The following is a 72089-nucleotide window of genomic DNA, read 5'->3' as shown; positions in this document are numbered from 1 at the left end:
GTGTCGACAAGATATGGAAGCATAACAAAATTGACGGATATAGGGTGAATTTATTTTGCTAAAATTTTATTTTGTAATGTTTTATTGTTATTTTGACAGAAAAATTGACTAGATAACCCAATTATGGTTCACTTTCATATCATCATGATAGTCTTTCTGGAGATATTCAAAATATTATTAAACGTTCAGTAGAAAACATCCACATTTCTTTTAAAGTACCCAATAATTTTTGCCAGTGTATATCTAATTTTAAAGACCTCATCAATTATATGAACCGTAGTAGAGTTTATAGACTAAAATGTTTAGATTGTGATGCCACCTCTATAGGAAGAACTTGCAGATCACTGTCTTCACGCTCTTTGGGGAACACAAAAATAGACAACACTTCCACTTTCTCTTAATATCTAAAAGATTATAGCCACACCCTCAATATCCCATACGACGTATCTCTTATTCGCAATTGTCCTCAAAAAGACTTTATAAAACTTGACCTATATGAAGATCTTAAAATTATCAAAGAAAAGCATAGAAGTCCAAATTGTGTTAATCGCCATGTCTCATTAAATCGAGACTTTATATCTCGCCACCGCCAACTATTGTCATGACTTATATCCTCTACATCTTCTTTTACACCAAACTCCCACTAATATTCCTCTTTTTGCCACTTATTCATCTTCCTCAGTCTTCTCCAAGCCAGTCTTTCTAAATGCATTTAAATTTTTCCATCACTTCCCAACTTTTTCCAGTATTTTTAAATTTTACCTCTGACCCTTATACCCAGTGTTCTTCATTAACCAATGCTTCATAAAAAGACCCAAATCAAATAATTCTATTCCCCCTTTATAAACTTTTAACAATTACATAGTAAGAATAATCCCTCACTCATATACATCCCCTTACACTCACATACATAGATAATCGTATGGTTCATCTAAAGCCAAGCCGTACATCAGTATCTCGTATTTACCATTTACAATATTTTAGTAACATCCACACTTTTAACATAAATGCTCTGACTAAAATCACCAACATTCCCCTCCTAATTTTCCTTTACAGTATACTTCTGTTGCCTTAACAACACATGCCTTCCCTAGGTTACGGCTTCAGACATCCAGATATCTTAGTCTCTTATCTGGTTAATTTTCCTATCAAAACAACAATAAAACATTACAAATTAAAACTTTAGCAAAATAGATTCACCCTATACACATCAGTTTTGTTAGACTTCCATATCTTGTCAACACACATTAATTCCAATCAACTCTCGCCTTTTACATACACCCATAAACTTATAACTTAGATATCTCATATTTTTCAGGTACCAAATGTACCGTTTTAACATGTAGGGCCTTTTTACTTAAAGTTATAAGTCAAGTAATATACTAACAGTATTTTACATTAATTATTTTGATCACCCTCTATATTAATATCAATAATATCAATAATTAATATATAATGTCCACACCATTTTTAACAAAACTACGATAACTAAGATCATTTTCTTTAACAGCATACTTTGTTTCTCTTACCCACATATTCTCTCCTTAGGTTATGGTTTCGGACCTCTGGAGATCTCAGTCTCTTATCCAGTTTACTCTCTTCTCAGATTAACAATCAAACATCACATACTACAACTTTAGCTAAACAGAGCCACCCTTCATCCATCAATTTTGTTGGTTCCGTATATTAGTTAACACACAATAATTTTTAATTAACTCCTTCCATCCACTTTATGTTCATGAACCTGTAACTTACACACTTCAAACTTTTTCAGGTAACATGTTATGTTGTTTTTTAACATGTAGAGCCTTATCTACTTAAGTTATGCATCAAGTAATATACCAGCAATACATTTTAACATTTACTTTGTTCACCTTCCATATCAATATCATACTAAAAAAGCAATTAACATTTTACTCTGTAATAACAAAATTTAAAAAACCCAACTTCCTACACATATATATTTGCTTTTCATATTCCAGGTACCAAAAGTTGAAAAACCATATAGGGAAAAAACATATAGGTATAAAAATCTTCAGATCTCCGCCAATGAATTCAAATGTCTGTGTAGTTGGTTGCCTATATTCACAACGTTTATCAACCACTTTGTCTACTTACAATAATACCCATTTTACAAATTTCCAACAAAGTTTCAGATAAATCATACTTTAAATTACAACATATTAATGGTTGCTACCTGGTTACATTGACAGCTTTGTTCAGATTCCCGTCATAATATGTCATTTTAATTAGTTTCTGTCAACAAGTCCCCACATACACTTCGTCTAAGGACTAGCAACCTCAGTGGAGTCTTACGTTGCTATGTAATTAATTTCTATTGTAATTTAAACATCCTAAATTGTAATTTTTAAAAATGTTACTCAAAGTTAATCATATGATATTTAAAAGTACTTTACCCATGTATTTAATGGCTCTAAACATGTACATCCAGTAAGTATTAATCACACTTTTTGTAATTACCTTGGTCAAAATGTTAACTTTCACATTTGATTTATTTAAAGTGGTTATACTTTTTAGAATACCAATGATGATGGAATAGTTATTCCGAAAACATTCTGTGATAAAGCCCAACAGGGTTTTTTTACTATTATACCTTTTATCAAGGAATTTTTAAATAAATTTTTTGTGATAAATATATGACTTGTTTATAGCAAGATATGTTTGACATTTAGTGTCAAAACAGCAGTTAAATTCATTTACGTAAAATCAAGTGACAAATTTGTTAAAAAATATTTTTAAAATTTAGTAGAAATGCCAGCAACATTAAGTACAGATGATAAAATTGAAATTGTTTTGATTGTGGCAGAATATCTCAATAAAAATATAAATTATTCCGCTGTTACGAAAATAGTAAATAAATTTAAGAGTATTGGAAGTATAAAAAATCATTTTAATGAAAAACGCAAAAAAGCTGGTTGCCGATGAGAATACGCAGTTTGAAACAATGTTGTCTGTGACAGAAAAATCAAAACTCTCATTGCGCAAGATTTAATCGTTAATGCAAAAAACTGTAAGTAAAAATATAATAGCAAAAATTAGAAAACTAAATAAATTCAAGCCATTTAGACCAAAAATCATTTACACATTAAAATAAAGGGATTTTGATAGGCGCTTTAATTTTTGCTGTCTCGTTCAAGGGGAGTTAGCAGAGGATAATTTTTTTACCAGCCATATATAGGTCTTATCAATATTCTCGCTGGTGGTGTGACGAAAATCCAAATTTTAGTATTAAGTCTGGTGATCAATATTAATTTAAGATTAATGTGCGATGGGGAATTTATAATAACAGTTTCGTAGGATCTCTTTTTTTTTCACCAAGCTATGAACGCCAAACGTTATTTGCAGTTTTAACAAACTATTATCAATGATTTCATAGATGTAGTACCCTTACAAGAATATTATTTATCAATGTCAATGTATTTATTTCCAACATGATGGGAATTTTTTAAACGTATATTTCATGGAAAAGTTATTTACCGATATTCTGATATAGTTTGGCCTGCTAGATCACCTGATCGAACCCCTTGATTATTTCTTACGGGGTTACTTAAAACAAAATGTTAACAAGAAAGCGCAGTTTCAAAGTGATAACAATTTGGAGAGAATAATTTTAGAAACATGCCAAGATATTTCTCCACAAATGATAATAAATGTATTACGTGAATTTGCTAATAGAATGATTCTTCTTCTTAAAGTGCCTATCCGTTCCGGATGTTGGCGATCATCACGGCTATCTTTACTTTGTTTATTGCAGCGCGGAACAGTTCAGTGGTAGTCGTGTCATACCACTTTCGTAAATTTTGAAGACAGGAAATTCGTCTTCTTCCCGGTCCTCTCTTACCATTTACCTTCCCTCGGAGAATTAGCTGGAGAAGGCCGTAAAGTTCTTGTTCTTCTCATTACATGTCCTAGATATTCCAACTTTTTAATTTTGACGGTCATGAGAATTTCACATTCTTTCCCCATTCTACGCAGGACCTCCACATTAGTGGAGGAGTAAATCTGTCAACCCAGGATATACGTAAGATGCGCCTATAAGACCACATTTCGAAAGCCTCGAGCCGATTCATAGATGCAATAGTCAGTGTCCATGCTTCCATTCCGTAGAGCAGAACTGTGAATATGTAGCAGTTCAATACACGGCATTTTGTTTTTAATGATATGTCTCGACTGTTGAAAATAATTCTCATTCTAACGAATGCTGCTTTTGCTTTTATTATTCGCTGTTTAATTTCTGTTGAGTGGTCCCATTGGCTATTTAAATTGGTTCCTAGATATGTATATTGCTCGACTCTTTCGATATTCTGTTGGTTGATTGTAAGTTGAGCGTTTAGTATTGGTTTTTTACTAATTGTCATAAATTTGGTTTTCTTTATGTTAAGAGCTAGTCCGTATATGTTGCTGACTTCTGTTATGCGATTTGTTAATATCTATAAGTCATTCAGATTATCGGCAAAACCTATAGTGTCATCTTCATATCTAATGTTATTCAACCATTCATCGTTTATTAGTATTCCTTTCGCACAACCATCTAAAGCTTCCTTAAATACCCATTTAGAATAAATATTGAACCACAATGGACACAAAATACAGCCCTGTCGTACTCCACGTTCTATTGCAATTTTATCAGTTAACTGATCTTCTATTTTGATTTTGGCCGTTTGATTGTAGTAAATGTTTCTGATAATTCTAAGATCTTTGTTGTCAATTCCAATTTCTTGCATTAGAGTCATTAATTTGTCATGTTTTTCTCTGTCAAATGCCTTCTGGTAATCTATAAAGCATACGTATATGTCACAATTCACATTATATGTGAATAGAATGATTAAATGTATTAAACTAGAAGGTACATACGTCGGGGCATTAGTGGAACAAGGAAAAAATAAATATCTGTTTATTTCCAGTAATAATGTTATGATATTTAGACTAGTTATATATATTCCCATTTGCAAAGTAAATACACATGCATTAATTACGTGCTTAATTGCAGAATTGTTAAAAAACATTTTGAAACATGAAAAAAGTTATCATGTGCTTGTTAATAACAAGAGATAAAAATATTTATTCAAAATAAAAAGATCAGTAAACAATAACAAAACTTATTTTTTTACTGTAAATGTATGGAATTGTATATTTGTAATAATAAAAACGTTTTCCATATGGTTCCAACTTAGTGGGAACTATTGTATACGAGACTAGAAGAAAATAAAATGTAAAATTTTAGGCGTTAGAATATTTGGGCCACATAATTTTATACACGTTCTTCCAAAATTTGATATTATTCGTGATTTTTTTGGAAACAAGTGGTTTTAATTTCTGCTCCAATTAATGTCCAATAATAATAAACATAAAGCTCGTCTAATTTCTTCTTTAGATTATTTATTTTTAAGTGAAATACTGAGAGTTCAAGCAAACGTTAAGCGAAATGCCATTTTATTTTTTAAAACTTTTCCATAACAACTCAAGAATGACTAAGCCTATTTGCCCATTTTTGATTTTTAAATATTTATGAAAGTCCAAGAAAGGTTTGAAAGGTGAGAAAATATGATAAAATTTTAAGGAAAATACTATAACAAAACAATTTTATTTTCACATGCAAACAGTCACATATTACACTCCTTTGGATTGACGTCACTAAAACCGTGGCTATTTTCATTCTATTTAGTGTCTACTAAATCGAGTAACTTTTTATCTGCTAATATTTTTATTCTTATAAATAATCAAACAATCGATTAAATTAAAATAAATTAAGTAACCAATATAATCTTCCACATCTAATTCATATTAAACGTAGTAGTATTTTTTTTGTCTTTAGCTTTTGAAATATGTATGTATAACGTCAGTAAATAAATTCCGAGCCTAAATAAAAAAAAAATTGGCAAAAACTATTATTTATTCATCAAAATAATGTCCTTTAGCAGCGATAAACTCATTCTTGTAAAAGATTTATCGTTGCCTTCAAAGTAGTCTTCAATTTCAGCGATTATTTCCTCATCCGAGTGATATATCCCACTACGGAGCATTTTTTAGGTCATAAAGAAGGTGATAATTGCTGGGGGCCAAATCTAGACTACACGGTGGGTGCGAAATCAATTCAAAGCCCAGTTCGTACATTTTTGCCTTTGTTTTTATCAACTTGTGGCACGATGTATTGTCTTGGTTAAACAACAATTTTCTTTTAAACAAATGAGGCCTTTTCTATGCGATATTCGCTAATGGTTATTTCTCCATGTTTTAAATATACCAAACAAAATAATTCCTTGAGGGTCCCAAAAACAGAGGCCATAAACTTTCCGGCGGTTTGTTGCGTCTGTGGTCGCTTTAAATGGTTTTCTCAGGATGCTGTCCACTCAGATGACTGCCGATTTGATTTTGGAGTGAATTGATGGATTCATGTTTTATCAATTGCGACATACCGATGCAAAAACTCTGACTTATTCCGATTAAACATGTCTAAATAGCGTCAATTCTTTGTTGTTTTAGTTCCGGTATGAGAAACCGCGGCACTTATTTGGAAAACAGCTTACTCATACCTAAATGTTCATTTTTCATGTATAATAGTCAAAATGTTCGTTTTTGATAACTTTAAGTATCAGTTGTCCCTTGTACTTTGCGGGTTTCAATAATAATTTTCAGTATTTTTTTCGATGTTTTTGAGAATAACTGCCTTATTTGCACTTTCGGAGCGCTCAGCATCATTGGTGTCGCTACGACCGTATTTGAGTTCAAATCATCGTTTTTAAGCCAAAATATTATTTTTTTCGTTTATTTAATAAAATAATATTTACTTTGTGACTATGAAAGTACTGCCATTTACCACTTTTTTTATTGTAATTAGTGAAATGGTTAAGTAGTTAGTGTAAATTTACTTCCTTGAGGCTCAGTATGGGACGGTAAAAACATTCCCAATTTTTTTGTCCAATAATATAGAAGTAAAATTGTGTTTAAGAAAAAGTTGTTAGATATTGGAAAGTCACTATTGATACCTTGACCAGATTCATCACCTAACCCACATGTTTCTGTTATGTATACAATGAATGTCTAGATAAATTGTATATTGATAGCTCTTTATTTAAAACAATTGTATTCTTTTTTAAATGACTAAAACACTTTTGTTTCTTAAATTTATTTATTTTAAAACATAATTACAATCATGGATTGAGTAACAGATTAAAACTTATAAAATTAATATGCACAAGTAGAAATATTTTTATCAATTTAAACACATTATGTAATATAAACATGTTTGACCAATTGGCCCTCTATGCAACCGTTAAGAGCGATTTACATGAAAAAAGTAGTTAAGACAGCAAAAATAAAAATAGGGACTTATCAATCAATGGAACAAGTAGGATTCTGTAAAGATTACAACCAGACAAAGCGTAGAAACAAGGATGGCATATTATGTATATAGTATGTTCCAAGAGAAACGCATAAAATTCATAATTTTCTTTGTTATAGAGTTTGGAAAAAATATAAAAACAGGTTGATTTTTATTTTCAAATTGTATTTTTCTTTGTCCAAGAATCCAAATTTTTATCGACGAGAATTAGAACCGTCGCTACTATATACAATAGATTGATACAAATCTTTGCATACGATGATGACATTGACATTGGCGAGTAGAGCGTAGCAAGCGAGTTGTTGAGCAATATTTTGTAGCCTTGGAAACGGCCGCTAGAGAAGTCTGTTTAGTTATCCACAAATACTTGATAGTTACTAAGGATTCTATAGCAAACGAGTAACGGAAAACAGTCATTGAAAGTAATATGTTTCAAGGTGTTGTCATCTTCACATACCTTTGCTCGCTGGTGACTACTAGCAACAAAACAAGCGAACAAATTAGAAGACAAATAAACCTTAAAAATAGGGCATACTATGAACTCCAAAAAAAATTCCTCTCAAGAAACATAAAAAAGAACTAAACTCATCGAATAAAAATCACTGTAGAGGCCGGTCCTCGCATATGGGACAGAAACATGGATTATAACGTAGGATGAAAGACTTTTGGGAATATCAGAGTGTAAAATACTCTTATACCAACTCTTTAATAAACAGATGTCGCGTCGTAACGTTCATTAAAAAACAACGATTCACATGGTCTGGTCACATATTACAATACCAGACAATACCATCGCTAAAATACTAACCATAGGATCCCCTATAGGAAGAAGGGGATACATTTTTATTGAATGTTAAATATATACCATTTTACACTAGAAGTTTTTTACCTTACTATAAGTTTATAACTATAAAAGGGTAGTCAACTTAAGGTTGGCTAGTTGGCAATCAGTTAATTGGTATCTTCGATAAGATTCACATGTAGTCCTCGTTAAAGCCTGATCATTTTCATTAGGAATCGTGATTGCTTAGGCTGGGCTAAAGTTCTGGGATAAAAAACGTAAAAGTGAATATCTGCATTCAAATTTCCATCTAAAAAATAATGGCCCACTATCCGATTTCTAACAATCCCAAACTTTTTATGATTTTCCAAACTCCAAAATCATGTTTTTGGAAGCATAGCTTTCTTATCGCAGACTACGGATGGAGCAGTGGATCGCGCTGAGGTGTAAAAAAAATAAAATTGACACTAAAAACTGTAACGACTGTAACGACACATCGCGCGTCCACACTCTTCGCGCGACCACACACTATATGGAATAGTCAACGCAGACCCATGCGTATTTATTTGAAACACTTAAAATTTCCTGATTACTCAACTTACATTTGATTAATGATCTGGTGTGGATATTTGTTGATAAGTAATTCGTACGCTTTTTTTGTCTCTACAAGCAACTGTAACAAAAATTTCTATTCTTTGTCTCTTATTTACAATTTCTGAGAAATTACTTTACTGCGAATAGCTTATATCAGATAAATATCAGCTATTTTACCATTTCGACTATCTTTTGTCCAATACTTTTTTTAATTCAAAAAATAAATGGGCGAAAAAAAAAACTGATATACTTAAATATTGATTGTATCCAGGATGATTTGCTTGCTCTAAGGTTGTAATATTCGGAAAATTATGTAAGGCTAAATATTACTTAAGTATTTGTGGCTTTATTTTGATAAAACCAAATTTATTAGAAGGGAAATTATCGGAATAAGATTTTTAGTCTACAAAGAAAACAACAATACAAATAGATGAACAAAGAAGAAAATAAAAACAAAGGAAAAAGACACAAACCGGAACACAACAGCTCGATTGATGAGGATAAAGAAGAGCAACATAAAAGTAAGAAAGCTCCAGACAAGTGCATAAAAAATGTAAGTACAAGATTAACGGACATAGAAGAGACTAAGAAATTGCTGAGTCATATGAGGCAAGAAATTAAAAAAGATATTGTTACGATAAAATCATGATTCATATTTAACTGTAAACATCTTTTTCTAACAGGTATTTTTTAGCAGGTAATATTCAAACGCGTTCCCTCTTATACCTGCGATTGGAACTCTCCAGAAGAAGGGTCGAATAAATTCGTTGGCGATCGAAGATCAAAGATAATTCGAGACAATTCAAAGGTCAACAAGGGGAAATTAACGGCATTGACAAATTTAAATATTTAGAATTCATACTCTCAAAAAATGGAACCACCGAGCAAGAGATAACCAGCAGATTAGCATAGACAAGAACATGTATTAAACAAATGAACGGGGTACTGTGGGATAGACAGATTACCAGAAATATAAAGAAGAGAATTTATAACACCTTGGTACGCAGTATGACCTATGGAGCAGAAAATTGGGTAATAAATAAACGAAACAGGTCCAAAACCACAGAAACTGAAATGGAGTTCATGAGAAGAAGCTGCAGAGTGACAAAAATGGATCGCATCAGAAATAAGGAGATAAAACGAAGAATGGCAGTAGAACAAGACATACTCAGCTACATCGAAGAAAAACGTTGAATTTGGTATGGACATGTGAGAAGAACAGATCATACAAGGTGGATAGCAAAGATTTCGGATTGGAGCCCAATAGAAAGGAGGAAAAGAGGTAGACCCCGAAGATCATGGAGGGATGAAGTGGACGAGGCCATGGAAAGACGAGACCTTAGAGATGGAGAATGGCGGAACAGAAAGGACTGGAGACGTTGGCTGAAAGAAGGAAGGCGGCGACAGCTGTAAAAATCCTTATATAGATAGATAGAGACATCCGTGGGCTTCGAGAGATTCCAACAGCTGTTTGATATATATATATATATATATATATATATATATATATATATATATATATATATATATATATATATATAATATAGAAATTTTAATTGTTGAAAGCAGCCTGAAAATAAGTTTCTAATTATTCCGTAACGCGGAAATAAATATTGTAAATAAATAATATAAATTAAAGTGATAAGTGTAAGAATATTTTATATATAAATTAAATAAAGACTTTAAATAAACTAAGTGTTAGAACATTTTTATAATAAATAAAGTTAGTAAATTAGACAAATAAAGTACAATATCGTGAAAAGCAAATCAGAAATTATTGGTGAAAGGTGAAAATATGAAATAAATATGAAAAATGAATTAGAAAATATAAAGCAGAAACTTAAGTAAAACAAAATAGAAACAGAAAATTTTAAAAGAGAAGTAGAAAAAAAAAGAAAAAAAATGGGAGAAAGAAAACGAAGAACTCAAAAAAACATTAATACTTATGGATAATAGCTTAGAGAAGATCGATAAAGAAAAAATACGCAGTAAATTAATCATATCAGTAATAGTGGTAGACCTAGAAGATAAAGAGAGACTAAGAGAAAATACATACAGAAAATGATGGAAAAACAGCTTAAACAGAAAATAAAAATTTTTATGTGCATTTAAAATAAGATAAAAGAAATGTATAATAAAAACAAAGGGCTGGGAAAACAAACACAAAATACTGCAAGAAAAAATTAAACTCAGATATACAAGAGACGGTAGAGAAATATAATATATAAATGCAGCGCTAACGTACATGGAAGCAAAGTTACCAAAATCAATCAGAGACATAGCAAACCAAGAAAGAAGAAAGGGGACAAAAGTAAAAATTAGATACCAGAAATTAGAAATAGATGACAAGGTGCTGAAATGGAATGCAAAAGAAAACAAACTCACAGATATTGAAAATGCTCCAAAAAACTAGAAACTAAGAAGATTGGATGAATGAAAAGGAAACAGACAATTCGAACGAAGAGGAAATTAACTCAAGGTATATTTATAATAATAATAAAAATACAAACAAGAGAAAACAAATTAAGAAAATGACAAAAAACTTTGGAACATGGAACGTGAGGACACTGATGACTACAGGAAAAATGGAAGAACTAGCGACACAGTTAAAACAATACAAGATAAATATTGCAGCAAAGTTCGGGGGGAGGACATGGAAAAATCAAAAAGGAAAATTTATACAGTACGATATGCAGGTAAAGAAAAAATATGGAATTTAAACCCATAAGTGAAAGAATATCATACATAAAAGTAAACAGCAAACCGAACAAGTTGTCCATAATAAATGTCTATGCAGCCACAGAAAACAGTGATGACAAAATAGCAGTTCTATAAAACACTATAAGGAAAACGCTGAGAAAATCCTGGAAGAAGATATATTAATCCATATAGGAGATTTAAACGCCCACATAGGCAAAAAAATTGCATCAGAGAGGTTGCAGGTGCAAACTTAATACATGATACAACAAACGAGAATGAAGAAAGACTATGTAATTAAGCAACGACATTAAACATGGACATAAGTAGCACGAGATATAAACACAAAGATTTACACAAAATAACATGGATGAGACCAGGAAGTCTGGAGGGATATCAACTAGACCATGTACTGATTAAAAATGCACACACAAATCTGTAAATGACGCTAGATCTCACAGAGAGGCCTACATCGATTTGGACCATATGATAGTGATTACAAAATGTAAGATAAAAATAACAAATAATGAAAGGCGGAAAGCACAGAGAAAATGGGACGTACTCGTAGATAAATTGAAAGATAAAGAAGTAAGAAGAAGATTTGCATAAGAAGTAAATACAGAGATGCAGTTCGATGAACAACTAATGGAGGAACAGTGGAAAAAATTTAAAGAAGAAATAAACAATGCAGCAGAGAAAGTGGTTGACAAACTGCAAAATAAAAGAGAAAATAACTGGTTTGACGATGAGTGCAAATTAACAGTCGAAGAAAATAATAAAACAAGATTGAAATAGTTAAGTACAAGCAAACAAGAGAAACGAGAAAAATCCAAAGATCAAAGGCAAAAGACAAAAAAAATATTTAAATAAAAAAAATTAAAAAGTAGAAGAAATTATGAACGACATAGAAACGCAAAATAAAAGATACAATTTAAAATCATTGTACCAATATTTAAAACTAGGCAACTGAAAACGGACAGCTAATATAGCTATAAAAACACAAAATGGAAGTATTTCGTATTTTTATATTTTGAAGAAATATATCAAGAAACAGTTAGATAAGAAGAAAGAAAAACAATAACGAATACAAAACAAGATAAAGAAGAAGAAAAATTGACCTAGACAGAAGTAAAAGAGAAAATTTGCCAACTTTAAAACGGGAAAACAGCGGGAGAAGACAGAATATGTACAGAACTTATAAAATACGGTAGGGAGGCACTATACACACAGATTTATAAACTAATACAGAATACACTACAAAGTAATAACTGTTATAATTGGAGACAGTTTAACAATATATCCGAACATTTTATTCGTCTCTACGAGGAGGAATTTTTCATTCTTACTAAATCTTTTTCTAATCTTCTAACACGGAAATACCGTCTTCTCTGTGATCTTTCTTTTCTTAAATCAAGTCGTGACCATCACGTCATTCCGAAATCTCTTCAAATTAAACATCACACTAATTCTTCATCAATTTCCAAAATTCTTCGAGCAACTGGGTTTTCGCTTCTTAGAAATTCAATTCATTCTATACGATGCAACTTAGATTCAACAAATTTCCTAACTTTTCAAAAACTTTTCAAAAACAATGACATCCACTCTTCCAATATCTATCCATTATTATGGGACACTTTCGATTGTCTTTCTCACCGAAAAGCCCAACACATTTCTGACAACAAAACCCAAACACAGAAACGCAAACTGGACCAACTTATCTCTCAGCAAAATCCACAGCCCATTTCGATTCAACAACCCTCTACTGTTGTTTGCAATCTCTCAGATATTCTCATATCCGATTCAGCTACCAAAGCTCTGTCAAAAGGCTTCAATTTTTCTGTCACTCCTCTTTTCATCCCAAGAGGGAATATATATATATATATATATATATATATATATATATATATATATATATATATATATATATATATATATATAATATATAATATATTTCAATTTTTCAAATTAATTTCGACCGTACTGTGCTAAATATTGATTTATAGTATCAACAACCAGTTTGTTTACATAATGTTTAGTATAAATCAATATATATATATATATATATATATATATATATATATATATATATATATATATATATAATTTAGTATTTCTTGGGTTTAGGTTCAATAAAATACATATTACATGTGGAACTAGATTTTAATTTCCATTGCAATCAACGTTTCGGCAGGAAACCCTTGTCTTTGTCAAGATTCTAAAATTGTACATGTATAGGACAAACAGTTATTGTAAAACATGTATATATATGACTTACCAAAACGTAAAACGGGAGACAATAATGAACTGACACAATAAATAAAAGTTGATAACTGACATCTCATTACTGTCGTTAGTATATAATTATTTTTATATGAGCGTATCATCGATGGTTTCGAAAAAGGTAAAAGAGTAAAAATGTACACTAACATCCCATTGCAAGAATTCCAATCTTTTGTAGAGTTAACGTTAAACTCAACACACTTTAAGGACGAAATATACCAACAAATGGATGGATGTGCAATGGGTGCAAGTATTTCTAGTGTCATTGCCCAACTGGTTCTGGAAGACTTAGAAAAATCTGTCATGAGTCATTTAGATTTAAATATACCATTCTCTAACCGCTATATCGATGACTGTATCTGTGCTATTCCAACAAATAAAATAACCGAAATTTTAGATATTTTCAACAGTTACCATCTAAAACTAAATTTTACTATAGAAATTTAACAAAATAATAAAATAAATTTTCTGGATATCACCTTACATCGCATAAACAATATAGTAAAAACCATGTGGTTTACAAAAAAAACATGGTCTTCACGATATCTTAACTACAATTCTCATCATCCATTTTCCCATAAGAAGTCTGTAATTATAAGTCTTGCAGATAAATCTATACAACTAACAGATCCAAAATATAGACCAACTGCAATAAAAAAAGCAAAAGATGCCCTTCTAAAGAACGCATATCCCGAACATCTAATCTAAACTATTTTCAAATCAAGACTTAATAAATTTTATAACAACACAAATAACAACAAACCCAACAGCATCAAAACTAATTACACAACTCTTCCATGTATAAAAGGTTTATCCGAACAATTAACAAATCTTTTAGCCAAACATAATATAACAGTGGTCCACAAAAGCAACAACATTTTAAATAAATATTTCACAAAACTAAAAATACAAACTCCAAAACTTAAAAAATCACATGTTGTTTACGAAATACCATGTACTAACTGTGAAGGTGTCTATATCGGTCAAACTAGTCAACTGCTTCAATCCAGAATTCGCTCTCACAAATATGACAAGAACAACGTCACTGCGCTCACAAAACATGAAAGTGAGAAGAAGCATAAATTTGATTTTGAAAACATCAAAATTTTAAAAACAGAACAAAACAAAAAGAAGAGGGAGATATACGAATAAATAGAAATAAAAAGAAATACCAACGCAATAAATGACAAAAAAGATACACAAAACCTAAATAAAATATATTTTAATCTGATTTAAATAATAATAAATATAACACCATAAAAATCTCTTTAAGTCAGAACATATCTCCACTTTACCTTTTTCGAAACCATCGATGATACGCTCATATAAAAATAATTATATACTAATGACAGTAAACCATAAGATATTAGATATCAACTTTTATTTATTGTGTCAGTTCATTAATGTCTGTGTCCCGTTTTACGTTTTGGTAAGTCATATATATATATATACATTTTTTACAATAGCTGATTGTCTTATACATGTACAATTTTAGAATCTTGACAAAGGCAAGGGTTTCCTGCCGAAATGTTGATTGCAATGGAAATTAAAATCTAGTTAATACCAAATTTATATTAAATATAGTACGGTTCAAGAAACTCAAATCTAATATATATATATATATATATATATATATATATATATATATATATATATATTTTGTTTATCGCCCACGAATCTTAAGTAACCAGTAATTATATCTTGAAAATAGGTAGATAAGTGAGATATCAATATTGGCCGCGCCATCAATTACACATTGATTGTTTATTTCTATTATATGCAAGATGTACACAGTACATCCGGCTTTATATATTTGTAGGTATTTATCATCATATAAAGTTAGTACATTTTCTATTGTCGTGGCATGAAACGTAGTTAAGAGTTTGTGTTTTACATTTGTTTTGTTAATTTATATAAGTATATTATGATTGATTATAAATTACCAACAAACCAAAAAAATCAGGATATCAGTTTTTCCTGTATGTCTGAGCAAAAACTTACTCTCACCCCACTTGTATGTAGAGCTTACAATCTTTAGTTCGGAGTTAAAGTATATTCTCATATATTTGTAAGACTTGTGTAACAATATTAACTGCTGGGTTAAAAGCTACAAAACGTTGAATACTCTTTGCAGTACCAATGATATGGAGAAAACCTACAGGTCTCATGTTATACAGCCCATTTTATAGATTGTTACTTTTGTCTCACGAAGATTTAAAGCTTAGCAATGAAGTCCAAGAATGCTATGCAGTATCCCTATTTACCATCAGCTATCTCGCCCCGTTAAACAAAGCAAACATGTTTTTATACTAATACCATTAAATGCTGAAGAAGAACTTGAAAGTTTCCAGCTTCCATCTAGTGATATACAATTAGAAGAGGAAATATACAGTGATCCGCTATTTCAAGAACCAGAATGTTCCTTAAAACTCCATCAGGCCGAATTTAGTTTATTAATACAGAGCTTTTAAAATACTTGTGCCCAATTTTCTTCGCAATGTCAAAGTTGATAATTACAAAGATCTTATCGCTGAATAACATACTGCCTACAGAGAAACGAAATGGAACATGTGTATAAAACTTTACCTTCTGGATGCTCATCTGAATTTCTTTCCAGAAAATTTACGTGCTTAACTGATGAACATAGAGAATGGTTCCACCAAGACGTTGTAGACATGGAAAACCGTTACCAAGGTAAACAAAGTCCAAGTCTGCTGGCAGATTACCGCTCTAACCTTCCTCGTAGCAAATAAAGTATGGGTGATTGAAAAAATTTAAGTTTACTTTAGGCTTTCTAATGATATTCTACATAATCAACACCATTTTTAATCCATGTCACACAAAAAATTAATTTTAGTTGACCAATGATTATTATTATTATCATTCATTTTGTTAATTAATAAATGATATATTACTTTTTAAGTGTGTAGCTACTTTTACGAGCTATTTTAAATTATAATGTATATTGAAGTAGAGGTGTATTTTTAAATAAATAAATAAATTTGCATCTACTATTTACAGATTTTCAGAAAACGTTAACTTTTATAAATAAGTAGATAACAGTTATTCAGGAAAATCAAAAATATTAATAAAAAAAATCAGACTAAGGGAAATTGCAATGAAAACTACATAGATCATACTATACTATATTTGTAGCCTCTTACACATTTTTTGATATATTACTTTTTAAATTGACAATAAGAAAAATTGTGATACGTGGTATACAGCCAGCTACAGGAATTTAGTTTCCTTGTGGATATTACTTTTTTTCTTCTTTTTAGCCTTTTATCGTTCATTTTCGGACATAAGCCTTACCCAACTCCTTCCGTCGATCTATATCCTGAGCAACACTGTACTTCCAATTTGTTCCGGCTGTTCTTTTATGTTGTCCAGCAATCTCATCTGTGGTCTTTCTTTTGGTCATCTACTTTTTTAATGTCACCAACGTTGTATTATGGAATTTCAATCTTGATATTTTTGATTAGAACTATGACCTTCGAAGATCCATTTGAATTTGGAATTTTTGTCGTGATGTCTTTAACTTTTGTTTTTTATGTTAAAAAATCGTTCCTCTTTAAATGTGATAGTCGTTTACCTAACATTGAGTTTTCCACTGCCCTTCTGGCTTGTTTATTATTTATTCTTGCCTTGGTTGGGGTCCACTTTTAACATCCATTGTGTAATGATAGAAAGTATGCACAGGTTAAACACTTTGCTCCTCATTGTGTCTATTCCAGTTTTTTTTATAGTGATTACGGCACTTTGGTTCTCTTTGTCAAGTTTCAGAATTTGACCTAGGTTGATATATTCTTGGACTTGTTCTATCTCACTGCCATTTATACGTCTGGGGTCGTTTGTGTTTTTGTCATTGTTTTTGTTTTTATCATATTCATTTTAAGGCCGATATATTGGGAGCTGTCTGTCAGTTTTTTCATTACAATTTGTAATTCCTCGAATGTGCTCCACATAATCACGATGTCGTCAGCGAATCTGAGGTGGTTTAACTCATTTCCATTACCATTGATGCCATATATTAGCCAATTTGTAGTTTTTAAGACGTCTTCTAGGGCTAGATTATAAAGCTTTAGTGATATTACGTCGCCTTGTCTAACGGCTTTCCTAATGGGGACCAGATTTGTATTTTCGTCTAGTTGTACCATCATAGTTGCGTTTTCATATATTATATAATATATTAGTTGCCTGTATCTCAAATCTAATAATTTCGAACCTTATAATCGACGGGGATTTTAAAAACCTTTCCAAACATTTTTAATTTTTGTGTACCTATTTGTACCATAAGAAGTTAAAAATATTGTTTTTTCTTTTTTGTTTGAAGAGTAAATAAGGACTTTTGGCTATGAAAGTTCGTTCTGTGCATTTGGTATTATTTATTGTTCGTTAATTCGTGAGGTAAGAATATCAAAGTGTTAGGATATTTACTATGAATGTTCATATTTTAGGGTTATGTAATTGTTTGATTAAAATATTAATTATTTTTTACTGGATTTCAAGGTATTTTGTTGTTAATTTTATCAGGGTTATTTCAAAATAAATCAATAAATCATTGAATTTATTAGCGACGTTGAAAAATATTTAAATTAATGTTTTATTCTTTTTTGTTGCCAGTGATTTTATCCTGTAAAAGACTAAAGCTCTAAGTTTTCCTATAGTTTACGTTATAATATAACAGTCTGTGGAAAACTTTCTATTAAATTACCATAACGAGTGTTTAAAAAAATATTTTTTGAATGTTGCAATAGTTTTTGAGTTTATGTTGAAGATATCTCCTGTATTACTGAATCTTTCAGTAATGACAAAAAACTACTATAAACTATTTAAACTACAAAAAACGAATATATTTAGTCTTTTAGGGGATAAAATTACTAGGATTTAAAAACGAATAAAACATTAACTTAAATATTTTTTAACTTCGAAAATAAATTAAATGATTTATTGATTCATTTTGAAATAATCTGAATACCTAAAAACAACAACAAAATACCTTGAAATACAGTAAAAAATAATTAGAGTTTTAATCAAACAATAACGTAACCTTAAAATATGAACATTCATAGTAAATACCTTAATGCTTTGATATTCTTACCTCACAAATTCGCAAACAACAAATAATACCTTCTTCTTCTTAACATGCCATACACCAAAGTGCGTAGAATCTCATCTCATTACTAGAATTCTGTTCTTGGCGGCGTGACACAGCTCGCCTGTATTGTGTATTCCTGTCCATTCTTTAATATTTCTTAACCAGGATAATTGTTTGCGGCCGGCTCCTCTCCTACCTTCGATCTTCCCTTGTAGGATTAACTGTGGTATTTCATATTTTGCTCCTCTCAATATGTGCCCAAGGTAACCAATCTTGCGTTTTTTAATTAATTTAAAGAGTTCTCTTTCCACTCCGGCTCTTTTAAGGACGTCATCGTTTCGAACTCTATCCACCCAAGGTATGCGCATCATTCTTCTTAATGACCACATTTCAAATGCTTCAAGTTTGTTGATAGATGTTTTTTTCAAAGTCCACGTTTCCATGCCATAAAGCAAGATGGACCAATCGCACAGAATAAATGTTCATAACGAAAAGTCCATATTAGTTCTTCAAAAAATTTAAATAATCAATATTTCCAAATTATTATGGGACAAATACAAAGAAATTAGAAATGTTTGAAAAGGTTTTTAAAACTTCCGCTCATTGTGACGTCAGAGCTTAGATCGTCCATTATAAACAACTGGTAATAAAAATTTAGAACAAGCAATAAAATCTCTTACAGATAATGTATAAATTAATATAGAAAAAACAAAGTATACGTTAAATTGTTCTTGAGACGAAATCTGAAGAAACGAACACAAGTGAGATTTTATAAAAATTGGAAAATACATAATCTAAAGTGTAGACAAATTTAAATACTGGGTAATGAACTAAAAGATAGGAATGTAGTACCAAAAATAACTAATAGATAGGAATGCTACTACTACAACCAAATCAAGATATTAAATTGTTAATCAGACCTACAAGTATCTAAGTAACGTCCTAAGAGTAATGAAGAAAAATGTTGGCGAAATTATGGCGACCATCACAACAATCTGTGATAATAATAAATCAGAGAAAATTCTAATTAATCCTACATGTAAATCAGATAAGTAGAGTGTATACATGTTCAGCTTATGGTCCTTACAGGGGTTTCTATAAAACTAAATGAGACCTAAATATAATAAAAGTTAATAAAACCCTTGGCTCGCTAACACTATCGTTGTTAAATCAAATGAAATAAAAATAAATTATTTTAAAAATGCTTTGCAAAATATAAAATAGAAAATCGTATAACAGTATATACCGCCACACGTATTCAATTTAAATGTTACAAATGATGATGAAATTATGGGATCAAAAAGAGTAAGTTATTGACTTTTTAACTACGTAATATTTATTACCAAATTAATCATTAAAAACATTAGAATAATAGTTTTAGTTACTTAACATATTCTTTATTTCTAGGAAACTCTTCCCCTTTGTCTCTGGTAGGAAAAAATATAAAACAGTACAACCAATTAAATTAACAATACTGAAGAAAAACATACAGTAATGTTCTCCAAAATAGTCAGCAGCAAGAGGATATGCAAATGACGTAGAAATAGCGCAAATGTCTCCAAAAAATTGACAGATGCTACTACCTACAGATCTTATGTCACTAGGAAGTAACTCAGCTACTAAAGTATAAGGTATGCAGCTAAGACCAATAGCAAATACTATAACAAAGCAAATAAGGCAAAGCACTGGTACTATTTTAACAGCATAAGGTATTTCATAACTGTTTTGTTGAAAATAAAAATAAAATCCCAAAACAAACATCGAAATACCACAGACAAAAGTTGCCATTAAAATCAAAACTCTGCGTCCTACTTGCTCAACAATATATGTACCCACAAACGCGGCACTAAATTTGATACTTACAACTAGTACCGACAAAATATTTCCATTTACTTCTGGTACAGCTTCACTTAAAATTGGATTAAGGAAAGCTGCTACTATATTCGGCCCTGCAGAATTTTGAATGATTAAAACTGTAGCTGCAAGATAAAATCCCTTTCTAACACCCATATCTTCCCTTATGCGCTGTAAAAAACTTGTCTTTGGTAAACAATCACTTTTGACCATATTCTGTGTATCCAAACACTCATTCTCGATATCCGTAATGAGTTTGTGTTTTCTTAATTTCCCAAGTGCTAAGATAGCCTCATCTTTTCTTCCCTTCATTAACAAATATTCTGGGGATTCAGGCAAGTACGTACAACACATAAGACACAATAGTGCGGGTATTCCGCAAAGTAAAGAAAAAATACTAACAGAAGTCACAGCGCCAATAATGTTTGCGTATAACTCGCCAAATATTATTCCAAAGGTCATGAAAAATCCCAAACGACCTCGATTATGGTCTTCAGCAATTTCCGATGTATAAGTGGGTATTAAAACTGGTCCACCACCTAAACTTACTGATATAGTGTATTTAAAGATAAGTAAAGTGTAAATGTTTTTCGCAAGGTATAGACCGATAGCGGAGATGAAAACACCAGTTGAAATACAGATTAGAGTCCGTTTTCTTCCAATAAGGTCTGGTACTTTTCCAATTAATACTGTGCCTGTGACTAAGCCCAATGGATAGGTTGCGGTGAGAATTGAAAGTTCCCATACAGTGAGCGGTCTTCCTATTGGATTGACTAGAGTGTCATTGGATTGTAATTTTGGTACTACTGGGGAAGTCCAAACCAGCATACTGCCAAAGCATACTAGCAAAACATTCACTGTAAAAAAATAAATACATATTAATATCACTGAAGATATAAATATTTTGATGTTAGTCTAAGATACTTTTCTTTTCTTCTGACAGTTCTATATCGCATCCTCAATATCGTGAAACGGTTTAAAAAACACGACAAGTAAATTTAAAAATAATCTAACAGAAGACAATGACAGATATGAAAAAAGTGCATATATTGGGTGTATCTAAATTAAGGGTGAATCTTTTTAGTAAATATACATACATTTGAATTGGCAGCATGGCAGCAGTTGATGAAGTCAACAAATAATTAAATAAATTAAATAAAAGTAATTCAATTAGGATAATAATGGAGAAGAAAGTGCCTTTGGACATCAAATTAAGTGATAAAGTGGTAAAGTATGTGGAAAGTGATCAAAGTACCAAGTTCCTTGACGCAATTACTGACATACGTGATACTTTTGTAACTGACCATGCCAAAGCGAAAAGTCATTTAACATTAAAATATGATCTCAAAATCGCAAACATTCAATTAGACGCTTCAAAACGTATTATCAGGGAACTAGAACGAACGATTAGTAATCAGGATTATATTATAAATTTGCTACAAAACCCAGAAAATTTGAAGGTTAAATATATGCCAAATACAAACAAGCAAAGCGGTGTTGCCGGTCATCCTCCAAATTCCGTCGCTAAAAATGATGGAAAGCAAATCAAGGGTATATTAGAGACACGTGAAAATTTAACAATTACAAATCAGCAATACTCAAGTGCTCTGCTAATTTCTTAGAGAAATGATAATAATTGGAGATTTCAACATTGATTTCAAAAAGCTTTTTATGAACTGAACAGTTTCCGTCATCTAATTTCTACTTTTGGCTTAACCATACATATTAATGAATTTACTAGAATTGCAACTAGATCAGCAACTTGTTTAGATAACATCTTAACAAACATAAGCAGAGAGATAGTTGGTTGTGAAATTGTGAACCCATGTATTTCTGATTATCTTTCTCTTCTTAAAAACTAAATTTGAAAAAAGTCATAGTTTTAATACATACAGAAGACATATTATGTAACAAGTAATGTCATCCTGATGTTAAAACAGTCATTAAATAACGATGACTGGGTTTCAGTTATTTCTCTCAAAACAACTACAGAATTAGCTTAATTTATTACCGAAATGTATGCAAAGTTAACTGAAATTTATTTTTTAATAAAAAAATTCACGAACTCATAATAAAGCTCCAATTTCTTAGTTTAATGATGAACTAATAGTAAAACGAGAAAATCTTTTGACTGTCAAGATAATTGTTGATGTTACAAAGAAATATAATGAGTAAAAAAGCTTAAGAAGCACTATAAATCAACAATATCATTAAAGAAAAAACTGGCTTATGAGAATTTGTTTTCCTATTCAGAAAATATATCTCGTAACAGTTGGAAAGTTATAAATTATCACAGAAATAAATTTCAAAATAAAAAAGTCTATCCAAGCTCGATTACATCAAAAGATTTCAATAACTACTTTACCTCAGTAGTTAAACATATTAGAAATTCTTTTAAATCCACAAATAAAAATAGATTTTTTGTTTGAAAGATGTACACTGTCCCTGCGACTCTTTATTTTTATTACCTGTTAGTACTAGACTAGACTAGAGAAACATGCAGATTTTCAGCAGGGTAAGATCTTTCAGGTCGCAGTGTGAAACGGTTTAAGAAGCCATCTCGTTAAAGCAACAATTTAAAATGTATAGATAATGATAATAAGTCTTTATTTTATCGCTTTTAACTAACTTTCAAAAAATTTAAGTAACGGAACGCTATCGGCATTAACGTTATTTTTTCGTCATATTTCTACAAAAGTGGCTGTCACCCAATTCCTGTGATCCTAATAAAATAGTGATGAACTTGATAACAACTTGTACAGCCAAACAAACAATAACAACAAACTCAACCAGAAAGTTAAAATACAAAACAAGGCAGCCGCTGAATATTTGACTTTGACATTTCGGCAGGAAATAACTTTTGAATAAAATGTAATAAAATATTTGGAATAAGTTATATCATCAGTGTAAGGGGCTAGGCCTATCAGAAAATAGATTATAAACGTTTTTTATTAACTAATAAAAAGACACAGAAGTTTTAAAAGAGACTGGAGATGTTGGAGTAAATGTTATGCATACGATCTGCAAAAAGATTTGGGAAACAAGCGGGATTTGTCCCAGGAAAAGGCACAAGAGAACACATCCTTAATGTCAGACAGCTAATCGAAAAAACTCGTGAATTCAATACTCCTATGCTATGATGAAACTAGTAACAATTTGAAAAATTTCTAGCATAACAATGCACACAAAACTAAGGCTGGTAAGGGCACTTATTTATCCCATAGCCACATATGCATCCGAAATATTATTCATGTTAAGAATATCCTGGATCAATCATCGCACTAAGGATAGATTGCTTAAACAAATACAACAGAGATATTTGCAGCATTTTGGACACATTGCTAGAAGAACAGGTTCGATGGAAAAACTGATAGTCGAGGGTAGAGTTGAAGGAAATAGACCTAGGAGAAGATCTTTAAGCTGTTGGGTAGATCAATCAAAAATATTGATTGACATGAAGCCGAACAACAACTAGTCTAGAACAGGGAAGAATGGAGGGAAATCGTGAAAAAAATGTAAAGGCCTGATGGTGTCACCACATCCCAAAAGCGATTAGGACTGAGGAGGAGGAATAAAAAGAACGATACAAAAAATAAATTATCGGACTTAAACCTATATTCAATCTCTGTATCCTTATATTTTGCGGCAACGCGGCAACAAAATGCTCTAGACAAATTGTTTTCTGACAAGAATTACAATTTTTTTTTACCTTTTCTATTTTTGCTGCGAAAGCAAAATGTACAAAACTAAATATGTTAGGATTTAGGTTGCGACGCATTTGGTAACGTTCTTTTGGCAATTATTGCTATAAAATTGCGAAGGCTCAAAGGTAAGTTCGGAAAAAATGTATGGTAATTGGCCATCTTCAACCAATCCGTGAAACAGAATATAGGGTTTTAATTTCATCGACCACATCCACAGCGCCTTTTTTTAGATTATGAAATTTTATCTGGTTTTAGGTTGCTTTCTGTAGTTTTATCGATTGGATTGTCGTCATGTAGAGAAGATAGTAGAAACATATTTTATCCCTTTTTAGGAATATAGGAGACCGATACACTGTTCCGCCAATAAACAAAAATAATACTACGAATTGGTCTTTTCTTTATAGTAATTTATACTGAAGGAATTACATTTCTAAAGGAGTTACAAACTGTATTGAGAACTGGGGCTATTATTTGTTTGACAATACTGAAGACATTATCAACACGTTATGAATCATCGGCCTTCTTTCCGATATATGTTTCTCAATTTGACGTGTAAAATGTTCTAGCTTCAACCAGGGCATAAATTTTGATGCTATATTTTGCATGCTTGTGTGCAAGATATTGCCTAAGTCTGCAACGGCCCTTAAAAGCCATTAAAATCTCATTAACGATTCCGTTTTAGCCACTTTTATTAATTTGCCTTACATCGTTGAACGAAAGTATCAAACTGTTTCCTAATGGGAGCCAGATTCTTCTGCTCCTTGAGAATAATTTATATCTGTAAAATCGTCAAACCTCAACGCTCAAAGTAATGTATAAAATCTTCTGGAAGACTTTGTGCTATAAAAACATACAGGGACAGTACCGTCATCTGATCAAAGCTAGGAGACATTAACGTGTTTACTTTTCTTTACCCCAGCTAAATAAAGAAGGTCCAATAAAATACATATCTTATCATAATTCCTGTCTGGAAAATCTCTTTTCTTGATCATAGTTGCTCCTTATTAGTTACCAAATAGACGTTAATGTAGTCGACAATTTCCTGACTAGAATTATCTGGGAAAAACAGTTTCCAACATTGTAAGGTTGTCTTAGCTTCACGCGCTACAACTTTTACACTTAGAATTTTGACAACTACATTATGGATTCTTGTTCGGCCACTTTACAATACACTTTAGAAAGATTTTTTTAACTACATCGTTTTATGGTCTTTCCACAGAATGTTGAAGACTTGTTGAAAAAAATCTCACCTTCAGCTAAAATTCATCTTAAACTGGCTCGCAATCAGACTGCTCGCTCGCTGTTCGTATCGTGGAAATAATGTTTATTTTTCACGCCACTTTTGATTGATCACGTCTTTCAACCTGGTCATTGAGATCTTTAATTTGTTCATTTTTATCTAAAAATGTAGAAATCTTAAATTATATAATTTATTTTAATATCTATCTTGTAGCATGTATAATTCCTTATAACCATCGAATATTCAATGTATAAATTTATTTGGTACGCCCCTGAGCTATGTATAAAATTTCATGAGTATTTGTTTATATTCGATCATCGCAGAAAAACTCAACTGCAATTTCAACTGCATAATAAAAATATGGTCATAGTCTACGTTTTAGTTCTGTAATTTTCAAAGCTAAGAATGATCCAGATCAGATACTCTGAGTGCATAGTTGAAAAGAATTCCGATTAAATTAACAATAATTAATAATTACATAATTTTATAAACTATTGTTCTGCTTAAGTTAAAATGGTTTGCTACAGCAGATAGTGACCAACCGTCTTCTAGTTTCGTTACAATTTATGTTTTTAGTTCTTTGTTAGCATGTAGGCTCATTTTTTGAGGTTAAACAGAATGAGTTTATACAGGGATGAGTGCCTTAAGAACCGGCAAAATAACGCAAAAGATAGAAAACATAATACGTTGTGAAATAAAAAGAGATTAAAGTAGTAGAGGTGAGAAATTATCGATATTAACCTATAATTTACTTTACATTACATTAGAATTATCGAAAATTTCCCACCTTTAGACGTTAACTTATGAGCTGGTTGACTTCAGTCATAGTAATACGTATCACTTAATGTAAGTAAAACAGTTTAAGTAGGAGTATTTTTTTTATCCAAAATTAAAATATTGATCAATAATAAACTATGATTTGAGACATGTCGCATACACTCTTCTCAATACAGAATTATCATAGCTTGTTATTCTGTATTCGTCAACACAGAATTAATTATCAAATTACTACTAATTAAACTGTTTACTTACATTTGCTTTATTGCCTTCAATCAGTTTTTACTTTATGCGAAATTTAAAAAATGTAAATGTTCGACGTCATACTTGTAATATTATGACTGAAGTCAACTAGCTCATAAGCTAACGTCTAAAGGTGGGAAACTATCGATAGTCCTAATGTAATTTAATGTAAATTAGAGGTTTCTATCGACTAACTAGCGGACCAACTCGACATCGAGTTTTTTAAATGAAATTTTTATTTTGCGAGAAAAATATACAATATATACAATGACCGGAAGTAAAAATATTTTTATCAATAACTTACATTTTTTAACTCTACGTTGAATTCTCTATTGATTTGACTAATAAAAACTAAACCGGAAGTCGACCTCAAAACCGGAATGCAATTTTTAGTTCATCAAATGTCGACATGGATATCTATTTAGCAGTTAATTTTGCATGCTGATCACGAATCCGGTGTCAGATTTGCTATATCTTGACGTTTTATGCGCGTTTCGGGTCACTTCCGGTGTCGGATCGCAACCGGAAGTACATATTTAGATTTGTCTCGACGAGACCTTTCGATCCATATATACATTGTGGGGTATAAAACTTAAAGTAAATTTTAACTTCCGGTCATCTCAAAACCGGAAGTGAATTTTTGTACCAAAAGTATATCTTGATAATCTCATACATAATACTAATAATATTCCGAAAAAATATTTTAATTATCTAATATGGTTTTTAAGTAAAGTTGTGGACAAGAAAAGGGCTTAGCGTTTTAGTATATAAGATTTCCCACCTCTACTACTTTCATCTCTTTTTATTTCACAACGTATTATGTTTTCTATCTTTTGCGTTATTTTGCCGGTTCTTAAGGCACTCATCACTGTATATAAGACAAATTTTAAGATTTGGCAGTGACAGTTACAGTATGTAAATAATAAGTGTTTATCCTTCAAAATACACTGCTCAATTTTCTACAAAATACGCTTTAAGAGTCGTATCGGTTTTTTTAGGAACCAGCTGTACCTATTATTTAGTGTAATTTTTACTTAATAGTATCAGTGTACTTTGCAATTTTATTTATTTCATTGTGTCTGACACAATGCCCTGTTCTCATCTAGTTGTTATTTTGTTTTTAGTTATATTATGGTCGTTTACCATCTTCTCTACTGCTATCTTTAGTACAGTGCATACCTTGAAGATTGCTTTTTATGGTAACCAAAAATTTGTTCCCTCTTCTCTATTTTTTCACCGGAAACTAACTCATAGAAAGCTCTACAGAAGTACAAATAAGTGACTACGTAAGTAACTACCAAAAACATATTTGAAGGGGTAGAAGACGCCTCAACGGGGTAAAAATAACAACAACTAGCAATCCCAAACCAGGTAATGATTAGGCAGAAAAATATACTCAATTAGTGACAAGCCGCTGTCTGATTGAATATTTCGACCGTTTCCAGATCGCCTTTGATAACGTCTGCGGCATCCAGAAATAAAATAAATAAATAAATAAAAATAAATAATTACATAAAGTTTCCTATAAACCCGAACTATAATAATATATTGGAAGTTATCGGCTATTAAAACTTCCGCTTTTTTATCAAATATATTTTTTAAATTTTCTCTGTATCCAACCGAAGATTATGCAACATTATTTTTACAGATCTCCTGAAATATAGGGGGAATCAGAAAGGAACAGAAAGTTTGAGCACTAATTGGATAGTAGAGGCAAATATTTAGGTGGCTAAATTACGTAGACAAAGACGGTTGTAAAAGCGTAATTTAAGTCGTGTGGACTTAAAAAGTGCCATAATGCAATTGAATCGTGGTTTTCTTAAGAAACAAAAATATTGCGGGAGATAATTGATTTAGCTTAAGAATTTCTTGCGATTCATATGGTGATAACCATACGCCTATTGATTCCTAATAAGTCTTCAGTGCGTACAAATGTTGTACACTTTATCGGTACTCATTATATTAATAATTGTATTGGTTACCTAGAATAGTATACGCAAACTCATAATTAGTTTCAATAATATTACCATAGGCACATTTAGTTTCGCTCGAAAAAGTAAACCGAAATCCTGAATAGTAAAGTTGGAATAATAAACAATCGCCCGCTGTTAAACGATTTGAAATTTAAAATTTAAACGCTGATAATGATTATATTTTATGTGTACAGTAACACAGTTAAAAAAAATAAACGAAAATCTAATATCGGGAAAAGGGTAACGAAGAAATTACTTTTAGGGAAGGTATACCAAAAAGTACCAGTATACAAAACAATAAAATTGTTGAAGAGGTTATTATCACCATTTTTACCTTCACTCCCAGTTCACAGCCTTCGGATTATGCGTATTATTCCATTCTGATAAAATTAGTCCTCCTTCTCTTTGCTTTGTCTCCATTTTTTTTTTAATCTTTACAGTTCTTTTCCATTATTTATTTTGATAATTTTTATGTCATTTTCGATGTCATGTTACCTTCTTTTCTTGGTCTCCCTTGGATTTTTCGTTGAATTGGAGTCCATTCACTCCCTTGTAACTTCTTTGATCATCTTGTTTGCCGGTCTTCTGATGATATGTCTTATCTATTCCAAGCATTTTGATTTATTTACAGTATTTTGTATATATTTTCTATTATATTTCTGTTTTTTTTCCGAGGGCTTGGTTTTACATTACAATTCTTTCTTGAATTCTTCTTTTCAGATGCTTCTATGGTTACTTACATGTTGCTTAATGTTTTTACTTTTTCAAATTTGAAGTTTTGAGTCGTTAAGTGCCACTCATTGCTTTTTTGTTTTTTCCTTAGTTGCAATTGTATATATATGATATTTTTATTGGTCATATTTGTTTTTTATTGGCATTTCCTTAAACTATCAGATTAAGTAGTGTTAGGGAGATGGGATTCACCCTTTGTGTGACGTTCGTGGTTTGGCTTAAATTTCTTTGTTAGTTTTTCTTGAAACTTCACTCTTGCATTTGTTTCTTCTAGTACCATTTCTGCCAGTTACATTAGTGTTTTTGTTATCTATAGCTCCTTTAATGCTTTCGTCATTATATTTTTCTTTGTTGTATCGAATGTTCTTTTAAAGCTAATAAGTACTATACTAAACTATTTTAAAGTATATAAAGCCATTTTTATAGTCTCATGGTATTTTTTTTGCACGGGTTTTGATTTTCGTAGTTAATATACTTACCAATATTTTATACATATAATTTAAAAATTTTGATTGGTCTTTACTTTTCATACAATTCTTGATCTCCTGTCTTGTAGACAGGTGTAACGATTCTTATGCTCCATTCTTTAGATATTCTTTTTTGTATCTACATTTGTTTTATTTGATGGTATACTTATTTCAACAAAGTTTGAACCACATTGATATTAATGGCGAAGAAGATCTTTATAACGGTATGGAGCGCGGAGGTGGCAGTCGATTGGTTTTAATGCTTGTATAGTATTTTGGACATGACAAAGGGCAACAGATTTATCACATCTGGTCACAGTTGATGTAAAATCTCTTATACAGGCTTGACAACATATATTTTTATGCGGCAATTATATAATAACTTAACTGGCTGGGATACTGCAATCAGGGAGGCAAACAAAAAATCACCTGATTATATTTTCCAGAGAAGAAAACTAGATGTCAAAAACTATGCGACCCGATTAACAATAGACACCATTCTGAGTCTGGGTTTTAAAAAACTCAACATTTTTACAAAAACATAATCATTGGCCTAATAACCGATATTGTTATAAATATAGTATATACACAGGCAATTTAGTTCAGCATTATATTAGTTCGTTAGTAAATCATAATAGTCCATTTGTTCGAGATGTAACTATAGTTACTCGTAAGCTGTAACGTAATCATATAAATAAGTAATATCATCGATAAGTTATTCGGTGTGTATATAACAGTTTAATACATCATTTAACCTTTGCGTCAAATAGATGTAGTTCCATAATACAGCATAAGTTTTGGATATGTATCCAAAAGAGTATATTCATCAATTATACATTATAGCCACCACGTAATCCAGTTTTATGGAATATATTGACAAATGAATTAAAGAAAATGTTGGACATATCGAACACTTACTTTGACAAAAAGTTATGTTATTTAGTTTAACTATCATTCTTTAATTTGGTTTTTAACAAAATGTTTTGATTATATGACTTTAATTTAACATAATACGTAAAATGTTTGATGTAAAATCCTATTATTCTGTTATTTTGTCAAATCCTATTATTAATTATCCTTCTGATATATTTATTTTATTTAATATTTCGTTAACTATTAACTTAAGTTAAAGGTATTTTATACCAACATTCAGAAGTATTAATGTTTTTGTTTATTTTTCTTTCGTTGCCTAGATTAATTGCCTTAAATCAGAACTAAGCAGCTGATTTGTAAAATGCGATTATCTCGAAAACTGTTGAGTTTTGACATTATTAATAGGTACACCTTTTTTTTGTTAAAATAATGTATCTTTAATATTTTTTATCATAAATACAGGTAACTTAAAGAGCAAAAAAGATAAGAGCAAATTAATGCCACATATATGTGGTATATGTGGCGCTCTCTATCAGCTACATCAAAGTGTGTATCAAATTATAATTTCGCACATTTAAAAGTATCCAGTTGTAAATTTTTGTACATAAATATTTACAAACATAAAAGTTATAGCGACAATTAAAATTTTAAGTTTACACTTTAGCACCCTGTATCTTTCTTAATATCAACATTTTGTTAAAGCAATTTGGCTTTTATATATATATATATATATATATATATATATATATATATATATATATATATATATATATATATATATATATATTGGTGACAGTGACGTATACAGTATACAGTGGCGACCTAGAAGAGATGAACAAAAGGAAGAAAGATACGTTTCATAAATGCCAAGCGATAGAACTCCAGGAATACGAAAAGAATATGGTGCCCTCAGAAAAACAGGTGAAGCAAAGAATAAGACTCAAGCAAAATGAATACCGGAAGAGAAGTGCAGATACAGAGACAACACAATATGGTATAACAAGCATGGAAACGATCGACAGAAGCATATATAATATATAAAATATTATAAGTAATAAACGTTAGTAAGAATATTATACAGACATTATAGAGAATACATAAAATTTAACTAAAATTAATATTTAAAACATTGTCTTATATTCTAGATCATTTTGTCATTAAATATATCCAGTAAGGATACACCCACTGAAACATACCGATGTAAGACTTCATTAGGAATGTAGTATGCTGTATTAACAATCTGCTTATTGTGTATTCTGCAGGATTTCAATATTGGATTCGATGACAATAAAGTTGTCCCTATTTTAATCGAAGTTGTTTATTTATCGAAGATGTGGTTTCTCCAAGTAGGTCATCTATCAAGGTGAATTCCGAGGTATTTTTCACTATCGGATTGTGGTACACATATATCTAGATTATTTAAGTGTGCAGGTGGTCTTGTCTGACGTTTAGTTGTAAGAGTTACGTGGTTGATTTACTTTAATTAACCTTGATTTGCCATTTTCTTAACTACATCTGAATGGTGTTTAAGTGGTCTTGCAACATAAGCATAAGCAATGCTCAAGCCCATCGACCAGTGGATGTTGCTCGATAGGCGTAATCATCTAGTAACACCAGTGGAATATACCAGATTTTATTGTTCACTTCACAATATAAAAACCGAAATTGAGACGTTTTTACATTTTATTTTACTACATCTAACAAATATATAATGCATATTTGGTATGTACCACTGGTGTCACTTGATGATTACGCCTATCTAGCAATATCCATCCCCAGGGCTAGAGACCATCCGACTGGATTATGTTGTTCTCCGGGCGTAACGATTTTAATACCACTCTTGGTACATAAATAACTATTAAACCATTGTTTTTTATTATTAATGAAGCGCGTGTGGCAGAACGGGCGCTCATTTATACAATGAGAAATTATACCACCAAAAATTTGGGCCCCAGAGCTTTTTTCTTTCTCTTATACACGCTGCAGCCCGAACGCCCATTATGTCATAAGCGCTTCATTACTGATTAAAAAACAATATTTCAAAATGAAATAGGCCCAAGCTACTTATCGGGAAATGATAGAACAAGCTTTGAATTTGAATTTAGGCCCTTGGTAAATTCAAAAATAATGTTTTTACTTGCGTTTTTGAACCTTAACCGCCTTAAAAAAATTTGATCAAGGCAAAAAAATTAATTTTTGCAATTTGTTAAAAAAAAATTGTTTGAAAAAAATTGAACAAATTTTTGCCTGGACGATCTCTTGAACCTTATTTTGAAGTATATTATGAAAATCTCATTGGAATATTTTTCCGAAAAAACCCGAGCTTTTTGACATTGTCTATTGATGTACGAGAATCAAATGAATACTGAAAAACTGAAAACCTTATTTTGATCTTTATTTTCTTGTATTACCTCTTCTTGATCTTTTCTATATAGCATCCTAAAATGTAACAGCGATGCAAAAGGCAGAAAAAATTAAATAAATTGCCAGAGAAATTAAAAAATAATACATTTAGATGTCAGCTGTATAAAGGGGAGATTAAAAATAAAGATAGAGGATACACAAAGGAAAGTACGTATTTTTATATAATGGCACCAATAAAGCAGGGGAAAGACAAATAGTAACGTCTACGTCTTTTTAAACATGATAGAAACGATCTACTTATCTACTTATTAGTGTGCCTCATCTTTTAAGTACATTAGCGATCATTACAGCCTACAACAAGAAGTGGATAATATAATATAAACCGAGGTAGATAAAATATATATATATATATATATATATATATATATATATATATATATATATATATATATATATATATATATATATATATATAACTACAAATCCGCAAAAGATGAAGAAAAAATATGAATCATGATAAATAAAATTGTAGCATTATTCATCAATAAACCAATTAGTATAAATGTCTACTTTTTTGTTTACTACAGTGCGTGATATAATTAGTGATATTTATAATTATGTCAACCAAATAATTACGATCCCATACATAATAATAAATACTTAATATATACTTAATAATAATAAGTGCAATAACCTTTACGTTTTTAAAGATATGTATATACACATATTTAAAAACTTTCAAAAATTAAAGGTAAATATCGAGCACAATTTTAATAATCAAATCTTGTCCAAGTACTTTTGCTTTCTACGGAATCATCAGGGGCATATGAAATAAGCCAAGAAACGTTTTTTTTTAATGAAGAAAATTAAATACCTTCGATAAAAAACTCGAAGTTAATGGATGATAAAAGTTTTTTGTGAGTAACGTAAAGCAAGCGCAGAATGTAATAAACATGAAATTAAACATAAATTGTACATAACACTACACTAAAACAAGGACAAACAGTTTAAAATCATTTAAAAAATTATTCTACGCTACATCCTTTCGGCAACAGGAGAGAGAATGGTATTTAACGGAAATGTTAAAGTGACATGTGACATATGACGGCTTTGATGGGCAGTCTCAATCATGGATATGTGATATGCACATATTAAAATTCTGTGTAAGTAAGCTTGCATTGACCAACGGTCCAACTAACAATACTATAGAAAATCAGCTTATAAAATATGACATATAGAATATTTTAATTTAACTAGATTGTATAATCCAGATCTCATACTTAAACCTGTCTGTAATAATAAGGTTGTTAGTTTGAGAGCAAATGAAGTGGACCTAAAGTGTGAATGAAAGAAATAGACTAAACTATTAGACAGTGGGTGGTTGACTACAATAAAATGGTCTACCAGGTACAATCAATACTGTAAAAAAGAGAAGAAATCTGACTATGAAATTTAAATACTAAAAATTAAAATAAAACTGAAAGCAGTGTATAAATGGGGTATAATTCAAGTAGTTCAGTTAAACTTCCAGTCAATGGGAGAACTATAAAACTAATATGTAAAAGCGTTACTAAAGACCAACTGACCAACAGTGGGAGATGTTGAAATATACAACTGTGGAATTAGTATATCTAAATTACGCAGAGGTATGTAATTAACGCCAACAATAGATCAATTGAACCTGACCAAGCTAGTTTTGTAAATTGTTGAAGAATACAATAGTAATATTGATCAAAGTATAAAATTAATAAATTCTTAATGGATATACTCAGTGCAGGAAGTCTAAACAGCTGAGCTGGGTCCACTACGATGTGAAGCTGCAACAAAGTTTTTAAAAATAGGTTTAAACTTAGTACAATTTAAATTAATTTGAGTATTAAGAAAATGAGAGTTTCCATTTGCTTCTTTTGTGATCTCCAAATCTTCCAATAAATCCAACTCCAAAAAGTTTTTCTTTTTACTGATGTCATGTAAAATAGACGAACCAGTATTAATGTTAAAATTGTGTTTACTAGATAATAAATGTTGACCAAAACTTGAAGAGTTTGGTCTTTTCAAATGCTCTGAAATTCTAGTAGATAACTTTCTAACGGTTCTACCTACATAAGAGGCATCATGTGTGACTTGAAGGAAATTTTGATGTTTTCAATTGTGGAAGTAAAAAGTTAAGCTATTTTATTGGAAATGTTGCTAATTTAAGTAAAAGAGAAATATCTGATGTTGTTAGAAGCATTAGGTTGAAGAATACATTGTGATGAATATGGAAGGTTTTCTGCAATTTTAAGTTTAGCTCTAATTAGAAGCTTATGGATAATGTTGGGATCATAACTATTATTGAAAGCAATTTGCTTGAGAGTATTAAGTTCTAAAATAAAGTTATTCGAAAGTGGAAATTTGAGTAACCTGTGAATATAACTATTGAAAGCAGCCATTTTATCTTGGGTAAGATGGTTAGATGGTCTCATGTATAACATGATCTGTTTGGGTGGGATTTCTCAAACAGATTTAATTTTTAGTATTTCAATTTCATGGTCAGATTTCTTCTCTTTTTTACAGAGTTGATTGCGTCTGGTACACCATTTTATTGTAGTCAACCATCCACTGTCTAATAGATTGTTTAGTCTATTTCTTTCACTCACACTTTATGTCCACTTCATTTGCTCTCAAACTAACAACCTTATTATTACAGACAGGTGTAAGTATGGGATCTGGATTATACAATCTAGTTAAATTAAAATATTCTATATGACATATTTCATAAGCTGATTTTCTATAGTAGTATTAGTTGGACCTTTGGTCAATGCCAGCTTACTTATACAGAATTTTAATATGTGTAGATCACATATCCATGATTGTGAATGCCAATCAAAGCTGTCATATGTCACAAGTCACCTTAACATTTCCGTTAAATACAATTCTCTCTCCTGTTGCCGAGAAGAATGTAGCGTAGAATATTTTTTTAAATAATTTTAAACTGTTTGTCCTTGTTTTAGTGTAGTGTTATGTACAATTCAAGTTTAATTTTATGTTAATTACATTCTGCGCTTGCTGGATAGTCCAAGTTTGATGAAGTAAGTCTAAAACTTTAATAACAAAAAACTTTTATCATCCATTAACTTTCTTCCTTTCTTGGCTTATCTCAGATGCATCTGATGATGCTGTAGAAAGCGAAAGTACTTGGGCAAGATGTTATTATTAAAATTGTGCTCGATATTTGCCTTTAATTTTTCAAAGTTCATTTATTCGAGCATTCAACCTTATATCAACATATTTATTAGTTGCAAAATTTACTCACAAATTTAATAATAGGTATCTACTAATAGAAATTAGCGGAATATTTAAATTTTGATTATCTCGGTCGAAACCAAAGACAATACCTCGTCGTACCATTTGAGTTGTCATATGAATTATTTTACTGATTTTGATACCTCACTTATGTTTGAAGATTAGTAGTGAGAAGGTCACGTGGTAGATAAACGCTGCCCACTAGAAAGAGATGCAACGACTGCTTTGATCTTTTTTCTCTTTCGCATTGGGGAATGGTGTTAAATTGCAACATACAGTCTAGGTCTATGGTTATGTAAGATTAAATTGTACTATGTTAGGTTAGAAAAAAGTAGTAATCCAAACCGGTCCATTTTTAACCGAGTTTTCACTTAATATTCTATGTTTTCACTACACAGCAGGATGTAGAATACCTTTTAGTTCATATTTATTTAATTATCGATATCTGGGTGTTTAGAAACTGGATTGCAAAAATTCTTAAATGTTTATTCAAAAGTTGATTTTGTAGATTATATCGAAAAATTTACATTTTTTTTTTCTGTTTTTTTTTTTAAGTTTGATCGTCAATAAAAAAAACCACTTGATTAGAAAAGGAATACCATTAGGATTCAGTACACCTAAGGTGATATATGACACCGGATTTTTTTTGCTTCGACTCTAGGTCACTTAGCCACTCACACTAGAAAAGTTTCAGGAAACTATCACTACATGCTATAGTTTATTTTTATGAACGAGAGAGTAATTAGCATAATTTTAACTGGTAGCTCCGACCACTCCATGGGCGTGCTCAAGATTAATTGAAAAATTACAATTGAATAATTGTAAAAAATAAATGAATTATTTCAGTGTTATAAAGTGTTATGTGTATGTAAACAAAAGTGACCTCTTTTATCACACACTATATTAGAACTGACTGGCCTACATTAAAAAGGGTTTTAAAAAATTTACATTTTTTTTAATTTTTAAAAATTACAAAAGAGAAAAAAAATTTTTAAAACCGTCTAAGGTATGTTAAATAGATGAATAAAAATATTAATATAAAACTTACAGCTACTTGTTACAAATCCAAATCAGATTCAGAAGATGAACTTTCAGAACCAAGATTTATAATAACTGGCTCGATCATTTTATCAGTAATATTGTCCAGCTTCCACATTTTTTCCTCTTCTTTAATAGTGTGATTTACTGCCTTTTCCCAGTTTTCAGGTTTTACATTATTTACGGCCTCCAAAAACAACTGTTTAACATCATGAATTTTAAAAGTGGTATTTTTTCTTGAAACTTCACTCTTTATCTGTGCCCATACCAGTTCAATCGGGTTTAATTCACAATGATATGGTGGGGATCTAAGTACTGTCATTCCACGATTTTTGGCAATTTCATCAATTTCGTATTTTTTAAATTTTTCTTTATGAAGGGCACACAACGAATAATAAAGTTCCTTTCTTATAGATCCGGGATGGTACGTAATATTTTTTGAACTCAGCCAATTCTGCAAGTCTTTTTTTAACCACTTGGTTGTGGGCAGTCCTTCTATAAGTCTGGAGTGATAACTTGCATTATCCATTACTATTACACAGTTCTTAGGAAGAAGATCTATCATTTGTTCGAACCATTCTTGAAAGACATCAGCGTTCATGTCTTCATGGTAGTCACCGGTACGAGTTGATTCAAAAGTTAATAAACCACCTTCAACAAAACCGTCTGAACTGCCAATGTGTACTATTATCAGCCTGCGTCCCTTTCCTGATGGTGGGTTTAAACCAGTAGATAAGTTATTTACAAAAGCGTGCCTTTGACATGTAACAGTTTCATCCTGCCAAAATTTATTTGGTGTATGACCCTCGTTGATCCATGTTTCATCAAGATAAAATATTTTTCTTTTTTGGTTTCTCATTTCCTTTATGGTTCTTAGAAAATGTCTTCTCCATATGACAATATCGCTTCTTTCTAATAAAATAGACTTTCTGGGATTCTTTTTCCAGCGGAAGTCTATTTCTTTTAAAAGTTTCCATAACGTACTTCGACTCATTTCTGGGTAATCCTTATCATCTCGAACTGAGACAAGAACTTTATCCAATGTTGGAAATTCTTGTCTAAAGAAGAATTCATGCACTTTTCGTCGAAGTCCTTCTTTAAAATGATATTCTATTTGAAATTTTGGTTTCCCTGGAGCATTACGTGGCATTTGAAAACTACCACATTTCTCTTCTTTAATAACTCTGTAAATCGAAGATTTTCCAACACCAAGTGTACTGCTAACTAACTCAACGGTCTCATCAACACTTTCACATAAACGTTTGTCTGTAAATGATTTAAAACAATTAAATATTAATGTTTTTTCATTAACTGTTAGAGGACCAATTTTTCGGCGTTTACACGGCACGTCCAAATTTTCCATAACACTAGTATACACAATAAACTGCACCTTGCAACTGAAGTACCTACTTTTAGTGAACTGTTAAGAATTTTGAATACGCCACTTGGACCTTCCTATATATAAAATGGAAAAACCCACTATCACATTTTCTGTGGAATAAGTTTAGAAGGTAATTATCTAGTCAATTACTGTCGTAGATTCCTGGAATTAAAGTTTTATTTTATCTAAAGAATTTAACTTTATTTTGCAAATAGGTAGGTACTTATTAAACTTTTATTGGTTATATATAACCAATAAAATAACCATCTTACATTTCTTGCAAATTCATTGGTACCTGTTAACCTCCATCACTCCGACACTGGCAACCTTATGTAGGGATTAGTAACTCTCACAACTATTGTATTCTATTCTGCTCCAACCTTTATACCTGGTGGTCATACTCAATTTAAAATTGTTTTCCTATATACTCCTGTAAACTTGTTGACAAATATCTGTTTTTCATTGAGTCACCCGTATCAACAGTTTAGGGATTTGCATACATAATTTATTGTTTTATTACCCTCTCATACATAAAAATACACTATAAACTGTACTTGTTTCTCAAATTATTTTAATCGCATCTAATTTTTTTGAAAATTAGTGTCAATCGTAAATTCTAGCTAACAAGAGTATGTGCCAAAGCTCAATAAGGTAATATAAACGCTGGTTTTTAACAGATTGCAAAAATCAAGTGTGTAAGTATATAAAATTCGATATAAAAATAAAAGCAACCTACTGTTTAATGATCTTTTTTATATGGGTTTCTGTGTTTTGTGCCTTATTTATTATGTTTGAAGTTCCTGGTACTTAAACCAGTCTCTTAAGTTTCTCAGCCAAGATTTTTTCATTCTGCTCAAACCTCTTCTATCCAATCTTGTCTTCCACTATAAGAGATGTAGTAGACTGTGCTTATTATTACGGAACACATGGCTCATATACGACGCTTTCTTTCTTTTAACAGTGGTTCATAATTCCATCTGTTTACCCATCCGTTTCAATATCTCTATGTTGGTCACTCTATCTGTTCAAGGTATTCTCAGTATGCGTAGGTACAGCCACATTTCTAAAGCCTATAATAATTTTTATAATTTTTTAGGTGGTTAACGTCCACCTTTCTACTCTGTAAAGTAGTGTAAGTTGAGATCTTTCTCATTTATGTGGGTCTAGGTCTTGCTATTTTAATGCGGATCTTAATCTCTTTGTCTGGGTGTCACTTATCATTTACTGTATGTCTAGATCGAATATACAGGTCTAGATTTTAATTGTTCTTGTTACTAGTCATCAATATTAGGTATACAGTATTCTTTCTATTGATCTTTCGCCCAATTTGGTTGCCGGTAGTATTTACTCTATTGAGCATCATCTGTAAGTCTTTGATGCTACCGCCCAGTAAAACAGTATCATAGGCATATCAAAAATTACTCTATGGAAGGTTGTAACTGCATGTTTTGCTCGGTCGTCCGATATTTCTTCTGCCAATTGATGATTTCACTCTTGCTCTTTTGACCATACAAATCTCCCCCATTCTGCTTATATGGTTATTCCATTCCTTTTTCTTCTAGGTAGTGTCTATTTGTTTAAGTTATATTTTCTTCTAATGTTTTCACTTATCTTTATCGTGTTTCCTGTATTTCTTCTCAGTCCTCTGATATCTGTCAGTATTGGTCTTATACTGGCTTTATAAATTTTTAATAGTCTTTTGATATAGTGTTATTAAGGCATCCTACCAGTCTATTTGCACTTGATCTCCCACTTTTTTGTCCAGGTCTCCATAGCTGAACAGTGTAATTACAAGATATTTGATTTCCATTACTGGATTAATATTGATGCCATCAATATTTATTTTACATTTGATTGGTTCTTTGCTGATTACTATTGCTTTAGTTTTCTGAGATAAGATTGTCATATTAAACTCTTTTGCTCTGTAGACCAGTATTTGCAGACTATCTTCATCTTGGGCTATTAATCTTGATGCCTTGTCTTCTAGTGCCTCTAAAAACATTTGTTTTGTATGTAGGTTGTAAAGCAGTGGCAAAAGAATGTAGCCCTGTCTAACCCTTTTAAAAATGGTTATGTTTTATCTCACCATATGCTCATAATTATTTTGGGCAGTTTGATTCCAAGACAGATTTTTAATAATCTGGAAATCCTTATTGTCAAGTCATGAAAGATGTAATAGTTCTATGAGTTTGCCATGTTTAATAGTGTCGAATGCTTTCTCATAGTCGATAAAGTAGGCGTAAACATCTTTTTGTTGATCCAATTATTGTTTGCGTTTCAAAATCGCATCTAAACCCAAAGTGAGTTTTACTTATACTTCGTTCTAATTTTATTCATATTCTGTAATGGATAAAACAGAGAATACTTTTAGGGTTTGGCTCATTAAACTTATAAAGCGATATTCACTTTAGGTAAAAGAATTGGATTTCTTGGAAAGTATTCAAAATATAGACTCAACCAGTCAGATGAAATTTGAATACGGCCGATTTGCGCTCGACCGTTTTGCGCCCTTACCTGAAATCGACCGGTTTGCGCTTTGCAATTTTTATAATAGAAATATCTAACTACTATAGTTTCCTTAATCGGCCGATTTGCGCTCTCTTGCAATATAATTTTAATTTCATTCTACAATAATAGTCTGGTGAACCTACAATGAACAAACTAACATGTCAAATAAACAGAAACATCTTTTTCCTTTAGATTTGAAAAAAAATATCAAATCAAAACTAACAAAATTATTCATTTTTTTAATACCGTGGAACAACGGAGTGTTCTTTAGTCTTTAATACCTCTGTCTATAATCATTCTACTTGGAAGTTAATTGTTTAGATATGATTAGTAACTAGAATTCCCAAAATGAGAGATCGCTGGAACTAACTTTCCTTTCTACCTGATAATGCGAAATGGTAACTACTTAAGTCATTAACAAAGGGTATGGTAACAGAAAAATTACCTGAAAATTCTACGTGATAATGACCATAGTGGTGGTCAATCATTTCTATTGCGTTATTTGAGATAGTAGGATCAAGAATTATTGTGAATCAGTGTGAGTTAGTGTGAGTTAGTGTTTTAAAAATGGATGTGCAAATTATTGGTACAGTTTTCGTATGAAAAAAAAAAAACAAATAAAGATGGTTCGGTTTTTTGGAGTTGTTTGAAAGAGAAAACTGAAAAATGTCGAGGCATCATAATTATGGATAATAACACAATAATTAAGGAAGCCGAACCTCTGTGTAAGCCGAGTGTTGCAGCGACAGAAGTGAAGCAGTGTGTCTTCAATGCTCTAAAAAGAGCTAGGGAAGACAATAGTTATTTGTCGATGTCAAAAATATATCAAGATGAATTTCAAAGATTATATAGTCAAGGACTGGATTTCGTGACAGACATCCCAAAATTCTCTTCAGTGAAAAGTGGTTTAAACGATTGTAGAAAACGTGCTCGTGGGCTGCTCACAGGTCCAGTGGCAGCATCCGAAATAGTATTTCCAGAAGAAATTATTACATGAGCGACAAAACGAAATTTTTATTTATATACAAGACCACTCCCCCGGGATACAGAATCTTGGTGTTCGCCAGAAACAAAGCTAGGGAGATTTTGGTTAACAGTAAGGACACTATATTTATCGATGGAACATTCAAAAGCTGCAGTTAGCAATTTGGTTAAATATATACCGTTCATATCGATATTGGTAGTACGTCAGAGGAGACAAATACAATTCCATTGATATTTGCGTTACTTCCTAACAAAACCAAAGAGACATACGATATGTTATTTTCAACAATAAAGGAGAAACCACCAAATTGGAAATCATCTCTTATAAAACTGGATTTTGAACAGGCAGTGATTGGTGCCTTAAAAAATTATTTTCCCGTAGCCAAAATTTCTGGTTGTAATTTTCATTTCAATCAATGTATATGGAAAAATGTTCAAAATATAGGACTTGTTTCTGAATAAACTTACAACGAAAAGATACGCTTGCACATAAGAATGTGTGCTGCGTTAGCGTATCTACCCATAGAAGATATCGATGATGGCTGGTTAAGCATTCAAGAAACCTCTCCTATTTCTGAAAAAATGGAACAGTTTTATGACTACTTTGTCAAAAAATGGTTAGAAAATACTCACATTACCAAGGAAATGTGGAACTGCCATCAAAGACATCGCAGTAATAACGTTTTAGAAGGTTGGAATCATCGTCTGAATACATTAATAAGACCACATCCCAATGTATTCCAATTAGTGAAGTGCCTGGTTAAAGAAGCAGAATATTGTGATCACCTTTATGATCTATTTACTTTTAATCTAGAAGAAAAGCGGCGCAAGAAAACATATATTAATCTTGATGAAAGAATATCCAAAACTTTGCAGAAATATAAAGATACAAGGGACTTAAGGTTGTATTTAAGGACATTGGCATATATCCAGAAGCTGCAATAAATAGACAATTCTTTATTCCCAAAAATTTTTTGTATTTTACTGTTTTAAGAAAAAACGAAAAAAAAATTAACAAACTGAAAAAAAATTATAAAATTTAAAAAAACATCTAAACACGCCAATGTTTATATTATGTATAAACTATGACAGTCCTAAGCCTGAATGAAAGTGTGAAGGGAAGATGGTTTATTTTTATTTTTTATAGTTTTACGATTTTTTAAAACTAATTTTACTAGCCTAAACGTTAACTGATCGTTATGGAAGAATAAAATTAAACGTCGATTACAAGAGAGCGCAAAACGGTGGATATAAGAAATAATTAGCTATACATCTCCATTAAGAAAGTGTTAGAGCGCAAACCGGCCGATTTCAGGTAAGGGCGCAAAACGGTCGAGCGCATATCGGCCGACACCATGAAATTTGACCGGTATCATATATATCATATATCTTATTAAATAGTTCCAACAACTCTCGTTCAAAACTTTTAAAACTTCCACTGATATTAATTTTATTGCTTCCTGTTACAACTGTTGTTAATGACCAACTTAAAACTAAGGACAAAGGGTGAAAAGGATAGGTAGAGGATAAAAACTTTTGTACGAATATTTCTGATAGAGATATGAGAGATCATTGTAGAATAGAATAGAAATATGCTTTATTGTTACTGAAAATTATACAATTTTATGGACAAAGCTTACAAAAAGTCAAAAAATAACAGTAAGAATTTAAAATTTACTGAAATTACATAAATCGTCAATATCACAAAATAAAAAAAATAAAATAAACAATCCCTTGCAAAATTTAAATAAATTGCAAATTGCATAATAAATCCTTACGAACTAATAAGTTAAGTTGCTGCATGTGATACCAAAACATATACAACAATACTTAAGTTACTTGTACATAAATGTACTGTAATTTCTTAGTTATTCGTTGTACAAATTGTAATAACTAGTAACAGTATTATATAAAGAAATAAAACAAAATGAGGGTATGAATGCCCCTACTGCCACCTGATTGAAAAGGAAAGAAAAGGTTTCCATCATAAATAAGGCGACGTAATTGGAGATGTTCTAACAAAAGGCATAATAACAACGGTTCTTGATTTTACACGCTTGTACATACAAAGAAGAACTTTTAAAGAAAGATATGAAGAAGGATTTGGGAATCAAAATAAAGCCGGTGACTACATGTTTAAACTAACTGTAGCACTAGGTTATGATGATTGTTAAAACATTTTATAAAAAATGAGAAAGGTACAGGTATTGGATTTTCTAAAGGGCTATTACTCACATCGACGCAGGACACAAGTTTATGTCTGAAATAAGTTGTACTCGTTATCCTAAAAGTTTCAGTCGTTAATTTCATTCTTTGCCAGTTTTTCGTTCAGGTTTTTTCGACTCAAAAATCACTTTTGGCAATGATTTTTGAAAATATTTTGTGTAGTGAAATAATTTATTGGAAAGTATGGAATCTATTTATTGTATTCTATTTTTATTTAATTAAAATTTGATTTATGGTATTTTGTTAACACCTGTTGCCATCTCTGGAACTTTTTCTACATTGTTATCTTCGTTACTAAAAATTGTTTCATTCAAATAATTCAATTTAAAGATTTAATTTTTTTAAGAAGCTTTAAACAGCATGAAACTAGCAACTCCTCTTTCAAACGACACTACCGTTTTCATATACAAAAAAAGTAATTAACAAAGTACTTATAAAAAAAGTATAGGAATGAAAGATAGTATAAAGAGTGTTGGAAGCAAATATATCTTAAAAAGGATCTTGAAAATTATAAGATAACCAACAAGAAGCGAAACTTAAGATAAAGAACTATCATAAGTACGACAATTTTAATCAGAATAAATGTATCTGAGGGGACAATAATAAAATACTCATGCACAAAATGATGTAAAAATGTATTTGAAGAAACACTTTGGCAGTTACTGAAACAAAGTTTTTGACACTGTAACGTTCGAAACGTAATATATTTGTTATTTTTTTTTATAATTATTTTATTTCAATTTCTTTTGATTTTATTCATTTACTAACTTCATCTTTTATTTTATAATTTTTATACAATAAACATATAAAATTCTATGACTCACCACAAAACACAGTATAATCTGTTATTTGTCGTCCTTGCCACAATTCTGTAGTGGCATGTTTTTTATAAATATCGTTCGTCTATAAAAAGGCATGCTTGGATTGAAACTTCATTTATAATATTAAATCTACTCTGGGGTAAGTTATATTTAATATTTAACCGGTATCCAGTGTCTTTTTATGATTTCAAATTTGACTTCTTTTATTCGGGCATAACCTCTTCTGCACATGTTTCTTTTAAACTTATAATTTATCCAATATGCAGTTAGTATCTTTATTAAAATTTAACTAATTTGTGGAATAATAATTATATATTTATTTTATCTTTACTAATTTGCTATTTTTTATTTAACATTGTGATTAGCTTCAATCATCATATGGCAAGAAAATATTTTAAAATTTGTGCAGTCACTAATTCAAAATGAACTATTTTAGTTGTTTTGGCCTAATTAATTTTCCTGTTCTCCCTTGTTGGGTAAAATTTTCTAAAAACCTTGTGGTTCAACGCGCACATGGGATGACAACTGCTGCAGATATGCAGAACCTAATAGTTACGTAGAATAATAGCTGCTCAGAAATAAAACGGGCTAGATCCCGGCATCTCCAGCAAGTTATCCTGTGATGCCAACAATAGCAACTAACCACTACATTCCGCAATCTTTTGAAGTCAACAAAAAGTTCTTCAGTGATGCCATAAGTATCAAATTTTATATTTGTAAAGCTTATAGGCAAGATTAAAATTTATTTTATTTTTTATGGTGAATAAACATGATTAGTTAATATCTTGGTTTATTTGTCACAGCCAAACTCATTGTTCAGATTTACTTTTAAGATAAGACGTTCTCACACCTAAAAGACTGAGCTAAACAAGGCCGAACAATTTGCTCAAAAAGAAAGTTGTGAGTTTTATTGTTCTACATTCGCTCCCAACTTTCGGAGATAGTTAAATTGTTACAAAACCAAACTAGTCGAGCAATTTACTAGTGATGGTGAACGTGGTAATTTTTAAATCACGCCATGATCAGTAATTGTGATTTTTAAAAACCGGTGATTTTAAACGGTGACCGTAATCACCGTTCTTTTACGTACAGTGACAGGTACAGTGACAGACTCACAAGCATCGTAAACTAAACAACATGATCGCGATTACTCTGTGTTATGGGTAGTAATATGAAAACATATCGATGATAACGAATATGTTTAACTAAAGCAACTAGGTGGTTTGACTTATAATGATAAATTTGCAATACTAACAACAAAGTAATCCGTTTCAAGAAATACATATTGGAAATAAAACTTTCTTAAAAACGCTTCCTCTTTAAATATAACTAAAAATAACTCTAGAATTTCACTAAGCTTTTTATATAAACTTTTAAGAATGTTTTTTAAGAAAAATATATTTAGTACGTTAACCCTTTGACGACTGTTGGTATGCTGAGATGACCGCCGTTACAAATTTTTTTTTTTAAACTTCTCAGCGATTTTACAGTCATACCAGTGTAAAAAATTGGTTGCCTATATTATATTCTAAGTGTTTACCTATCTTAGAACCGATTTTATTAAGTCACATTGACTGGAATTAGTCAAGCACACATTTGAAGCGGAAGGTCGGTGTTGACAGAGCGACATATTTTAATTGTTTTCTTGTTTATTCAATTATTATTAATTACAAAAATTACGGATAACTGATATTTTTAAAGTCTCTTTCACACTAAGTGCTGTTATTTGCATGAATACATTTAAATTTTTTTTTGTAGATCACTGTCTTTTATGTGGTATTCTGGCACGACCACAGGACACTTCCTATATGAATTCTTCCAATATGCAAAATCAAAAGTGGAGCTTTAAGCATTTTAAAATTATGTCCCAAAACGAGGTTTACGCCTTATTGGATGAAATTCCAAGTGACCAGGAGTCAATTTTCTCTGATATTGAAAGCGTCCTGAGAGATGAATTTCGGCAATCAAATAATAAGGATGTATTTGATATTGGAAGTATGGAATCGGATAGTGAAGACGATATACTACTAGCAGTACGGCTGGCAATGCGAGCCTATATTTTGGACCCAAAATGAAAGTTATATAACACAAATAAATCAATTTTTTGAAACTACAGATTTGTTTTTGGAACTATTTCCTGAGGATGAGCTAATTCACCTAATTGTATTTCAAACCAATCTATATTACGTTCAAAAACGCGGAGGAGGAAATTGATTTACACCTATCACGAAAGACTAAGAAACATCAGTCAGCCAAAAAAAAACTGATCCCGGATTTGACAAACTTTACAAACTGCGACCTCTATTTGCCAAACTCACGGAAACGTTTCTTGCAGCACTAAATCCACATGAGTTTCAAGCCATTGATGACTCTTTGATACGATTCAAAAGTCAAAGCAGTATTCGACAGCACATGCCCAATAAACCTATAAAATGGGGCTACAAAATATATATTAGAGCAGATTCAAGCGTATTTGTGTGCGAATTTCAGATGTATACCTTTAAGTGGGAAATTCCACAAAAAAAAAAACTTTTCGGACAACGGACAACGAGTAGTACAGGATCTAACAAGGGTCTTAGTAAATAAACACCACTGAGTGTTATTTGACAGCTGTTTCAACTGTATTGACCTTCAGAGATCTTTATTGTCGGACAGACTTTACGCAAGAAAAAAAAAAAGGATTTACCAGAGTTCAGAACTGACAAACAAATAAATCGAGGAAATTCAGATTACCATATTTCAACAAACAAAGTATCTACGTTGAAGTGGATGGATCACAGAAGTGTGATTCTTTTAGCAAATCACCAAAATCCAGCAAGAAATGAAGTTGTAAAGAGCAGACAAAAAACGCTGCTCTGAATAAGGTTTCATGTCCACAAATGGTAGTGCTCTTCAACTTACATTATGCGGTATGTTGATAATTTTAATATGCTAAAAAGTCTTTATGAGGTTAATCGTAAATCACACAAGTGGTGGTATAGAATATTTTTTATATAGGTCGTAAACGCATTCATTCTCTTTCATGTTAGAAGCTAATCCAAAAGTATGTGTTTGAAACAATGTCGGCTCTCTGTGATTGGAGGCCTTACTGGAACTCCAGAATAATTAAAAAGGGAAAGATCATCAGCAGTAAAAAGCAGTGAGTGAATTAAAAAGGCATATTCCCTTGGAACTGCGCCATTCAAAGTCTTCTCATATGCCTAAAAGAACTACTTCTTTGAGATGTGCCAACTGCAGCACGACAGCAAACTTTAGCAGAACACAGGGGAAATGTTCATCTTGCAAAGTCGGACTTTGTCTTAAACACGACAAAAATTGTTTTGCAACGTTCGATGCAAAACAATAGGAAGACTAGAAAGAAAGAAGTGCTACCTGGTTTTTGTTTCTAATTTAATTTTTTGTTACGCTATGTTCCTGCGGGTATCTTGAGAATACCACCTCCTTCAGGATATACTTCAGGATCAGCATTGTTTATTTTGATTGAGTTTGTGTTAAGAATATACTAAAATAAATAAATTTTACAAAAATTAGGTTGTTTTTAATAAAAATCGGGCTTCAAAGGGTTAAATCAATGACATTATTTTAAATTTATTATTTTAAAGAGACAAATATTATTAGTAGACAATTACATAAAATATTTCGTGTTTAAGTTCCTAATATTCACCGTTGGTAAATCCCTAGTTGTTAATCACCGTTCTCCAAATCACGTCAACCGAGAATATCATAATATTTATTATATAAACAAGTTTTGTCAGACGGTGACCGTGATTTAATATCTGATCTGGTCAATGATTACGGTTATTGAAGTTAGCAATGAACGCTAGTAGTTATCGGTGATTTATAAATCACCGTGACTGAATCACCGTTTGTGAAATCAGGTCCCATTACTACAATTTACCACAACTAATACAGCAACAAATAATAAGAATCATTCTTAGCACATCAGAAAATAAAACAATCGGCGAATATAAAGAAGATTTTTTAAAAATAAATCAACAATCGAACAAATTTTCACGATGAAATATTTACTACAAAAGAGTTATGAGCAAGACAAATGAACATATCCTGGACTGCACGTGTTGTTTATAGACTAAACAAGCATGTGACACGTAAAGAAGGCAATCCTTAACTAAAATAAACGTTTATTGAAATTTATCAATACATGTGCAGTACTATAGGTTTCTCAAAATAATATTTAACATGATTTTAGGATTTATTTTATGATACGAGAAAGTGACACAGGAAACTATATCCAAAAATAACAAGTTACCTTTGTCGACCATCTTTCAATATTCACAATATCAATAGTAGTCTTTAAGACTACTTTTGGAAAAGTAAAATCAAATAAATATCACTATAAATAGAATTTTTCTTTTAAACAATAATCAATCCGAAGAATACTATTTCGAAAACTTCACAACTCGAAGCAATTTCACAACCATAGAGTGGTACATAGAAACAAACAAAGCTAATGACGATCTGGAAATAGAAAAAGGGATGTCAAAAGAAACTACAACTACAGAAATTATAACTAAAATAGTGGCGTCCAAGCTAAAATGTAGAAAAAGAAAAGTAAGAATATAGAAAAATGTATTAAATTAGAAAAATATGTAAAGATTGGAAAGACGGAAACAAAAAATAAATAATTGACGGATTCGACCGTTACTTGATGGAAATTCATTTTATGTAACAATAAAACACTGAAAACTTTGTTTTCAAAACTTCCACAAAATTTATTTTAAATTCTTATCACTACAGCTGTTTCGGTTAATTGCCTTTCTCAAGTGATCTGTTTCTGGCATGGGATTTCACTTTATAGTCTCTAATGAAATAGGTTGAGGAGGGGAGAACTGTTTATCTCAAGCTGGTCATTCAGAATTATATCTGTGTTTTTTAATTTGTTGATTTCCATAGATTCTAACAAAGATAGCTTAAGGCCTTTATTTTGAATGTGTAGAATTTTAAATTCGTCATTAAAAGAATGATTATGATCTAGAAGGTGAAGTGCGTATGTAGAATCTGTTTTTCTATTATTGAAAGCCCTTTTATGTTCTGCTATTCGTTTATTAAAATTTCTACCTGTTTGACCAATGTAAGTTTTTGGGCAGTCGCCACATTTAAGTTTGTACACACCACTGTGTAAGTGTTTTTTGTAAACAACATAGTGTTTACAAAAGCAGACAAAGGTAACACTACTATTGCTATAGATAAAATAGAATATAATAACAAAACAATAGAATTTTTAAATAATCAAAACATTGAAACGTTACACAAAGATCCAACAGAAAAGTATCAAAAACAAATTAAGCTAGCGTTAGAAAATTCAAAATCAATAGTAAATCCAAGAGAACAGAAATACCTCAGTATCATGAACCCACAGCCTCCTAAATTATACTCTTTCATTAAACTACACAAACCGGATCACCCAATAAGACCTGTAGTGCCTTTTTATACAGCTCCGTCATATAAACTTTAAAAACTGTTAGAGATTATTTTAGAACACACTAAATTTTCACCTAAATTTACCATAAAAAATACAATAGAACTAGTTAATAAAATACAACATTTTCAGTTACCTAACAACTCCAGATTAATTTTATTTGACGTAAAAAATCTTTTTCCTAGTATTCCTCCTACAGAAACTTGTATTCTAGTAAAAAACCTTTTAGACCAAAATAGTACAAATCCAATCATTACATCTGAAATTTTACATCTTCTTGAAGTTTGCATAAACCAGGACTACTTTGAATTTAATAATGAATTATATACAAATAACAGTACAGGACTTATAATGGGCAATCCTCTAAGCCCATTGCTATCAGATATTTTTATGGATATTCTAGAGACAAAGATTTCAAAACATCCCATATTCAAACAGTTTTTTTATTGGTGGAGATACGTAGACGACGTACTGGTATGTTTCACAGGAACTAACAGGCAACTCGACCAATTTTTATCGTATATTAATTCTCTTCATAGTCATATTGAATTTACAATAGAAACAGAACAAAATCAATCCATAAATTTTTTAGATTTAAATTACCAGACTTAAAAACAAACATGACTTCTCCATATTTCATAAACCTACCCATACTGACACGACTATTCACAATTCATCATCCCATCCCACACAACATAAACTGGCAGCGTATCATAGTATGTTACATACATTAACAGCAATTCCTATGTCAAAATACAATTTTGAGACAGAATTAAATATCATTAAGTAAATAGCAGTAAACAATGGATACAACGAACAAACAATTAATAAAATGTTAAATCAAAAACTACACAAGAAAGCCCTGAACTTAGTATTTCCACCACCAGAGAAGAAACACAGTACCTTCTGCTCGCAAAATATCAACAAAAATAGCCAAACACATAAAAAAGAAAGGAATAACACCAGCTTTCAGAACAAATAACAACCTAGGCAAATATATTAAAAACAACAAGAGCCAACATAAAAAACCCTAACACAGTGGTGTGTACAAACTTAAATGTGGCGACTGCCCAAAAACTTACATTGGTCAAATAGGTAGAAATTTTAATAAACGAATAGCAGAACATAAAAGGGCTTTCAATAATAGAAAAACAGATTCTACATACGCACTTCACCTTCTAGATTATAATCATTCTTTTAATGACGAATTTAAAATTCTACACATTCAAAATAAAGGCCTTAAGCTATCTTTGTTAGAATCTATGGAAATCAACAAATTAAAAAACACAGATATAATTCTGAATGACCAGCTTGAGATAAACAGTTCTCCCCTCCTCAACCTATTTCATTAGAGACTATAAAGTGTAAACCCATGCCAGAAACAGATCACTTGAGAAAGTCAATTAGCCGAAACAGCTGTAGTGATAAGAATTTAAAATAAATTTTGTGGAAGTTTTGAAAACAAAGTTACCAGTGTTTTATTGTTACAAAAAATAAATACGTAGAGAAGAACGAATAGAGAAGTATTGCAGCTATATAATGAGCTAAAGCATTGAAAAAAAGAGGTAAATAATAAGGTAGAATGGTCTAATCTACCCACAAGTTTATTTTTTTTAATTAGAACAAATAAAATCACTAAGACGAATGTGTAAAATCATAGATATGAAATGGATTAAAATCAAAGGACACTGATGTAAAATATGTGTGGGAATAAATATTAAACTAACGACAAATTAAAAAAAAATACCATGCTAATAGTGTACTAAATGTTAATTTCTAATGCTCCAAAAAAAAGGCAACAACAATATTATTATATATTTCGTCTTACCTCCAAATGCGCAAAAATACAAAAACCAGTTTTGCCTGGATGCATTCATTTCGGTAATGATTTTTTGTTCTCAAACTGAATTTGACGTTTTCAAAACATATTTTAAAATGTTTTATTTTAAATTTTGTTTAAACCATGAAAGATAAACAGTATGAATATTAATAACCCCTTCCTCGGTTAATATTTGCACAGGTAGGTTGTACATCAAATAACAGCATATATTAAAAAGATAATGAAACCGTTGAATGTGTTATTCAAACTTAAAATGTATTTCCTTCAAATTATAACTAACTATAATTTTTTAATGTAGCAGAACTATTTACTAAAAATTTAAAAACTCGAGGATAAATAACACACGAGCATTTTTACTTTTTCATCAAGAGAAAACTGTATGTATTCTTGCACGTAAGAATATACGTACTTGAAGTTAATATTACGGTAAATATAATTAATATGGTAAATATACATTATAACCGGTTATTATACATAATCACTGGTATAAAATATATAAAATATATAAAATATATAAAATATATAAAATATATAAAATATATAAAATATATAAAATATATAAAATATATAAAATATATAAAATATATAAAATATATAAAATATATCTATAAACAAATACTGAGACCAGTATAGACCTATGGCTGCCAACTCTGGGGCTGTGCCAAGCCTAGTAACATCAAAGTAATCCAGATATTCCAGAATAAAGTACTGAGGAACATCGTAGATGCGCCTTGGTAGGTTAGGAACAACGACCTTCACCGGGACCTCAAGATGGAAGACGTCAATCAGATAATCAAGAAATTTGCAGGGAGCCATGAATAATGACTCCATCATCATGTAAACGTCGAGGCTATCCAGCTCCTCGACAATACGAACCTAGAAAGAAGGCTCAAAAGAACAAAGCCTTTTGAACTGGTATAATGAGTGAGTGAAAAGCAGAGTAAAGTGTTGTGCGAGTATGCATGCTAAATTTAATGCTAGTTATTAGAAATAATAGGAAAGATACTAGTGAGTAGACACCTAATTTTAAGATTTCATTAGTAATTTAAGTTAGAAACAAATTGATAATTGGTCTTACTGACCAGATTTTAATGTAAGTACACTTCTGTGTCTTTAGTAAAAAAAAAATATTTTAAAGGCCATAACTTTTTCAATACCATTTAAACCAGCGGACTCCTACATAATGGTTGGTCCAAGTCATTGTTGATAGCTCTACCTAAGGAGACAACAGCAAAAACCTGTGCTGAATGTAGGACCATCATTTTGTTAAGCAATTTATTAAAAATCTATTACCTTTCTAAAGGTAATAGATACCCGTGTCTACAATAAATGAGAGGAATACCTAAGTGACACACAGTTTGGTTTCCGTAACGGGCTTGAAACGAGACAGGCATTGTTTGGAGTGAACACTTGCTCAAAGATGTCGTGATATACATATTTGTAAAAATGTGCTGTTGTTTTATTTACTTCCAAAAGGGATTTGATCGTGTTCAACGATCTACATTGACTGAAGTTCTAAGAGATATTGGCTTGTGTGGCAGTGAGGTTCGCATAATTGCAAAGTATTGGAATCAAACATTAGTTTCAGTAGACGGTTTAGAATGAAAGGCGCTTAATATTAAATGAGGAGTACAGCATGAATGCCTCTTGTCGCCCCTGCTTTTTAACGTTTATTTCGAAAGAATTTTCAGAAATGTACTTTCTGAAAACAAAAAGGAATAATTATTAACGGTGAAATCAATATTAATTTGCGGTATGTGGACGGCGCAGTACTCTTAGCATCTACTCAAGAAGATCTGCGAACATTACTTGACAGTGTCGTTGAAAACCAAAATCCTTGTAATACATTTACTGGCCAACAGCTTCGGACGGATGAGCTGGTAAGTGAAAGGACACTCTATTGTTTTGAGATTGAGACATTGGTCTTAAAGGCGGAAGAACTAAGAAAGTAGTCAACGCCATAGGAAGGCAGAAGGCAACTAGAAATCACTGCATTAAAGGTCCCTGATAAAATCACTAGTACAGCTATCATGGCAAACACAACTAAAGCGGAAACAGCTACTAATCATGAAATACGGAAGCCAGGATTCGGTAGGTGAGGTAATCGACCTCTAGATTACAGGGCCTCTCAGGTCATAACTTAGAGAAACCCCTGTGACAGAACTGGAAGAGTGTCTCTAAAAACTTCAGAGTTGATTGTCAAAATATGTACCTGGAATGTGAAGACAATATATCACGCTGGAAAACTTTATAATCATCATCATCATCCAGCCTTCATTTATCACGTCCACTGCTGGACATAGGCCTCTCTTAAACTCCTCCATTCTTTGCAATTTTGTGCTCTTTGTTGCAAATTTTTTGTGATACGCCTGATATCGTCAGCCCAACGTGTAGGTGGTCTTCCTCTATTACGTTTGTCTGCTCTTGGCCTCCAATATGTAATTGTACTCGTCCATTGTGAGTCATGCATTCTCGCTACATGGCCTGCTCAATTCCATTTAAGTTCCGCTATGCGTTTCACAACATCAGCAATACTCGTCCTTCTTCGCAGATCTTTGTTTCTTATTCGGTCCCGCAACGTCACTCCCAGTATAGATCGTTCCATTCGTCTCTGTGCCACTCTCAATTTCGAAGCCGTAGTCTTGGTTAGAGTCATAGTTTCCGCCCCATAGGTCATGACCGGTAATACGCATTGGTCAAATACTTTTCTTTTGAGGCTAATTGGTATGTTGACCCTAAATGTGTCTCGCAGTTTTCCAAAGGCTGCCCACGCTAAAGTAATTCGTTTTTGGATTTCGCATGTTTTGTTATCCGTGTTAATTCTTATTTCGTAACCCAAATACGTATATTTGTCCACCAGTTCTACCACTTTTAAATAGTTAAATGATTGGGGACCATATTTGTCATAAACTTAGTTTTGGACAAATTCATTCTTAGGCCCACTTTCGAACATGCAAAGTCCAATTTATTTAACATATCTGTGGCTTCTCCTAAAAGAAGAAGCCACAGAAACTTTATAATACCATTCAAGAAATGACCAGACTTGGAGTAGGTATAATGAGCATAAGCGAAATAAGGTGGCCAAATAATGGTGCTTGTATTGTTGACAACCATATGGTATATCACACATATGGTATGGGGTTGGAGTAATCATATCTCCTTAAATACGTCAATATGTTACAAATGTAATTTCTGCTTCTGAAAGATTAATAATATTTCAACTGAAGACTAATCCGGTCAAATTAAATGATTTAAAAGTGTATGCCCCAACCAGCGTGCAGCGATAAACTAGGAGAAGAGGTAGAGTAATTCTATGAGTTGTTGATAAATTTACTTAAACAAATTAAAAAGAAGATACATTATAACTATTACTATAGGTGAATTAAATGCAAAAATTGGTAAAGGGAAAAGCGGTGAATTAGTTAGCGATTTTGGTCTAGTGAAGAGAAATAATGGGCGAGAAAGATTAAAACTATTTGTAGAGGAAGAAGAATTTGCAATACTAAATACGTTCTACAAACTACCACCAAGACGTTTGTATACTTAAGTCTCTCCGCAAGATCCACCAGTAAACATAATAAGGAATCAAATTGATTACATAATGGTGAACAAAAAATTCCGCAACGGATGCCTATCAGTTAAAAGTTATCCTGATACTGACGTCTCGTCAGCTCATATTCCTGTTATTGGTAAATTTAGGTTTAAATTTAAAAAGGTTACAAAACAGAATAGTTACAAAAAATATGATATGAGAAGACTAAAAGATAAGAAAATAAAGGAGACCGTCGCACGGATTTTTTCAGAAAAGCTAAGTAACATGGGGCAAACATATTATCCAGAAGAATCACTCCAGAATATATGTAAAACATTTAATAAGATCAGAGAAGAACATCTAATAGAAAATAAAGAGAAGAGGAAAAGTTGGACGAATGACAATATACTGCAACTTATGGAAGAAAGAAGAAAGGAAAATAAGAACTAAAATACTAAAGGCCAAAAAAAAATTGTTCAAAAACACAGTGTAAAGAGCTAGAGTTGTTGGAACAAAAACACGATATATTAATATGCATAAAAAGGTGAAACAAGCAGCTGCTTTAAAATCTATTTATTTTATTATATTCTTAAAACAAATTTAATCAAAATAAACAATGCTGATCCTGAAGTATATCCTGAAGGATGTGGTATTCTCAAGATACCTGCAGGAACATAGTGTAACAAAAAATTAAATGAGAAACAAAAACCAGGTAGCACTTCTTTCTTTCTAGTCTTCCTATTGTTTCGCATCGAACGTTGCAAAGCAATTTTTGTTATATTTGAGACAAAGTCCGACTTTGCAAGATGAACATTTCCACTGTATTCTGCTAAAGTTTGCTGTCGTGCTTCAGTTGGCACATCTCAAAGAACTAGTTCTTTTAGGCATATGAAAAGACTTTAAATGGCGCAGTTCCAAGGGAATATGCCTTTTGAATTCACTCACTGCTTTTTACTGCTGATGGTCTTTCCCTTTTTAATTATTCTGGAGCTCCAATACAGCTAGCAAACTTCAAGATCAACAGGGGAACATCACCACAGATAAAAATCAAGAAATATGCATATGGACCAAATACATACAAGAACTTTTTGATGATAATAGGTCCGAACAATCTCCGTCCTACATATGTAATGAACACATACCAATCAGATCAGATGAAGTGGAAAAAGCAAAAGCACAAAAGCTCCTGGACCTGACAATGCATATGCTGAACTCATAAAGCTATTTAACACCGACGGTACTCAACGACTTATATTTAAACGGAGTAATACCAAGATCATGGCTGAAGTCAACGTTTGTTGCTCTCTCAAAAAAACAAAATCCATATCTTGCAATGATTTTCGAACCATCAGCTTAATTAGCCAAACTTTAAAGTTATTTCTAAAACTCATGCATCAAAGAATATATAGACTATATGAAGAAAAAATCAGTCGTACACAGTTTGGTTTTCGGAATTTACCCACCGTGGGTAGGAGACAGCCTTTATTTAGCATACAAGTGCTATTTCAACGATGTAGAGACCTGAATTGCGATATTTATCCATGCTTCATTGAATACCATAAAGCGTTTAATACAGTAAAACACGACAAGCTGATGGAGATATTAACAAATATTGGAATAAACACCTGTGGTCTTGAAATTATTAGCAATCTTTACTGGATTTAAACATCGTCTATTCGTACAGAGGCAGAAAAATCCGATGATATCAAAATCAAACGTTGTTCCGACAGGGATATATAATATCACCCTTGCTGATACTTTGAGGAAATCTTTTAAGGAGAGGTAGAGGATGCTGTAGCCGGAATTCAAATTAAACAGAGAATGTCTCAATAACATCAAATACTCGGATGACACGGTGGTGTTCGCTGACAGTTATAAAGGCCTCCAGGAGTTAAATAATTAAATCACAGAAGTAAACCAGAGATATGGACTTTCACTCAACATTAAGAAAACAAAATGTAAGATGATGCCTTAAAAGGAACGAAAAATTGAAAGAATCAGTGTGAATAGTCAACCAATAGAAAGAGTAAAAACATATACCTACCTTGGTACGAACGTCAATAAAAATTGGGACCATTCCATGGAAATTAAATGTAGGATATAAAAAGCAAGATATGCATTTCAAAAAATGGCTAAGCTATTCAAATGCCATGATTTATCAGTAATCATAAAAATGTTGGTACTACGATGTTTACATCTTTCCTATACTGTTGTAGGGAGTTGAGTCGTGGACTTTCACAGATGCTACCTGCAAGAAAATTAAGACTTTCAAAGTGTGACTTTATCGTAGAGTCCGGAAGATATCCTATACCAACCACGTTACTAACCAGGACGTTTTATTAAGAATGCAAAAAGAAAGAGTTGTTAACCACAATAAAAACAGCTAAAATCGAATACATCGGTCATATCGTGAGGACCAGCGAAAGATATGGGTTGCTGCAATTAATTCTATAAGGGAAAGTGGAGAGAAAACTCAGACTAGGAAGACGAAGGATTTCCTGGCTGAAAAATCTACGTACGTGGTTCAACACAACAACCACAAATTTTCAGTGCAAAATACAGATTGCCATGATGGTTGCTAACATCTAAAACGGATAGGAACCGCATGAAGAAATTCCGTGAGATTTATTTCAAATAGAAACAGTCCGACAATGGTTTGGGATGACCTCAGCGGAGCTGTTTCGCAGAGCAGTCAACAAAACCATGATAGCCTTGATGATCGCCAACATCCGGACCGGATAAGGCACTGAAGAAGAAGAAGAAACAGTCCATTGACGAAAAAGAAGAAATATTAAAAAATACCTGGAGTTTACGAAATTCCGGAGAAAAATCTTGAAATGTATATTGAAGTCTGAAATGTCAAAATAAAATATATAAAAATGATGTTGACAGTTTGTAACAGTTGTAATTATTATAAACAAAAAATATTGTAATTTTGTTCGTGCTGAATAAAAGTTATTTGAAAGAAGTATAACCTTGGTGACAGCGGTGATATTAAAGATAATATATTAAGTAATTGTTAATCTTAGGTACAGGATATTCTAAATTTATTAAAGAAATTGATACGTCCGGACCCACATCGTGGTTTTTAAAAATGAAAGAAGGTGAATAGAAACGTAGAAAAGAAGTGAAAGAGGAGAAGAAGAGGCATAAAGAGGTGAAGGCGAAGCGTAGATAAGAATAGAAGGAGCTGAAGGAAAAGCATAGACAAGAGAAAGAACTGAAAGAGAAGCGTAGACAAGAAGAGCAAGAGGGGCAAAGAGAAGAATAGAAAAAGATGCGTAGAAAAGTAGAGGTACAAATTATAAATAGTTTATCTCCAATTTAAGAAAATTTTTAATTAGAAATCAAGTCAAATCACTATTAGAAAGGGAAGTTAGAAAAACAACAGAATGATTTAAAAAATAAAACTATGGATCCACAAAACAATTTAAAAACCAATTTATAAAATAAATTAACACTATATCACAATATCAAAACGTTTTAAAACAACAACAAAACTATTTAGAAAATAAAATGGAACAGCAGCAAAATAATTTAAAATCTAATTTAGAAAGCCAACTAGTTAAATTAGAAAAAAAAATAATACTCAAGCTTCTTTATCTAATATTGTTTCAGTAGCTAATGTCGAGTTACAACAAACAGATTTATCATCTTCCATAGTTAAAACAAAGACAATTAGAACTAGCAAAATTGAAAATATTTTTTCCCCCATATTCGATGGTCAAACAGCATGGGAAACATGTCGTTTCTAATTCGAAGCTGATGCTTGAGCAAATGAATGAACCAAGAATGTTCAAGAAAGAACTAGTGTTTAGAGGACAGGCAGCTACCACCTTGCAATTTCTTCCTCAAGATGCACCCAGATACACCTCTTTCGTACAAGCTTTAAAAACAAGATGTGCCCAGCAGCATCTAAAGCAGGTTTTCCAAAGTCAGCTGAGAGTTCGATATCAAAAGCATAACGAAATCCTGCAAGAGTATGAATCCGATATTAAAAGATTATTGCATTTGGCGTATCCTCAAGTACCTAAAGATTTTGTTGAACACATTGGTATACAGGCATTCATAGATGAACTATGAATAGTCCATCCATGCATAGTCACATAGAATCGATTTCTCGCAAGAGACCACAGAAGTAAAATAGAAAAGTTAAGAGAACAGCGGTCAATTTTGCAGAATGAACAATTAAAAGAATTCCAAGATGATTTAAGTAAATTACAGTTTAAAAGTCAGTGTCAGCCTAAAGAAAAACAAAATGTAATCGAAGAAGTAAGTCTCCGGAAGACTACAGTAAAGCAGGAAGAAGATAACTATCAGACTTTTCTAAAAAACCTTTAAAAGAGCCAAAAGAAAGAAAGTGATTTAAAAATTATACGAGAGTGGTTTAAAAATGTAGTAAGACCTATTTAGCAGCAAATAACCAAATACAGTGGATTTATAAAGGTGTATTGGGTTCAATGGAAATCTTTGTATCTTTCTAATGGTTTATTATTCGAAAGTAAAAAAGTCCGGATGGAGTACGTAGTACCACAAGTGATAGTGCCAAAATTACACATTAAAAGTGTGTTGCAAAAACTTTATAGCAGCCTTTCTGGGGATATTTTAAAGTCAAAAGAGCACTAGTCAGAGTTCAAGAAAGCTTTTATTGGATCAATAATTGTCGCCAAGATGTAGAAGAGTGGTGTAAAAAATACGATTTATGTAACATTAGAAAACGCCCGAGAACAATAAGTCGTAGTAAAATGGCCCAATATCTTTCTGTAGAACTTTTTGGAAGACTTGAAGTGAATATTCTTGGTTCACTTCCGATGACAGAGGAAGAAAACAAGTAATTAATGGTTGCAATGGATTATTTTTCAAAATGACCTGAAATTGCACCTCTTCATAATCAAGAAGCGATTATGGTAGCAGAAGAATTCATAACACACATTTTACCACGATATAGAGTTATATTCTGATTAGGGACTATTTTGAATCAGAATTATGCCAACAATTAGTGAAAATCTTGGGTATTAAGAAATCTCGCACTATGCATCTCCATCCTCAATCAGATGGAACGGTCAAAAGCCATAATAGAACTGTTTGTCAATACCTTCCAATGTTCGTCGTTGATAATCAAAAAGATTGGGATATTCCTCTATTCCTGTTAGCCTATAGAAGTTCCGAACATAAAGCAACTGGTTATTCTCCATCGATGATCATCACCGGAAGATAAATGAAGCTTCCTTAAGATCTTATTTTTGGAAGATTGCCTCCCTGTGAAGAAGAACGTCTATCCCTGACGTACATTAAAAATTTGACAGAAAAATTGGAAAAGTCTTCGAATTTGCTCGCCAAAGTTTGAAGGTTCAAAGTGATAAAGCCAAGGCCAGGCTCGACATGCATGCTACTGGTACAAATTTTGAAAGAGGGGGACCCAGTATGGTTAAACAATCTCACACGTAAGAGATTATTTTGTCTGAAACTTCAACGAAACTGGCAAGGTCCGTACACCATTCTGCAGAAAATAAACGATCTAATCTGCCGCATCCAGTTTTCAGCTAGAAGTAAACACAAGGACAACTCTATTGGCTTTATTCGGTCCCTGATAGTCCAGTTATTCGAGGCGAACTATAACGGAGGTAAAATTGTTACGGCAGTTTTATGTAATTTTTTCCAAATAGAAAAAGTTTATTGATGAAAAACAAGAAGTATTGGAAACGCCTGGAGTTTTCGAGATGCCATCGAAAATTTTTTAAATATCTAATCAAGTCTGGAACGTCAGAAAATATATAAAAACAGATGTTGTTGACAGTTTCTAAGAGTTATAGTGGAGATTTTGAAGTTGATAGTTGTCAGTCTGTAAAAATATTGTAAACAAGTTAGTGTTCAATAAAGTTTTTTAAATTCAGAGTAACAATATAAAACCATCTATATATGCAAATAGTACCAAACTTAAGTAAATTGATCAAGTCTTGATGCTTTTGATGTGTGGTGCTGTAGAAGAATTTTAAGAGTTTCTTGTGCAGAGAAGATATAAAACGCCAAAATACTGGAACGTCTCAGCAAAACTACTGATTTTCTAAAAAGCATCAAGAAGAGAAAGTTGGAATACTTCAGACATGTAGTCAGAAGTCCTAAATATAGATTTTTTTTATAAAATATTATGCAAGGAGTAAATACCAGGCAAATGCAGTCCAGGACGAAAAAAGACCTCATGGTTGAAGAACTTGCGAGATTGGTATGATATTGACACAATCCTGCTCTTAAGGGTAGCAGTGAATCAAATTAAGATAGCTGTGATGGTTATCAACATTCTAAAAAGACATGGTACATGAAGAAGAAGATACATGATCACTACTAAACTTGGCAAATGTGTTGAAAAATGTGAGAAACTCTGTAATGGTGAATGATATAAAAGTCCATTACTGTTCGTTATTGGCGGTTTCTATTGATCTCATTTTGTTCTAATCTCTTCTAGTTTTACAAAATATTGAATGATGAGTGGTATGCTTGAGCATTTTAACTCCAAATCAGTTAATATTATGAATAATAAAAAAGCAAACACTGGTTTTCTGGTAGAAGAAATATATTATGTGTGAATATGATGCCAGTTTTCTTTAACATTTTACCAAAAATTATGAGGCACACTTTCGTAGGTCATTTTTTACCCTGGTTATAGTGGTAGAAATAGGATGTTAAAATTACTTTAAAAAAGTACAAAAACAATACTACAAAAGAAGTAATGATTTGCCTATTTAAAATTTGTGTGAAAGCCAAAAAAGTTAAAGGCACCGAAGAAAGGATTTGTTAGAAGTTACAAAATTAAAAAAGAAAGGAGGTTGTTTAACCAATAATTGACATCAATCGCAATAAGATAATCGCAACCAGATTTCGATTACATTGGTTTATCAACACCACTTGACTAAGTTTGTACAGCTGCGTGTCCTAAAGAGCAAACGTACATAACAGGTTGCACTAAATTTGGAGCCCCAAGCGTGCTTTAAAGTGACAATGGCCGTGAGTTTAGTAACCAAATCCTAGAACAACTTGTGGAATTCAAAGGGTTACGCTTTGTGCAACTTATAAAAAATAGAGCAATTATATTACCGAATGACTCTATCGAACATATTAAAACCGAAGAAGTGCTTCAGGCTCTAATCAAAACAGTTAATAACGTTTTCAAAACACCAAAGGCGAAAGAGAAGATGATTCTGCTGTGATCAATATTGATCCACTGCAGAATAATCCTCCAAAATTTTGATTTGAGGCTCACAATAAACATGAAGTAGTGGTCCTTTTAATCCAGACAGATATTTTGTAATGAAATATTTTGCCTACCACACACGGTATTATTATAGGGGGTTCGAAAACTGGGGATAGAAACTACCAAGGGTGGAGATAGGGCAAACAAAATAAACGAAACTGTGCGAACGGCACTCAGGGTTTGTTTGGAGAACTGGGTAGTGGATAAGTTGAATGGCAATGGGTAGGATTGGGGCAACTACAAAAAAAATGAAACAAAGGAGTACTGACATGAATCTCCTATACCAAAGGGTTAACAAAAAACAACAAGAAAGACCTCTAGCTATTTGAATTTGGGACGCCACTTCGAAGAATCCTAATCTTGCTGGATAAAGGAAAAAAGGCTCTTCTTTCCTAAAATAAAGAACACAAACAGGGTTTAGGAGATTTTTCTAAAATAAACAAAAATAAATTAAACATTTATTGTGTCTCACCACAAACAGTTACAAAAATACAGATAATACATAAAGACTATATTGACAGACACAAAAGTAAATATAAAAATAACAAAGAAAAACTTACATGTGACCTATTCGTTTACAAGTGGGAATTGCTACATAACTTACAAATGTTACTGGACTATAAACTGTGGCAAATAAAAAATTATTACAAGTAAAGAATTATCTTTTTAAATAAAACTATTCATCAAGATCAACCTTTCTAAAAACGAAACAAGCAAATGTCACAAAATTATGAATCTAGCTGTCATATGTCAACATTGAATTTAAAAGAGAACAGTTAAAATGACAGAATAGCCACACCCTAAGATTTACAATATTAATTATTAAAACCTTTTATTTTTATTATATATTATTTAAATTATGAAAGTAATTATTATTTTAATGTTTATTTATTTTTTGAAAGTTTTTAAACAAAAAAGTTTCACAAAAAAAAAATAATGCACTAACAATTCTGGGGTTAAACTGGAATCATACTTAAATTGTACTAAATAGAAACAAATTCATCTCCAAACTGCCAAAAAGCCTGGGATGACAACCAGGGAGAAACAAAATGAGGATGGAAACAACGATTCTTGTTCCTTACTTTCTGGAACCTCACTCAAACTATTGACTGCTCAATACTACACATTTAACTGCTACTGTCACTTTATACTATACTTCCATGACAAAAAAAAAAAGAAAAACGAAAAGATTACGAATTTAAAAATAAATTCGGACTCCAATAAAACTAAACACGCCTTTAACAGCGGCCGGCCTTACCCAGAGTGAACACTTACTTTTAAAATTCATTCGCACAATCTTGGTATAAACAAAACATATAAACTGGAATATTTATTTAAAACGCAGAATATCCTAAAAGAGCATTCGATCAAAAAATACCGACAAAATACGCATCTTGTGAAATACAAAACAAACTATAAAATGGTTAACATTAACTTCGGCGACGTAAAGATGAATTGGAAGAATTCGATGTTTTAATACGTACGAATGGGAAATGAAATACACCAAAATATTCTTTGATAGCTTTAGCTATCATACATTTACATTACAATACATTTCAATATATATCTTAAAGAATTTGTAAATGCTACAATTTTAAACAGACAAAAACAAGTAAGAACATATAGAACATGTGCTGAAGAAGGTTTAGAATCAGAGGCAAAAAAAATGTTGAAAGTTTGAAATCTTAATTTTTCCCTCTGATAAAGTTGGCAACACAGTGAAACTACGAGTACCAGACGTTGCAACATATGATCCACAAAACAAGAAAGACTTTCACCATTATATACCAAAAAACATCCAGAAACCATTTGATATTATATATATATATTTGTATATATATGTATATATATATATATATATATACATATATATATATATATATATATATATATATATATATATATATATATATATATATATATATATAACTTTATTTTTAGAGATCTATTAATTCTTGTTTACTTCCACTAACCTTTACCTTGTTACTGTTGTCCGAAATAAATCCGAATATCCGAATTTTTCTTGTTTCTATCTTGTATAATCCTTTCTGTAACATTTCAAACGAGGCCTAATACACAACCAATATTAGAGACATTGTTTTTAATAACAATTCGCCTTTTCGTGCATGCATTAAATTGTAAGTCTAATTTTATTAGTTTAAAATTTAAAATTTTAAACCGGTGACTTTAAGGAAAAATCCTGAAACCCGCCGATTCTTGTTTTTCAACAGGCTATTCGTAAGGATACCTGTTTATTTTTTATGTGTGATTGTGATGACGCCATTGCTAAACTTTTTAAACGGAAATGTGCGTGTTGTAATACATTATTTGGAAGGTCTCATTATTTAATTTTTTTTAAATGAATAAATTTTTATTATTACAATAAATATTTATTATGTATTATTCATTTAATACAACAAAACCTAATTTGAGTGCTTAAATTGTTTACCTGCTAAAATGCAATGAGAATGACGTATCGCGAACTTTTCTCGAACCTTCTATATAACTTTCGAAGATATTTGTGCAACCTCCATATGTATCCTTTCTTTGATTGACATTTTGTAGTCTATTTTATTACACTTTACTTTTTTAGTATCCGCATTAAAAGACATCAAGAGGAGTCAAATCAGGTGACCTAGGCGGCCATTCTATTGTTCCTCTTCGACTTATTCACCGATTTTAAAAGACATTGTTAAGTAGTTGCGCACCAAGACAGCATAGTGTGCCTTGTTGCAACCATAAATAATTTCTGTTCGAAAACCACCGGTTTAATTTGGAAACAAGAAGTTTGGAAAAAATTCTAAATATCGAGGACCTGCTAAGGTTTCTTTGAAAAAGTATGGTCCAATAATCGTATTATCTATTATTTTCACCGAAACATTTACTTTCTCTAGGTATTGAGTATTGTTAAATGGTCCATGTCATTATCTAATGTTAATTGCCGTGAACTGTTATGGGGATTATCTTAAAAGACTAGCAGAACTTCTTGTTGTTTGTTTTCAGATATTGGTTTTCTACTACCTTTAGCTTTTTACTCTTTGGCATGACCCATTCCTCTGAATTTCTTCTTAATTTTGCTTAGAGTAGATTATTTCTTGGTTGGGGTATTTAATAAATAACGTAAATATTTCTTTCTGAATAACGAATCATTATTAGAATTTCAATTCTTGGCATTTCAGTCAGCTTTATGTTGATAGATACACAGATTTTTTAAATGGGTCTTTGACATTAATACCATAAATCACTTGACAGAAAGTTAATTAAGTTTGATGTATCGATGTTTTTAGCTTTATAGTTTTCAGTTTCTAGATTTTAAAAAGTAGGTAGACAAGACATTGGGGTATAGGGTTGTGTTATAGAGGTAGTACCTTTTATTGGAACGACCACATCGAGCGTCATAGGCGGGAGATGGTTCTTGATAACTGGTCCTCATAAGACACCTAACTCTCACTTATGACTCCACGTGCCACACCCCGGGCAACTGCATTGGTCTGCAGGCTAAACTAAGTGAGGGTAGTCAGATATGGCGAGTGGTTTCCGAGTGTCGGATGAGTCCTCTTGACCGTGTTTGAGTGGAAGAGGTCCCCATTAACACACTCCTAAATTCCTCAATACTGAGTGATTGCCGGTATAAGCGATCTCCCACTTGCTGACCAACGGCTTCGGGTGGATGAGTTGGTAAGTGGTAGGACACTCTTTTGTCCTGGAGTTGAAAAATCGGCTTCGAAGGCAGAGGAACTATTAAGTAGTCAACGGCATAAGGATGTGGAAAGCCACGGGATGACTACCACATTATATATCCCTAGTAAAACTATCATGACGAGTAGGAGATTTAAAGATGATTAGCAACCGGCGTCGTCGAGTTCCCGGGCTGGACGATGTGAAATCAGAGACCGGCCACGCAACGGTGGGTACCAGGCCTTGCGTGGGAAATATGCGACTGGATAAAATAAATAAAAATATCAGAAAAAATACTGTTAAGATAGCTACATGGAACATAAGAACTCTTTATCAGACTGGAAAACTAAACAACGCAATTAATGAAACGAAGAAGCTCAAAATTGATATTCTGGGGTTGAGTGAAATAAGATGGCCAGGTAATGGTAAGTGCGAGAAGGAGGATGCAACAATATTTTTTTCAGGCAGCAGAGAAGAAGATGTCAACCATAGGCATGGAGTAGCGGTTCTAGTAAATAATAAAATCAAAAAACATATAAAAAATTTTATTCCATATTCAGAACGCTGCATGTTGATCCAGATAAGTGCGCACCCTCTAGACATAAATATAATTCAGGTTTATGCTCCCACATCTGAGAGTACTGATGAAGAAGTTAAAGAGTTTTACGAACAATTAGACGAAATCATAAAATATCTAAAGAAACAAGGCATAACCATGGTAATGGGGGATTCTAACTCCAAAGTATGAAAAGGCGAAGTCAGTGAAGTAGTTGTCAAGTATGGGTTGGGAACAAGAAATGAGCGAGGTGATCGACTAATACAGTTTTGCCAGGAGAAAAACTTAATTATTACAAATACTTGGTTTAAGTTACCTACCATTAAGAAGATTGTACACTTAGAGGTCACCACAGCACAGGACTGGGTACATCGTTAGAAATCAGATAGACTTTATAACAATTAACAAATGATTCCGTAGCGCCATAATATCAGCCACAACATATGCTGAAGCTGATATAAACTCTGATCATAATCGTCTTGTAGCCCAATTACGAGTCAGACTAAAAATCTTAATCCAGAAACAGAACAACAAAAGATTAGATATAGATCAACTTAGAAATCCCGAGATAAAAGTCAAGCTTACAAATAGCATTAATAGTAATGTTGCTTTAACAACCAATACTGATGATATTGAAAGATACTGGATCAACTTAAGGGACGCTATATGCAACTGTACGAAAGAAGTCATTGGTGACTACGAGCGGAAGAAGAAGAACGAATGGAAGACAGATGAAATATTACACCTTATGGCCAGAAGGAGGGAAAATAAAAATAATCCCAAACAATATAAAGAACTGGATAGAACTGTCAGGAGAAAGATAAAACAATCCAAAGAGAATTGGCTACAAGAAAAATGTCAAGAGATAGAAGAGCTATAACGAAGACACGATAGTTTTAATACGCATAAAAAATCAAGGAGTTTACTTATACTTCCAAGAAAAAACAGTTTGGTAGGTTAAAAGACGAGAACAACAAACTTATTGTAAATAAAGAAGAACAGTTGCAGACTTGGGCAAATTACATAAAAGATTTGTTTACGGATTATCGTCATATTTCTACGGACACTTGATCTTAATGGACCAAAAATATTAAAAAATGAGGTGATAAAAGCTATAGCTCAAACGAAAGATGGGAAAGCAACAGGATGCGGTGAAATACCAGTCGAATTTTTAAAAGTTTTTAACGAGAACAACCTGAATGTAGTATTGGAACTGTTTAATAAGATATACGATACTGGTCAAATTCCATCGGACTGGTTAAAATCTACATTTGTGCCTCTTTCCAAGAAATCGAATTCTAAGACGTGTAGTGAATATTGCCTTATAAGTTTAATGAGTCACACCCTTAAAGTATTTTTACGTATTATCCATTCCAGAATACGAGCAAAATTAGAACACAGCATAAGTACAACACAGTTCGGTTTTAGATACGGTTTTGGAACTCGAGAGCCGCTCTTTGCAATACAAGTCTTGATTCAAAAATGTCTGGACCAACAAAAAGATGTTTACGCATGTTTTATCGACTATGAGAAAGCATTCGATACTATCAAACATGACAAACTCATAGAACTATTACATCTTACAGGACTTGACACTAAGGACATCCAGATTATAAAAAATCTATATTGGAATCAAACAGCCCACATGAAGAATGGACATACGGTGAGTGAAAACGTAACCATTTCGAGAGGAGTTAGACAGGGCTGTATTCTTTCGCCACTGCTTTTCAACCTGTACAGGGAACAAATATTTCTAGAGGCACTGAAAGGGTACAACGAGGGCATCAAGATTAATGACGTACCAATAAGTAATTTTCGATATGCAGATGATACGGTTATACTGGCCGATAACATCGAAGATTTACCGATGATGCTAAATAGAGTAAATACAACTGGCAACCAATTTGGACTACAGATCAATAGAAAGAAAACTAAATTTATGGTGATCAGTAAAAAGAACATTCAACATATCGACCTGAATATTAAAGCCGAACGTATTGAAAGAGTACACCGATTTAAATATCTGGGATATACAGTAAATGATAAGTGGGACCCAGACGTAGAGATTAAGATCCGAATTGAAAGAGCAAGATCCAAATTCATCAAAATGAGAAAGCTCTTAAGCAACCGCCACCTAAGCGTTAACCTCCGAAGGCGCGCCACGAAATGCTACGTACTCTCTACGCTACTTTACGGAGTTGAAGGGTGGACGTTAACAGCAGCAACTATAAAGAAGTTAGCGGCTCTAGAAATGTGGCTGTATCGACGCATACTGAAAATACCTTGGACAGACAGAGTGACCAACACAGAGGTATTAAGACGAATGGGTAAAGAGGTGGAATTGTTAACAACTGTTAAAAGGAGAAAAGCGTCATACCTGGGCTATGTGTCCCATAATGATAAGTACAGTCTGCTACAGCCTATCGTGGAAGGTAAGATTGAAGGTAGAAGGGGTCTGGGCAGAAAGAAGAAATCCTGGCTAAAAAACTTGAGAGAATGGTTTCAAATACCAGAAGCTGCGAACATAATACATGTGGCACAAAACAGAGAAACCTATCGTTTGATGGTCGCCAACCTTCGGTAGAAGACGGCACATAAAGACAAAGATAAGGCATTATTTCATTCGCAGTGACGGTCTTAACAAAATTTATTTTTTGGTGTCAATAAATACATTAAACTAATACTTAACACATAAGAAATCTGATGAAATTTATTCAATATTATTTGTGACAATACTCAAGTAAGTTACTGTACACATTGATATAGCTGAATAGATCTCTAAAAGACCTTTCAAATAACGTATAACAATACTCACATTTTAATTTAAAAATTTAAGTAATGACGTTATCACGCTTAAATAGATGACGTCAAAAATAAAAAGGTATCCATACAAATAGACTGTTTAAAAATCGACCGGTTTCAGGATTTTTTACCCACAAATACTGAAATCAAATCGTCGACAAAGATCAAGAAGAAAAAAAGAATGATCGTAGAGAAGGCAAATGATAATCTACCGTGTATACATTAAGTGGCGAATTTATAAGTAGTAGAGAGGTTTAGTACAGCCCAAGTAGTATACGTGGACTACGTAATAACCAACAATGGCAATGGCTAGTCAGAAATCAAGCATGATTACTACATCTACAAAAGAAAAAAGCTTTACTTTTTTATGTCCAGAAAGCTATATTATCTGAGCCCAGTTTTGGGATGTGTCCAATGCTAGTTAGTTGCATGTTTATAAGACGTCAAGGGTGCATCTGAGAGCAGTTTGGCCAGGCTAGTAGATGTTCTATGTACTAGATTTCTCCACAATCACACATCTCTTAATTTTTGTTATACAGGCCCAATTTTATAAGGTTTAATTTTGTCGCTGCTACACCAGTCCTTAAGCAGTTCGCCAGGCACCACGTCGAGTACTCGCTTGAAATCGCGCTCTGTGGAGTTTCTATTAGTAAGTGTACTCTGACGATTCTCAATGATTGTCTCTAATACATCGAGACCTAATCCCCTTTTAGCAGCTGTGATCTTCGAAAAATAATTGAATAAATTTGTTTTCACCGGAGGATGGTTTTGGAGAAATTTTTCTTTCTTGTTGGTTTCATTTATTTTTAATATCATGTAAGTATGTTATTAGTTATTCGGAATTTTAAAGTTCAAAAGCAGCTTCCTCTTTTTTTCCTTTTTTTCAAACAGCTCTGTTCTTCAAAGCAATTTTAATCTCAAATTATTTTTAAGTACTGGTAGTGATGATAAACAGTGGCGTAACTATAGGGTGGCAGGGGTGGTAAAATGTCAAGGGCGCCTGGACTGAGGGAGCCCCTAAATGATCTAATATTTTTAACAAAATTCAGTAAAAAATATAAATAATATAACGTTAGATATAGCCAGTATGCAAATTCAAATAAATAATTAGGATTTATAAGCATTCGTAAGAAAAGGATCAATTTTAGAACGCAACAATTGGTTGCTGTCAAGGAAGAAAAAAGGTGAAAAAATCTTATACAGGTATTTAAATGGGTTTAATATTAAACACCAAAAAACGAAGTATATGAAAATAAGCAGGCAACCACCAATCCTACGACCACTCGTTATAGAAAACGACGTCATCGAAGCAGTGAACGAATTTGTATACCTTGGAGTGCTCCTTAACACTAAAAATAATACTACCTCAGAGAAAAACCGCAGAATTTGTGGGGCCAACAGATGCTATTTTGGGCTCAATCTCCTCCTTAAATCCATAATTATATCAAGAAATACAAAAATAAAACTCTACAAAACAATAATATCTCCAGTGCTAACATATGGTTCAGAGACCTGGACTCTAACAAAAAATAATGAAAACCTGTTAGGATGTTTCGAAAGAAACGTACTAAGGCGAATTTATGGAGCAGTGAATGATAATGGAGTGTGAAGAAGACGATATAACTTCAAACTTTATAGAATGCACCAGGAACCTGATATCGTAAAGCATATTAAGATAGGACATCTGAGGTGAATAGGACATGTAA

The 72089-nt window shown here is 31.8% G+C and overlaps 1 protein-coding gene across 1 annotated transcript; it reads right to left on the bottom strand.

The window, feature by feature from the left end:
• Positions 1-16847: 16847 nt before the first annotated feature.
• Positions 16848-52681, bottom strand: LOC140452874 (facilitated trehalose transporter Tret1-like). Its single transcript, XM_072547210.1, has 2 exons — positions 52555-52681; positions 16848-21527 (listed from the first exon to the last, which is right to left on the bottom strand). Exons 1-2 carry the CDS (start codon positions 52601-52603, stop codon positions 20194-20196), a joined length of 1383 nt encoding a protein of 460 aa, XP_072403311.1. The 5' UTR covers positions 52604-52681; the 3' UTR covers positions 16848-20193.
• Positions 52682-72089: the final 19408 nt, after the last annotated feature.

The sequence above is a fragment of the Diabrotica undecimpunctata genome, chromosome 1 (genome assembly GCF_040954645.1).
Source record: "Diabrotica undecimpunctata isolate CICGRU chromosome 1, icDiaUnde3, whole genome shotgun sequence".
In the NCBI taxonomy this organism is placed as follows: Eukaryota; Metazoa; Arthropoda; class Insecta; order Coleoptera; family Chrysomelidae; genus Diabrotica; species Diabrotica undecimpunctata.
This window is presented reverse-complemented; position numbering and strand designations above follow the sequence as displayed.

Bases quoted from the DNA above. Each gene is read 5' to 3' on its own strand.
- LOC140452874 (XM_072547210.1), bottom strand. From the start codon at position 52,603: ATGAATGCATCCAGGCAAAACTGGTTTTTGTATTTTTGCGCATTTGGA. The intron at 21,528-52,554 runs GTAAGACGAAAT...ATTTTTTTACAG, and splicing joins GTATTTTTGCGCATTTGGAG to TGAATGTTTTGCTAGTATGC.